Genomic DNA, 70,498 nt, shown 5'->3' with positions numbered 1-70,498 from the left:
GTACTTTTATTCACACAAAAAAAAGTACTTGGGTAATATTATTATGATGCTAACAAGTACTTTTATTCATAAAAAAAAAATAATAATAAAAAAAGTACTTGAGTAATATTATTATGATGCTATAAAAGACATTAGAAGTTACCTTATGACTTGCAACAACTTTATGACAAAGCACTTCACCTATACTCACCAAACAAAGAACTTATTTGCTTCTCTTTCTTTTTCTGGTATATTAAATTATTAATCTCCATATTATTTTTTGGTCTGTCGTAATCTCTATTCACTATCAAAAAATTATTTAAATAATTTTTTAGAGCCTACTTGGTTGCGCTAAATAAGTTGTTGATGGTCAAGATTTTGTTGCGTTTGGTGTGCGCATATAGTATTTTTTATTTTCTTTATTTTCTAGGAATCATTCAAGTAATTTAATCATATCAGTAGGGATCTTTGAGAACTACGATCCATAAACAAATAAAAGTGCTATGTAGAAATAAAATTATTTAAAATAATGAGGCAAAATATATTTTTTCATAAAAGTTTGGTCCTATCTCACCTACAATTTATCCCTGCAAACAAACAAGCACAGAAACATAGAAAAGTTAGTTTAGATCCCCCCAAGAATGCTGAAAAATGAATATGCTGAGTAAGCCCGGGGTTTGGTAAGGGAAAAAAAGTCAAGGGGAAAAGGTAGAGGAGAAAAAAGGGACCAAAATCTTGTTAAATTTACACTTTAATTTTGGGTTTAGCATTCCAATAATTAATTTCAATATGTAGTTTAAAATGAAATTGGTGTGGATTAAACTGTGATCACCACTTAAATAATCTCACTTAGTCATTTTGAAATAGAGCTTAAAAGCGCAAACAACTATATTCTAAAAAATGAGGCTAAATTAGACATACAGAGTCATTTTTCTCTCTAAAAGAGCTGAGACCCAAAAGAAAAAAAAACCCAACAAAACTTTAGCATTCTTGAGTGTCGTCGCCCCTCCAAGCTCCAGCCGCTGCTTCTGCGGTGAGTTCCGACCTGGGGGGGAGCCTTCTTTCTTCAGCTTTTATTTTTTGCATTTTCGTTTTTAAAGCTTTCTCTTCCAAATCTGAGCTTTTTCATATCCATTCTCTGCAACTTTCCGGCAGTTTCTCCGTTCTTCAATGCTTGGGTCTGCGTCTAGCAACTCCTCTTCCAGCCCTCCGGCGCTCTCCTCAGACTTCCGTCTTTGGGGTGCTTCATCGTCTTGGTCTTTGGTGCCGGAAGTTCTGTTCTGTCGCTCGTCTCGAGGTGTCGGATGTGGGTGGCTTTTTCGTGGTGTCGCTGTTTGATGACGGGAGGTCCGCTCCGCCGTTGTGTTGTGCCGTCTGTCAGTCCCGTTTGCGGGTTGGGTTTGATCTGGCTTTGCGGGTTGTGCCGTCTGTCAGTCCCGTTTTCAGTATTTCCTTCTCTTTTATTACTTTTGTTTGTGTTGTATTAAGTTTTGGTTTGGAGACGGGTAAGCCATCGTCCACCTTCCCGCTCGGAAAATTCTGTTAGACTTTTGTCTTTACAGCCTGAAGACTTGTCTTCATCCTGGTCAATGGACCACGGTTAGTTGGATCTCTCCACCATCCATTAAGAGATATTTGATAGAGAGTGATTTTCGCTCTATTCTTATTGCGTCTCTTGTGTACAAATTGAGCTTTTACCTATATTTGGCATTAGCGTTAGCGGTTGATCTTTCACAACCTTGGTCTCTTTTGTACCAGGGATCAAAAAAGTTTAAAGCTATATTTATGTGTGTTATACCCCATTTCTAATAAACCTTTTTCCTATAAACAAAACACTATATTCTAAAATAATTTCGGAACAAGAGTACTGTAATTTCATGAAAAATGTCATGAACTAATAATGTCAGAAAAATGTAAAATTTTGATTAAAATGGGAAAATCTTGAGAGAAATTGCATCAACTACCACCATTTGATAAGTTTTTTTTTAATTTCCCACAAAAAGCTTAATTTGGCCAAAAATACTACTAAGCCGCTTGTACAAATACATTTTACCATCAACAATTGATGTCAACAATTTATGTCAATTGTTGACATATGACAATAGATGTGGATTGTTGACATCTATGTCAACAAACAAAGAGCCCAAAACTCACAGATGTCAACAATAGATGTCAATTGTTGACATCATGTTGAGAGTAAAATTGTATATGTATAAGTGGCTTACTAGTATTAATGGCCAAATTTAGCTTTCGGTGGAAAATTGAAAAAAAAAATATCATCAAATGGTGATAATTGAGGCAATTTCTCGAATCTGAATTGATTTCACGTATATAGAATAAGATTCATAGTCTTTTGATCAACTTCAATGACCGCCTACAAATCAATAGACTTGATTCGAGCAGGGTCAAACACCTCGACGGATAAGACGTCTGATCATAATATTGGTACAAACGATATTCTCGATCTCATAACGGATAGGTTTCAAGTTACGACTCTCGATCAGGCTCATCTTTAAGATTTAGGATAACAAATATGCGCTTGACTAAATCATATCCTATCAAATTGGGCTAGATATATTGGTAAAAAGGAACGTTTCCTCTTATATATTTGGCATTCTCATATTGCAATTGATTGGTAAACTACAATCTCCCTCCAACCATTTTCTTATATAAAAAAAGGAGATACATAACATGTTAAGGAAGTTAATGCGCAAATCATCTTCTTCTCTCTCATACTTTAAGTTACACACATGTCTTGGTAAAATCAATATTCCTTTATCAAATGAAGTTTGTTCAAATAATTAATTGGTAAAACAATTAATTATTATTAAACAATATTTCACAGAAGTCAAATTTTTACAGCAATATAATTAATTATAAATTAAACAATTATTAAGTTTATTTTAATCTTAAGAAGAAAAATATAATTAAATTAACAAGAATTTAAAGTAGATATCAATTCTTAACTCAGGTTAAATAATTATAATTAAAGTTAACAGTTTAATTATAGTTGATATCATTGATTCGGTTATGTCTGGGCATTCTGTACGAAAGTACACAGAAAAAAAGGCTTCCATTTGTAAAGATGAGCCTCACAGAAGTATCGATTTCCGTGCATGCGGAAATGGCAGGCTGCGTTCCGACACGCGACGGAAGCAACAATGAGGCCTGCAGAAGAGGACAAAAGGGCTTCTTTTTTTTTTTTTTTTACCATTTTCTACCGTTGCTTTAAAGAGATCTGACTCAATTAATGCTGAAAAATGTTTTTTTTTTTTTTTTTTAACTTTCAATCCCAACCTTTAAAAATGTATGTGTTGGTCAATCCAAATGCTGAAAAAATGTATCCATTTTTTTTATCGTTTGTGCTCAAAATTTGTTCCTTTTTTTTGCACTTTAACCCCTCTTTCATTTTACACTATAAATACACACCAAAATCATTTTTCACAATCACTACACACATTTCTCTACAATTCTCTATACGTTCTCTACAACATTTATTTACAATTCTATACTGATGTCTCTATAAGTATTTCTATACATTATTTATCTACAATATAGAAGTATCATATAATTTATAAGTATAATTTATATAGTTTTAAGTATCATATAATTTTAATTTATATAGTTAAGTTATTGTATAGTTTATAATATATAGTTTCAATTCATAGTTTATTAATATAGGTATAATTTATATTATATAGTTTTATTTTTCTATTATAAGTATAATTTATATTATATAGTTCAATTTTTCTAGAATTATCTCAATTCGCCTGATATTCCCTTTTCGGCCACAATATCATAACAATCTCCACCACCTCATCGTCCACATCAACAACAATATTTTACACAACAACATTCACCACCTCTTCATGACCATCATTCTAGCTCACAACAACATCCACACGAAGACCCTTACTTGGTATATCAAGAACAACTTCGTAGATTTCAACACGAGTCACATTTTCCATCACCTCAACGCGAGTAACCTCCTCCACATCAAGATCCACCAAATCCGGAAGACCAAGAAAACCCACAATCTCAACAACCAAAGAAAAAAAATCGCGTTCCGAAATGTGAAAACACTTCTTGGAGATCCATGATGACGAAGGAAAAAAGGGTAAATGTTACAGATGTGGAAAACTCATCAAAGCCGACAATACACAAAAAGGGACTTCCTCGTTGTGCCACCAGTACAAGACGTGCATCAAAGCCGGATCTTCTTCATTTCAAGTACGTACCCACGATCCCGATGAATTTTGAAAAGAGTTTGTTAAAATACATAGTTTTTACCGATCAATCATTTTCACATGTAGGAAACTTAGGTTTTGATAGATTTGTGCATTATTGAATAGCCTTATCGTTATTTCCTCGTGCCGAAATATTAGAATTTGATTTTTTTTTTTTTCTTGCTCTTATCCTATTCCTTCTAATGTTTCTCTAGCAACTTTATTTTTTTCTCCCGCCAACCAAGAAAAAAAAGATTAAAAAAAAATTAGAAAGTTGGTAGGTGAGTTATATTCTTTCTACTCAAAACAAACGTTTCTTAAGATTATAAAAATACACTATGATGCAAAAAAAAAGTGGCCTGCCACCACTAGTCCACCAACTCGTTCGCATAATGATAAATCAATTAGTATTTATACAAAGAGGATTAAGAGCTGTACACTGAAAGCATACCCTACCTAAAACTTAGTACAAATAAAAAACGTAATTTGTAGACTCTTGGTCGTGCTATTCTTTTACGTTGATACTTGATATATATATATATATATATATATATATATATACGCACACATATATCTCTTAATTTGGAATGGTCAAAAACATTTGAAAGCTGCAGATTACCAACTCCCCAAATGGCTTGCAATTTTGAAATACCTTTTTTTATTTATGTAAATGATAAAGTTTATTCACCTTTTAAATCTTTGGAGGTTGGTAGGTGGGAAATAAAATAAAAGACTTTATTTAAAATTTTAGTTAGTAGAACATAACTTCTTTCCTTTTTTTTTTTTTTGAAAAAAAAAACCACACGTCCCTTCCAGCCTTAACAAAACAAATTTTTATAACATTGCATAAAAATATCAAATAATATTACAATTCAAAGAAAATTGAAATTTACAAATTACAAATAATATATTTCTCTTGATGATAAAAACGTTATTTCAAATAATAACTTACCAATAACTACATGAACTCATGACTAAGAGACGGAGACTACTACCTGCAACGAGAGCAGATTGCGGGAATCAGAATCATGCCAAGCCCGAGGTTGATCCATCTAGCTTACAAGTTATGAATCGGGTATTTTTACTACAAAATTGGCTTATTTGCAACTCCGATGAGCTTCCTTCAATCCCGAAATTTGAATATTACAATAGATTTTGAAGATGAAACTCCCAAAACCTCTTAAGATTCACGTATGACGATTGGAACCGGTTGCTAATTTCCTACCCACCAACGCGTAGCCCAATATTTCGACGATTTTGATAAAATTTGCCATAGGTTCGGAGAAGAGGAAGCAATGCTTTAACACTTGATGTTCGGATTCGATTTGGCGGTGAAGATTTGCCAAATTCATGGTCTTGGACGCAGACAGAGGCGACTCGACGAATACAGGGGCCTTGAGCGATAAGAAAATAAGAGGCCTCTTAAAAAATTAATTAATTTAAAAATTAGAAATTATGCATCACAAATTCATGATCAATTAAACCACAAAAACAAAAATACATGTTAATAAATATTTTCTAGTACTCAATCTAGTCTATATTTTATGATAAAGGGTGGCAGTCATTCTAGATGAGATCTTGATCGAAAGGAATCAACGCTTGTTCAGAGACAAAACACTCAACTTTGAGGCAATATATAGTCAAAATATTCGAGACACAGGTCTGGGAGCTAGTCGGCGATGAGACAAATAGTGACACATGCAGGGAAAATTACCAACATATCTATTCTTTAGGGGAAGGCACAGAATAATTTCTTTAGCAGAAGACATTCATTCTGGATGAGATCTGGATCGACATGAATCAACGCCTGTTTAGAGACAAAACACTCAACTTTGATAAAATATATAGGAATCAATGCTTGTTCAAAGACAAGGAACTCGAATTTGAGGCTATATAGTCAAAATAATTGAGGCGTGAGTCCGTGAGCTTTACGGCAATGAGACAAATAGTGACATCATGGAAAATAACCAACATGGCTAGTATATAGGGAGAGACATATACGAATTCCTTTAGCAGACGACAATTATTCTGAATATGATCCGGATCGACATGAATCGACGCATACCAAACACTTGACTTTGAGTAAATATATATATACACACAATATAATTGAGGCTCCGAGTCCGCGAGCTGGTTGGCGAAGAGATAGATAGTGACATTAGGGAAGTCACGAGGATGGGAGCGAAGAATAGACATTGGAAAAGACCAGTCCATGTAAGAGAAAGTTCAACATTGAATTTTCGTTAAGGATGGCCAGGCAGCAATGGCGGTTGTGCTCATGTCTCACTTTGACACGGTGGACTGGATGTGGTGCATCAAGGTCGATGCTAAGTCTGTAGTGGGGCTGAACTCTTATGCGTGCAATCAGCAATGCAACTCGATTACGACTGATAACAGTAAACTTTTAGACAAACTTTGTGCGAGGGATCATTGTCTGAGTGTCTCATATCCTTTTATATAAGTTGATTTTGTTTGATTTTCGTAATGTATACTGTTGTCGCTGAAAATTATATAACGTTGAAGACTTCTGGCGGGTCGACCTAAGGCTGGACCAAATGGTTGCGCTCGAGCCAGGTGTGCGGAACCCAAAAGTCTTGAGTATCGCTCCTCTAGCTCAAGAATTTTCTTCATTCGTCGCGGGGATTTGAGGAGAAGAAGAAGAAGAAGAAGAAGAAGAAGAAAATAAGCTAGAAGAGCGCAGAGAAAATAAGCTAGAAGAGCGCAGAGGCGGTGTCTCTGGCGTGTGTTTTGACACTCAACATTAGTCTGATTTCTATGAGTGGGGTAAAGGCCGTTATTCTTTGAGAATATTTGGTACTCGTGCTTGATTATAGTGAAATTGCGTGTGGAGGGTCCTCGGCAGCGTTTCAAGACTTTGGAATCGAGTAGAAAGGGTTTAGAACTGTGTACCTTTTTTCCCTTGGGTGAGGGGTCTATAGTGAAGAGAGGGATGAAAATAGCCCAAAAAGTCGGATTGGGCAAAGGTAATGCGCGCGAGAAGGCCTCTTGCGCGTGCGTTGTGATCTCATGCGTAGGCATTGGTCTGTGGGCACGCACGCCGGGCGAAGGCCTGCTCGCGACTCATACATGACCCTGCGCGGCGAGTGCATTCGCTGTTGTTGTACGCGTGTGCGTGGCTTGTTCCTTGCGGGCCTTATTTTGGCCTCATTGGCTTTGACATGGAATTACTTGCAAGTTTCAAGGAATTTGATGTTTTCAAAAACAACGGACAACATTATCCCCTCAAGTTTGTTGCTTGGAGGACTCCGAGCGGCGAACTTTCAGGATCTTCCCGGTTGTTTGAGAGAACTTGGATCTCTTAAGTTTTTGTTCTTTGGCGAGCGTGTCGTATTACGTCTCGTAGAGGCGGACGATCTTGTTGCGCATTGTAGGCATCTTTGATGCACAACTTTACTTTCTCAGGAAATTATGTGTTGGCTTAGTGATGTCTTGGATGCATCGCTTTACTTTCTCAGTAAACCATGTGTTGGCTTGTTCAATAGTTGTTGCTTTGATTGCGCCTCGGATGTCAGCCTTTATTGCACCTTATAAGTATCTTCAATGCATCTCGAGAAATGACTTTCGTGCGCTTTGTGGGCGGCTTTAGTGCGCCTTGGGGGCGTCTTTACGTGCGTTGTGTATGGCATCTTAGGTGCACCTCGTGGGACGTCTTTGGTGCGCCTCGTGAGGCGTTCTAGCTTTCAAAGGCGCGGGGCCATATATTTTTTTGCATCTTAGAGCGAGGAATGTTTCAGACCGTATGTTCAGCGGTGTGAAGTTTGCGTGGTTGCGATATTTGTTTGTTAGCTGAGACTTTTGTCCCTTAGGTGGACGAGAGCCGTCATCATGCTTTGCTGTTTTTCTTCGCGAGTCGTGCGTGTTGACTCGTCTTCATCCTTACGACGGTCGTTGTAAGATTTCGGCTTTGAATTAAGTCCTCTGGGGACATGTAATTTTTTGCCCGAGTCGAGAGCTCGGCCATTGTTCGCGGCTTTCGCTTGACGAGGGAGCTGAGGAAGTCCCCTCATTTGGAGCCCTTTGATGATAGTCGCAATGATGTCTTCATCCTCGAACTAGTCTACCTTGTTAGGTTCTTCTATGAACCTAACCAAGTATCCGCGGAAGGGTTTTCCTTTTCTTCTTGAGGGATCGTAAGTGGGATTTCCCAAGCATCCTTTCACGGGAGCTTCTGAAGCGAGTGATGAATGATCGATGTAGCTCCTTGAATGAGTTGATTGACCAGGGCATCAAGTTTTTGAACCATTTGAAGGCGGGTCCGTCTAGTGTGAATCGAAAGTAATAAACAATAAATAAAGAAGAATGAATCAAATGATTGTATTGCAAGCTGATCAAACTAGTATAACTGGGTTCAAGCTCGACGTACTGCAAGGTGACGAGCTCAACTCACATTTCGAGTACAAATTCGATAAGAATAATGATAATAATAATACGAATGACACATTTCTAGCTGAAGTGGATCTATTTATAGACGGAGGTCAGCTCATCTTCGTCGTCGATCATGGTGACACGTGGTCAGACTGGAGAGCTTGTAGGGGCTGCGTATGTGTTGACCTGAGCTGGTGATGGCGAGAAGATCGGTTGATGACCGCTTCTTCTGAGCTGACTGAGTAAAGGGCTGGACTCAGTCTTGGTGGAGAGCTGAGATCGTTTGGACGAGATGGACCTGAGCTTGTGACGAGGTGAGCTCATTTGGACGAGTTGGGCTTGTGAGAAGGTGATCTCATTTCAACGTTGTGAACTGGGCTGAGCTGAACTCAAAATTATCAAGTATGCACTTGGGCTTGTGCTCAATTAAATATTTCCGGTGGGGAAGTCAAATCCTACCCCCACAGTAATGTGAGGAAATTTTCGTTCCTAACTATTTTGTTGGAGAGTAATTGTTGAATGAAAGTATTATATTTAAAAAGATAAAAAAAAGACCAAAAACATATATATTTTTATTTTATTAAATATATTTATATTTTTTTATGCATGTATTTGTTAAAGTTAAGGGATTGAGCAATCGAGTGCAAAATAATATTTTTGTTATTTATGCTAGGACGTGTTTAAATTGTAGCGGGTAATGCATGTTTACTTGTTTATCTGATAAAAGTGAAATTTTTTTTAAAATAAAAAAAATATTTGCTACCGATGAGAATTGAACCCACAATTTTTTTTTTTATTTAGTTGGCTTGAAATTATCACTATACTATAGCTAGCTATAGAGGCACTCAAACAGATATTACTGTATTAGGTAAAATTGCGACCTCTAGATCTGATAGTCTGATACAAATTTATGAAGAGCGGCAAAGAAATACTGAAAGGGACTTGAGAAAGAATTCGCATGTGAGTGAGGGAGAGAGAAATCAATGACTCCAAGAAAACTATGCAGAGAGAGAGAGAGAGAGCTGTTATATGAGGCTGGTAAACGATGAAACTTTTAGCAAGGGGCCACAAACAACGCACTAAAATTCGCATTCTTTCCACTCTTTTATTTATTCATCAAAACAAATATTTATTTATTATTAAGGGCCCTTCGCATAGCCAGATAAAAAAAAAGGGATTGATTACTATATTTTGTTTTGCACTCGCCATCTTGAAATTTATGGATAGTTGTATTTTGATTTAGAATTTTTTACCTTTAATTTTCAATCTCTGGAATCTAAGGCTCCTAAAAACAAATACTCTTATTTCAACCAAAACTGTACATTTAGAAAATATGAGTAATTTTGCTTTTTCTAGAAAGAAAAAAAATCGACTAATTTTCAAGGCATATTTTAACAATAGAATTTAGTAATTCATTAAATAGTTTAATGAACAAGATATATAAATACATTTTTTGTAGTGGTTTACCAAAATTAATAGATGTTTTGAAATGGGCTTGTAAAAAAATAATAATAATGATGTGGGGTGAACGTCAAAATAATACCTTTTAATTCGAATCTTCATACATGCCTTTTTCTTACACTATCTGCCGCACAAAGATTTTACTTCACATATAATATTTTGTTATGCAAATTTAAATTTCTTGTAATGATTTTAGTGAAATTTGTTGTAACTAGTCAAGTTTGCTATTCTTATCGAGAGAATAGCTCAAGTTTCATTTTATTAACCAAGTAGTCCATATTTTTTGCTCAGACCATAATGCACTCTCTTCCTTCACGAATCAGTAATTAATTAACATACTGGAGTGACTTAGGTTAATTAATTAACTGATTCGTGAAGGATTTGAAATTCACAAAAAATTTACAAAAATAAAAACTTAAGTCAATTGGTATTCAAAGCATTCAATTAATTAACATAATTCTTAATTCAATCATTTAGTAAATTAACTTGACTCACAAAAAAATAAGAACTTAAGCTAATATTTAATCGATAAGTTAATTACCAAAATCGGCGAATCCTCTTCTTCTTATACACCGCCAGCGAACTCGAGCCACAATTTAAAACAGAAAACCCTAGAAAACCTCTAATCATCGTCGGACACTATGTCGGAGGCTCGATCGCTGCGTGAAACGTCAGGCGGTGGAGGCGGAAAATCTACCGGCATCGTCGTTTGAGTCGGTGGAGGCGACGAGTCGACCATCACCGTCGTTTGCAGCGGCGGAGACGACAGAATCTTCTGAGACGCGTTCGACGTGGCTGGCGCCTCTGGCGAAGCCTTCGGAGGCTGCGGAGACGTGTCGTTCGCCGGCGGAGAGATAGTCGGAGAAGTAGACGATATCGTGAGAGAGAGAGAGAGAGAGAGAGAGAGAGAGAGAGAGAGTGTGAAGTTGGGTTGGGTGAGTGGGATTTCAAAGGTAATTTATGTAGTGTACAAAATCTGGGCTATTCCCTGAATTAAATGAAACTTTGGCTATTTCTCTTAATATTAATAGGTTGATTGGGCTAGTTAGCAAAATAGCCCATGATTTTATGTGACATATTTTAAAACGTTATATACACATCCTTGACTTTTCATATATAAAAAACTAACAGATACTGAATAAAGAAAAAAACTACTATTGAATGTATGTAAAATAAAAGTATTTATCTTTATAAGTGTGATATATATATATATATAATAAAATAAAAAAAATTTGTTGCAATTAGCCATTTTCATAGTTCATTTTAAGATTCTAGCCAAAATTTTAATTTATTAAGAAAAATAGCCCAACAAACTCGCAATAAATTAACAAAAATTAAGAGTAAATAAAATTTACTATTTAGTTCATTAATTTATTGCAGTCTTGATGAACTATTTTTTTCTAATAAAATAAAATTTGCTCTACTTTAAAAAGAGGGTAGCTATTGGGATACTGGTCTAATTGCCCCATAAAAAAATTAGAGGACCAATTTAACAAATTATTTTATTCGTATTTAAGGAAATTACAATGTTTAATTTGATCATTATAATAAATATATTAACACAAAACTAAATATAAATATAATCTTATTATTATTATCATAGAAATTTTAAAATATGTTCGTGTAATTTGAATGTCGTCGCCTCTCCTGAGACATGAAGTCTCCGGTATTCTCCAGGAATGGAGGACTCTAGACTTAGGCGAAAATAATTTTCATTTTTATTTTTTTCTTCATGTTTTGCCTTTTCTTTTGATTATGTTTCAATAATTCAGACTTATTAGATCTGACTTTTGTACCACCCGATCTTTAATCGTAGTGATTTTAAATTATTTTTCATATTTGAATCTCAGATCTAAGATGTAGTTTTCTTTGGGCGCTGATCTCAGTTGGGCAATGTTGGAATAGATCAAGGATTAAGAAAAGATTTATCGCTTCTAGCAAGCAGCGGAATAAAAAAATTTCTTTAAAACACGTAAAACGTTTTTACAACCTAGACAAAGTGCATGAAAATATAAATGGAGCTTGAACGTTGAGAAGCGTTAGGAAGGTTGAAACGTTCGTCTCACCACGCAGCTCGCCTCTCGCACTAGTCTTCTTGAACATGTGAGCAACCACGAAAGTTTCTACCACTAGAGTCTTTGAGTGTGGTTAGGATTTAGTGTGTGAGCACTTTTAAACACTATGACTCAAGAACAAGTCTTTGAGCCAAAGAGCTAAAACAAAACTCTAGGTCTAACTATGAAATTAACTATGTAATCATACGCGACAATTTTCATTTCTCTGTAATCATACGCGACAATTAACTATGAAATCATATTTTTTTTAAAAATTAATTTAATCTAGCGGATCATGTAATTTTAATATTTATTACTATTGACAGATACACTAAGAGGAAATAGCAGCAAAAAGACCCATTGTTTACGGCTTGTAATACTTAAGTACCCAAACTTGAAAAGTTGTGGAAAAAGTAACCAAGGTCAATAATATGTCCCTCCGTTACAACCCTTTGGCGTTAAATAAGTTGACAAGCCACGTGTCATAATCTGGTAATTTTGACTGAATTAAAAAAATTAAAAATGTTGGAAATTAAGTAAATAAAAAGTATTTATTTACATGTGTATGGCTGATTTGTGGCAACGATTTGAGTGGGGTCCACTCATCGGAATTGAATAATTCTAAGTGATACGGATTCCTCGTAACGAGGGGTATAAAATTGAATATTTGTTTGCCAAAATCGGACCTAAGATGAATGAGAAATTGATGCTCAAAGTAGGCTAAAGAAACACATTTATGTTGTGTTGTGGAAGTGGAATACCAAGAGTCACACATTGGTTGGAGATGTGTGTTGTAGTAGTGTTTAAATACTATCCTCTTTAATTAGTGGATATCCAAGTGCAAGAGAGGAAAGTGTGTGTGGGTTAACCTTCACGCGCGCGCCGCCGAGCCGAGCCGGGCCGGGCTCGGGTTCAGGTTCGGAAATTGTCTCGGTCTCGGGCTTTCTTTTTATTGCAAACTTCACTTTCAAAATGTTTTAATTCCATAAATAACTCTTTTGTTACGTTGGGAATTAAACCTTTACTCGTGGGGGTTAAGGCTGAAAACGTTGAACGGTTGAGCAGTGCGTTAATAGCCGGTGGTAACAGCATCATCATGAGCGTTAAATGCCTTTAAGGCTGGGCGGTTTTGGATGTTTGAAAACCGGACCCTTTGCTGAGCCTTGACCTATATAAGGAGGCTTCAGCTCTCATTCAGAACACACATCAAATCCCTCTCTCCCACTGTTCTGAACTCTCTCCTCTCCAAAAAAAATTTCTTTTCTTTTGTCTTGGTGATAGTTTCGCACAGGTCCTAGTTCGCCGAGAGTCAAGCCTATTGGTGCTAAGCTTGCCTCTATAGTCGTTGTATCCTGTGAGGCTTTCACTCACGTATTCCAGCATCCGTGGGAGGGCGATAAAAAGCTTCAAGAAAACCGTCCAACGGGCCTCGGCTGTTTCTTTTCATCTTCTCCGATTCGTTTTTTTTCCGGTTCTAAGGTTTAGTCGGTTTTTATTTGTATTTTGTTATTTCCATTTTATTTTCCTTCCATGCAAATTGTCTTGTATTTTAGTCAATATTAATATAATATTGCTAACAAAAAATACAAAAACTCTCTCTCTCTCTCTCTCTCTCTGCAGTCAATACATTGCTTAAGACTAACCCGGTGAGCAATACTAATCATGCACAGACAAAATACAAACAAGACTCATAATCCGAATTCTTGTAACAAACAACACAAGAGCGAGAATAGCGACTTAGATTCTAATCTCCAAAGCCTAAAAAACCCCAACAATTTAGGCCCCGAAGTACTTGATCAGATCTTCGTCGGGTGAGAAGCCCTCGAACGAGGCGAGATTGAACGGGCTGCTCGGGAATCCGTCGAAAGTCAGCGACAAGCTACTGAGTGACAACCCAAAGTTGATGTCGATCGGTCTGTCTTGGTTGCCGTTCGTGTAATACAGCAAATCTCCAACAACAAGCTCGGCGCCGCTGTTATCCATGGCCGTTAGAATATCACGGAATCCATCCGCGGCCGCCTCGATCTGCTGAGACTGTTGATGATCCACCGATTGGTTACCATAGTTATACGAGAGAGAGATTTTTTAATTCAGTAAAAAATTACTAGATTATGACACGTAGCATGTCATCTAATTTAACGTCAAGGGTTGGAACCGAGGGATAAATTATTGATCTTGGTATTTTCCCATAACTTTTTAAGTTTGGGTATATAAATATTACAAGTCGTAAACATTTGATCTATTTGCTGTCATTTCCTCTAGGGAAAATAACACATTTATACCTTGTGTTTTAGTGAAATGTCGAGTTTAACCCTCGGTTTTCAAAAATGTCGAGTTCATACCCTCTGTTTAACTAAAATGACGAAATTATACCATCTGTTTAACTAAAATGACGAAATTATACACTGAAATGAATAACAACCTCACAAATCTCCCTTTCATTGATATTAACTCTTATATAAGAAAAACCGAATCAAATCTAAATCAGTACCCTAACTTTCAAATTCTCAATTTTGAAATAAAAATAGCCTTAAATTGAAATTAAATAATAAAACTCATACCTCATAAGAAATGACTTCATTTCGTGTTCGAATTGTAACTCTAAATCCTGGATTCTCTGTTCGAATATGCGATTTTGATGACTATCAACTATCGATGTTTACCACTTTGCCTCTTTCTGTATTTTTCACGATTAAGAGACTGTTGTTTATTTTTTAGTTTTTAAATAAATTACATATATGGCGCGAATGAATAAAGATAATTGGTGTTTATATATAAATATTATAGTCAACGTCAATGAAAAGTCAATAAAAAGAATATTCGTGACACTGTTGTCTATTTCAGGGTATAATTTCGTCATTTTAGTTAAACAGATGGTATAATCTCGTCATTTTAGTTAAACAGAGAGTATGAACTCGACATTTTTGAAAACCGAGGGTTAAACTCGACATTTCACTAAAACACAGGGTATAAATGTGTTATTTTCTCTTTCCTCTACACATTAAATAGTCCTATTTTAACAAAAAAAAAAAAAAATACAGGGTTATTATTGTACATAACATAAAGTGACCGTAAAACACGATTGTCTAAAAATAAAAATAAAAATAAAAAATCTAAAAACGGTTGGTGGCGTCGGTGAGAGCATAGGTGACACTATAAAACCACGAAGCATTCTCTTCCTTCAATCGCGTTCTCTTCTTTTAGCCATTTAGCTCCTCTCCTTCTATCTATCCCAGACGCTCTCGTTATTTCATTTCTCCTTTTTCTATCACTACCAGGTATCGTTTTCTCTTCTATTTCCCTCGTTCCTTTGAATGATTTGCTCTTCCTCGTCCAAGCTTGATAAATATTCCTGTTCAGATCTGTTTTGGCTGGTTCTCACTGTCTCTGATACACTCATAGCGTCTAATCTGTTCTTTCTAGCTTATAAATATATATACCTTGAAGAATATTTTTTTTCTATGAGTTTTGTGGATCTCGACGAAATGTCACTTTTTTTATTATATCGATTTCTTACTGTTTGCATTTCGATCTGTTTCTCTGATGTGTTAAACTGCGAAAATATGTTTCGTTTGTTTTCATTTTTGTTTTCTGATCTGTTTCGGCTGTAACAATACACGAATGTTGGCTTTGGTTTTATTTTTAGTTACATAATATTTATGTCAGTGTATGTATCTACGTTCTATGGCTCTGGTTTCTTATCATATCTAGATCTTATATTGGTTTAATTACCTGTGCTGCTATAACTCATAAAAAAAATACTTGACTTGCGTTCGAAACACGGTAATGATTTTTTTTTTTGTCTTCTTTACTTGGAAATGTTAAGTTGCTCTGTTTAGATCTCAGATTCGCCAGCTTTAGATTGTGATACAGTGATACTTTGTATCAGATCTTTGTTTAATGTATAAAATTACTGCTGATGGAATGGTTGGTTTGTGATTGTCATTTCATCATGGCTAGGTGTCTAATGTTGGAATTACAACACCATTATCTGACTAATGCGTTTAAGTATCACTAGATCTTGCTTCTTATGATATGATTTATTTCATACTACATTAAATTTCCAACGTTATTTCACATTAGCTTATATGAGATATCAACCATCCGTTCATTATTTTAAATAATTTGTTTTTCGGGGGTGTTGACAAACAGAGCAATGGCGTCCCACATTGTCGGTTATCCCCGGATGGGACCGAAGAGAGAGCTCAAGTTCGCTTTGGAGTCTTTCTGGGATGGCAAGAGCAGCGCCGAGGATCTGCAGAAGGTCGCAGCTGATCTGAGGGAGTCGATCTGGAAGCAGATGTCCGGCGCCGGAATCAAGTACATCCCCAGCAACACCTTCTCTTACTACGACCAGATGTTGGACACCACAGCCATGCTCGGCGCTGTGCCTTCCCGCTACGGCTGGAACGGCGGCGAGATCGGATTCGATGTCTACTTCTCCATGGCCAGAGGTAACGCCACTGTTCCCGCCATGGAAATGACCAAATGGTTTGACACCAACTAGTAAGTGCACCAATCAATCTCTGCCTCTTCAATTCACTCTTTCTTGTTTGTTTTATGATTACTGATTCTTTTCTACTGGAACATACAGCCATTTCATTGTGCCTGAGTTGGGCCCCGAAGTCAAGTTCTCTTACGCTTCTCACAAGGCTGTCCAGGAGTACAAGGAGGCAAAAGCTGTAAGTCCTTTGACATTCTTTGCGATGAATAATTAACAATTGAATTGCCTAATATTATGTGTAATTTATTATTCTTGTTTTTCCTTTTCTGTTTTACAGCTTGGAGTTGATACCGTCCCTGTTCTCGTCGGCCCAGTTTCATATCTTTTGCTCTCGAAGCCAGCAAAGGGGGTTGAAAAGTCGTTTTCGCTCCTTTCTCTCCTTGACCAGATTCTCCCTGTATACAAGTAAGTTTAGTTCTTTTTCTCTTTCAGAACTAGTTGGTCTTTCTTCTGGTTTTTTCAATATTATTGATTTTCCTCATTTATTGAACGACAAAATACTTGTTATTGCAGGGAGGTTGTGGGTGAACTCAAGGCTGCCGGTGCAACCTGGATCCAATTTGACGAGCCCACGCTTGTCAAGGATCTCAGTTCTCACCAATTGGCGGCTTTCACTCAGGCCTACTCAGAGCTCGAGTCTTGCTTATCCGGCTTGAACGTCCTCGTCGAGACCTACTTCGCTGACATCCCCGCCGAAGCTTACAAGACTCTCACCTCTCTGAAGGGTGTTACCGGTTACGGGTTTGACTTGGTTCGTGGAGAGCAGACCCTCGGTTTGATCAAGGCAGGGTTTCCTTCTGACAAGTACCTGTTCGCTGGAGTGGTCGACGGTCGCAACATCTGGGCCAACAACCTTGAATCTTCTCTCACCGTTCTGCACGCTCTTGAGAACATTGTTGGAAAAGGTTCGTCGTTCTTTTACTTCATTGTGTTATGTTTGAATCCTTTATAATATATTCTAACGTTTACATAATTGTTGTGTGCATTCAGAGAAGCTGGTTGTTTCTACATCTTGTTCTCTTCTCCACACTGCCGTCGACCTTGTGAATGAGCCCAAGTTCGATGCCGAGTTCAAGTCATGGCTGGCATTCGCGGCACAGAAAGTTGTGGAAGTCAATGCCCTGGCTACCGCCTTGGTTGGACAGAAGGATGAGGTACTCCTTTGTTTACTAGTTACTGATTTCTACTGAATTCCAATTAGCCGTTTTTTTTTAAAACATATAAATGATTATATGCTGTATATTCTATTAGCTAACTTATTGCTGTGTATTTTCTTGCAGGCTTTCTTCTCTGCAAATGCCGCTGCTCAGGCTTCGAGAAAGTCATCTCCGAGAGTGACAAACGAGGCTGTCCAGAAGGCTGTAAGTCATTTCATTTTCGGTGTGGAAAATACTAAGAAGAAATCAGAAGCACTTGTACTTCATTGAGTGGCTTTTAGATGCATGCTTGTTCTTATTGGCAACTATGTTTTCTTTTTTCTTTGTTTAGGCTGCCGTTTTGAAGGGATCAGAGCACCGCAGAGCCACAAATGTGAGCTCGAGGCTTGATGCTCAGCAGAAGGAATTGAACCTTCCCATTCTTCCAACGACCACCATTGGATCATTCCCTCAGACCATCGAGTTGAGGAGAGTTCGCCGTGAATACAAAGCCAAGAAGTAAGCCTTACTGGCTGGCTCTGGGTGTTTTTTTTTTTTTTTGGTTGTGTGTGCGCGTATCGTCCTATATTATTAAGCTTCTTATAAACAAAAAAAAAAAAAAACACTAATCACAAGGATAAACAGTCTTAAATGGTCATTGTTTAATATTGTAGGATCTCTGAGGAAAAGTACATCGAAGCCATCAAGAAGGAGATCCAGAAAGTGGTCAAGATCCAAGAAGACCTTGACATTGATGTTTTGGTTCACGGAGAGCCTGAGGTCAGTAACACCTAAATAACGACTTGTGCTTTCACTTTATCATACTTGAATGTTTCGAATGTATCTGATACTGAATATTACTGTTTTCAAATCAGAGAAACGACATGGTCGAGTACTTTGGCGAGCAGCTGTCTGGTTTTGCTTTCTCGGCCAACGGATGGGTGCAATCTTACGGGTCCCGCTGTGTGAAGCCGCCAATCATCTACGGTGATGTCAGCCGTCCCAAAGCCATGACTGTCTTCTGGTCTTCCTTGGCCCAGAGCATGACCAAGCGCCCGATGAAGGGCATGCTTACTGGTCCCGTTACCATTCTTAACTGGTCGTTCGTCAGAAATGATCAGCCCAGGTGAGAAGTGACTCTTTCGTCTTAACTTTTGATGTTTTTGTGGTGAAATTGTGTGGTTTGTTTGACATATCTCCTCTGTTTGGGTTCAGGTTTGAGACCTGCTACCAGATTGCTCTTGCAATCAAGGACGAGGTCGAGGATCTCGAGAAAGCGGGAATCACAGTGATCCAGATCGACGAGGCTGCACTTAGAGAAGGCTTGCCCCTCAGGAAGTCCGAGGAGGCATTCTACCTTGACTGGGCCGTCCACTCCTTCAGAATCACCAGCTGTGGAGTCAAGGACACGACCCAGGTTCGATATAATACAGACTTCTTTACGCTGTACCGAGTTCGAGTTCATGTATATTTATATAACTCCTCGTGTTCTGTTTGGTTGCAGATCCACACCCACATGTGCTACTCGAACTTCAACGACATCATCCACTCGATCATCGACATGGACGCTGACGTGATCACGATCGAGAACTCGAGGTCGGACGAGAAGCTTCTGTCGGTGTTCCGCGAGGGAGTCAAGTACGGAGCCGGGATCGGGCCGGGAGTGTACGACATCCACTCCCCGAGAATCCCGTCCGTGGAAGAGATTGCGGACCGTGTCGAGAAGATGCTTGCAGTGCTGGAGAGCAACATTCTGTGGGTCAACCCTGACTGTGGCCTCAAGACCCGCAAATACTCCGAAGTCAAGCCTGCCCTCACCAACATGGTCGCCGCCGCCAAGCAACTCCGCGCAAAGTTCGCCACCACCAAGTGAGACATTGCCTGATGACAACTATACAGAGTTATAATTGGTTTGTTGTTTTTACCCAAAGTAAGGGAAAATGTTCAATTCAAGCTGTCTGAATAATCCATCAACCATTTGGTTGAGCTTTTATTTTTATTTTTAGGTGCTAGCTTATGATTTGTATTGTTTTTCTATGTCTTTAATGAGGCCTTGTTTTGATATTTACTATTACCCCAACGCTGGTGATTATGAGTTGTATTCGGTTTATTATTCTTAATGACTACCGAGTTTGGATGTAAATATGAAGCATGAAATGATGCCTGGGGTGATGAATTTAGTTGATATTGCCGTTGGAATGACCGACCGATGTTGATATCGGATAGGTTTCTTGCTCAGGGTCGGTGTCCCGACTGGTTAGTAGATGTGTTATATCTGAAATCAAGACATTTGTTTCATTCAAGAGTTTTGAGGAGAATGAGCTTGAAAATACAAAAATGAGTCCTTTGCTAGCAAGCTGTTTGTAAAGCGTGTATGAATTGCGTATCTTCTCATTCCTAGAGGAGGCCACAGGTGAACCAGGTAGAGAATGAACCAAGTGACTCTTTGGCTATGGAGCAACATGAGCGTGTCTTCGGATGTGGAACTACATGCTCGACGGGCAACAGGGAGTTGTTGACCTGATAAAACTCTGCCAAAGCATGACTTAGATATGCTTTAGTATATTGGCTTCGACTTCGGAGAAAGGCTTTGAGTAATTTGTTGGGTGATAAAGATCTTTTATAAGACTAGTGATGAGAGATTTTCTTAACCTAGAAAAATCTCACACGACGCAAGCGTACGTGTTGTCAAGCAGTACATGCATGAGCTTGAATTATCGATCCCCACTAGGACTTAAGAAGTTCCGATTTATATTCACTAACTTTCTCCTTTTGGATTATGAAATAAGTAAATATTGGGTATTTTGTTTTGTTGATTTTCAAATTGTGCAAAAGTAAGAAACACGCAAAAGATTCAAACGAAGTAAAAACTTACAAGAGATTAACTAATTAGCTAGCTACTCCAACTAGAGATGACACACACTCACATTCCCGTAGATTTCTTCTTTCTTTCCCTCATAAAGCTCAACTCTATTCCTAAGGATTGAACCACCCAACATCAAATCACCAACTACATCGTCCCTCTAAAGATCTAGCTACTCACGACTCTAATTAAGTGAAGTATAAGAATAATAAGTAAGAGCAAGAGAACTAGAAAATAAAGAGACAAGGAATCTAAAGCAAATAAAAATTAACTATATTAAATAACCAAAAATCCAAATCCAACAATATTTAGATGAGCATAAAAACAAAATCAAACCAACATTAAACAAAAAGTAGAACTCAAATCCAAGATTCAATCGCAAAAAAAAAAAAAAAAAAAAAAAAAAAAAACTAAGATCCAAGATTCTTCTTCTTCTTCTTCTTCTTCTTCTTCTTCTTCTTCTTCTTCTTCTTTATTCCTCTTCTTCGGAGCTTTCTGGGCCCTTGAATTAGTACCAAGAGCTGAAATTAGTTGTTAAATGAGCTCTTTTAAAAATTGCCCTCGTTATTGCGCAAGATGCGCATAGATCCTTATGTGTTGCGTACTGCTTCCCCGTGTCGCATCTGCATGGACGCGTCCGTTGCATGAAGCTTAGTGATAGTTGGTGACTATCACACAACGCATACTTGGTAACACGCGTCGCGTCCGTATTTGTCCTCTAGGCGCGTCACGCGCCTTGTCTTGCGCGACGCGTGGACTTTGGTTGACTTTTCTTCCAGCTTTGAGTCTGACTTTCGGGGGCCGTAGCTTGTGCCTTTTAACTCCGAATCCGCTCGTTTTTAGCACCATAACCCTCTCTTGCTCTCTTGTACCTGAAATGAACTAAAGCTACAAAAAACTAACAAATAACCAAAGAAAAAACTTTGATTCTCGTCTAAGATAATGATATGTGTGAATGAATCGCACGCATCACTAGGTCAAGTAGGAGTTGATCTTGTGGGAGCAGGATTTCATTGATTCTCAATACACTTCTTGATATATGGACACGTGTATATCCTTTCGGATATCAAATCGTCCCGGAAGCGTTTAATACGTTGAACGGAAGTTTGTAACTAGCATAGGGTCGGCCCTGATGATGCCTTCTTCCATTTTGTATGCCCATTACTATATGATATGGGTTTGGGAAAATTACATAACTAACTTAAAATGTACGTCACTTTTCATATCTCACTCATGTTTTTAAAATATTCCGGTAGTAACCAGTTATCTTTTCTCCGGAAAATTATGCTCTCATGCTTCAGAAATCTAGTTAACATTTATTAAAATGTCGTTAACAGTTATAGAAATCTCATTAACAGTTATCTAAATATTTATAACAGTTATTGAAATCTGGTTAATAATTATTGAAATCTGGTTAAAATTTATTGAAATCTTATTCAAAATATTGGTATATGAAATTTGGTTAACGATTATTGAAACCTGGTTAACGATTATTGAAAATCTGGTTAACAGATATTGAGGGTGAAATGAAAACTTCTAAAATTAAAAGGTTATTTGTGAAAATTTAAAAGTTTAGAGACTAAAATTGAAAAACTAATTATTTCCATGTTAGGTTTTGGATGCACTTACTGACAATTCAGGCCCTTATCGTCGTTTTTTGGTGCACAATATTTCTTCCTTTAAATCTTAAATGCAGCGAAGAGATGAAAATTGAACCAATGTAAAAAAAAATATGGCCAAATATGTTTGAACCGAATTTCGCTTGGGTTTGTGAACCAATAGGCATGATGCGACGTGGACGGCGCTAATGTTTGCAAGAGACATAGGGTTTGAAACAAGTTGCCATCTTTATTTTGCTAACATTAATCAGATAACACTCCCCAATTGAGCCTGCCAAGAGCCTTGAGTTTAAAAAGGAACACTTTCCAATGATCCACGTCCCCTCCCCCACGAAATCCTTGCCATGAGCTTCTCTATATCTTCACAAAAAGAGATTAAGAGCCGTAAAAGATACTCATGTAACAGGTTGGAAGAGAAAGCTACTGGTTTGAGGAAAGTTCCTTGGCCTCCTTGGGAAAAAAATTCTTCCCTTCCACTGAAATAGCTTTGGTAATACCCAATCCCATTTCGAGCAGAATATCTATATTTTGTTGCAGCTGATTCGGTGTGGGAGCCCGAGGTACTTGTTGTGTGAGTTCATGGCTGAGAAATCAAGAATTGATCGCAAATGCACCCTCTTCTTGTTTAAAAAAATTTGGACTAAAACCCAAGCGCAACAACATCTCCTTGATTAGCCCAAAAAAGTCAAGGAGCCATCGGCGAAAAAGAGATGGTTGAGACAGGGGGTTCCGAGAGTGCTCACAAAACTGAGAAAGTCGTCGATCTATTCAAGAGGGCTGAAAGTCTTTTGGTAAATAGTAGAAATAGATACATCGGGCAACCTTGGCGTATACGTCTCATCGGGGAGACGTGGCCATTGATGGATCCTTGAATGTTAAACGAAAATGTTGGTGTAGGGGGATACAATCCCAAACAAGCCGTGGCTACTTGTCCGATAAATCCCAACTTATCCATCATCGGCATGATATAATCTCATTCGACGGTCCACCTTAACACCGGTTCACCCATTCGGCATTAGGCCACTTTACTAGTACCAATATCGCGGATTTATAACATTTTTTTTTCTTTCTTTCTAAAGTTCTAGTTATCAACATAATTTTGTAATGGTTAGCTACCAGAATTAACTGTTAGCTTATGACTAGTCATTTTTCATAATAAGCTGTGAGCCAATTACTTGTCATTTTTGTTGGGAAAATGATACATATAGATCATGTGTTTAAGTGAAATGTCGAGCTTTAACCTTTTATTTTTAAAAATGTCGAGTTCATACCTCTGTTTAATTAAAATGACGAAATTATATCTTAAAATAGATAATAATGCCACGAATCTTCTTTTTATTGACTTTTCATTGACGTTGACTATAATATTTATATGTAAACATTAATTATCTTTATTCATTCCCGCCATATATGTAGTTTATTTGAAAACGAAAAAACAAACAACAGTCTCTGAATCGTGGAGAACACAAAAAGATTGACATTGACTATAATATTTATATGTAAACACTAATTATCTTTATTCATTCGCGCCATATATGTAATTTATTTAAAAACGAAAAAACAAACAACAGTCTCTGAATCGTGGAGAAAACAGAAAGAGGCAAGGGGTAAAAATCGACAGTTGATAATCATCAAAATTACAGATTCGAACAGAGGATCCATGATTCAGAGTTGCAATTCGAACACGGAATGAAGTCATCTTTTGGGAGATATGAATTTTATTATTTAATTTCGATTTAAAACTGTTTTTTAATTCAAAATTAAGAATTTGGAAGTTAGGGACTGGTTTAGATTTTATTCGGTTTTTTTATATAAGAGTTAGCATCAATAAAATAGATATTTGTAACGATGTTATCCGTTTCAGAGTATAATTTCGTCATTTTAGTTAAACAGAAGGTATGAACTCGATATTTTTGAAAACCAAAAGTTAAACTCGATATTTCATTAAAGCAAAAGTTGGAATAATTTTGGGACTACTAATGTCATTAAATAAATGTGTTGGGTCATTATTAATTAAGTCAAAATTGATGTGGTCTAATTTAGAATAAAGTTTGTGACTTAAGGACATATTTGTCATGAAGTTATTATGTGGCTACCATAAGTGCTAATCTAATTTGATGAGGGGCCAAATTAGAAATAAGCAATAGTTATTAGTAACTGCCTGACAGTTATTAATAACAGGGTAGGTCCCTGATTGCAGAACGTACGATAATTTTCTTGTATCCCCATCAACAAGAATTCTCCAGACTCATGCAAACTGCAATCAGAAGACCATCCAATTCTTGGTGTTTGCGATCCATGTATTCAGGTACGCTTCCGCTATTAAGATCTTTAAGATGATTTCTCTTGAATTGAATTAGGATTACTTTTAGGGATTTAAAAATCCTAACAATTGGTATCAGAGCAACCTAATTTAATTCTTGAGAATTTTGGTTTTGGTTTTCAATTGCGTTGATGATGTCTGGTGTTGTGATTCGGCATGTAGCATACTTGTGTTTGGCTATTTGCGGTATCTGTTAGGCTATGTGCGTAGCATATTTGTGCGTAGCATACTGTGGGTTTATGATAATCGCACCATGTGCTTATATCCATTTTTTTTGCGATATTGCTTTTAATTCTGGTGTTTGGCGATTTACACAAAGTTAATAATTTTTGCTTGCGATTTGCGATTTTGGTTTTTTGGTTATATGCGATACTTAGCTTTTGCGATTGTTCAGTTTGCACTGTGATTTATCATCGAACAGTTGTTATTGAAATTTCAATTCGGTGCATATACAAGTCCTTCAATTTGCATACACGGTTATGGCTTATATATTGTTTCATTGGTTTCTGAATTGCGGCTATGTGACTTTGCTTTGGCTTTGACTTAAATAGTCCCTCTTTGTTATAAGTAATAATTACTTTTGTCATTGGTTATACGTAACTATTACTTTTGTGTATAGCATATTTAAGGAAATATCTTATTCCTTTGATTATTTGGTGGATTTCAATTTGAACTTTGGATTCAGTGAGTGCACGTGCTATGAAAATCTGAGAAGAGTTTGGGTAATGTGGACATGATCTTTTGCTATACACGGTAATATCATTATGGTTTCTTCATGCATGTGCATATAAATCAGTTTATGCAATTGATTTAAAATATATATATATATATATATATATATATATATATATTTTTTTTGTATGCATTATTTGATTAAGTCAATGCATGATATTTAGACATTAGTGCATAATTATATATTAATGCACATATATGGCATGAAGCTTTAATAATTCAAATTAATGGTATATTATAAATAAATATTTGTCTATAATTTCTAATAAATAATTGAAACAAAAATGTCGCCAAAGTGACCTCTCTTGTGTAGATTATTTATGAAGAATTTTAGATGTTGTGTATGTGTTAATTTATGCGGATATTAGTCGGCCCAAAGAAAGATTAGTAACTGGCCAAATTACATATACATATTTGTGATGATAAACATGTAACAATTGTAAAGTTTTACTTGTGAATAATTAATCGATCCAAAGATAGGTTAATTTTTTACAAGCCTTATTGTTAGTGTTTGATCATTACAGCAAGATTACCATTAGCAGTTAATATTATTGTCCAAAGACTTGATATTGATGTTGCATTAGGTATCTTGGGATGGGATTTACCATTATTTGAATTTTATTGCTTATTAAGGTTAATTTTTTGTGTGTATATATGTTTATGTGATTGTATTGTTCTATTTCAGCTGTTGCTACTATATCTGCTAATCTCAATTCGGTTCCGGTCCTTAATGGTAACAACTTTAAGGATTGGAAGGAGAACATGATGATTGTTCTTGGCTGCATGGATCTTGACTTATCGCTTAGAATGGATAAGCCGGCTTCTCTTACGGATGCTAGTTCCGCCGATGATAGGCGGATCTATGAGAAGTGGGACCGGTCTAACCGAATGAGTCTTATGATCATCAAGCGCGGTATACCTTAAGCTTTTAGGGGTGCGGTGTCTAAACAGATCACCAATGCCAAAGATTTTCTTGCCGAAATTGAAAAGCGCTTTGAAAAGAGCGATAAGGCTGAAACGAGCACTCTTTTAAAGAGGCTTATTTCAATGAAGTTTAAGGGCAATGAAAACATACAGGAGTCAAGCTTTGTTTGTTGAGAGTCTTATGTATGCTCAAGTTTATGCGTATTGAGATATTGCGTATATTGTTATAGCTTTATGCAGATACTTAATATAAGTATGGATCATTGGAGAGCTCCCAAACAGATCATAAGGTACTTGAAAAGAACAAAAGATCACATGCTAACATATAGAAAGTGAGACAATTTGGAGATCAATGGATCCCCTGACTTTGGCTTTGTGGGATGCCAAATCAGTAGGAGATCCACATAAGGCTATGTTTTTTTTTTGTGGTGGATGTATGTATAAGGCATCCAACTATGGTATATGGCTGAAGAATTTTGTCACGGGGCTGCGAATTGTGGAAGGAATTGAAAGGCCACTTAAGTTATATTGTGACAATAAATCATCCGTAATGTATTCCAACAACAACAGGAGCTCGACGAAGTCGAAAGATATCGACATCAAGTTCTTAGTTGTTAAGGAAATAGTGCAAAGTGGACAGATTTACATAGAGCATTTAGGAACAAACTCCATGATAGCGGACCCTCTTACAAAGGGTCTACCACCGAATGTTTTTCACGAACACACTTCTCATATGGGTATTGTAGAGCTTCAGGATATCTAGATTCGGTGGGAGTTTGTTTGTTTGTTTTATTTATGTTGTGTGCTTTATGTTTGCTTGTGTTGTTTGTAAACACACAGATTCATTGTTTCTGATTAGATTTATGGTACTAGCTTATTACATTTTGCATATTCAGGATAAAGTTTGATCTCTTTAAAGTATGATCGGATAAAATTGATATGAATAGATCACCTTGCATATCATTTTATCTACCACATATTCATGATTGATCTATGTCATTTGATTATATTGATGTATGTGACCATTGACGTGTTTAGTTGTGATTGATACAACGAAAACAACTTTGATCCTATATTGATGTAATTGATGGACGAGATTGTAATATGTCACATCATGATAATGACAAACATTTTATGCGCGCTAAGGTTGACACATTTATTTTATACATGTGTAGTCCAGTGGGAGATTGTTGGAATAATTTTGGGACTACTAATGTCATTAAATAAATGTGTTGGGTCATTATTAATTAAGTCAAAATTGATGTGGTCTAATTTAGAATAAAGTTTGTGACTTAAGGACATATTTGTCATGAAGTTATTATGTGGCTACCATAAGTGCTAATCTAATTTGATGATGGGGCCAAATTAGAAATAAGCAATAGTTATTAGTAACTGCCTGACAGTTATTAATAACAGGGTAGGTCCCTGATTGCAGAACGTGTATCCCCATCAACAAGAATTCTCCAGACTCAGGCAAACTGCAATTAAAAGACCATCCAATTCTTGGTGTTTGCAATCCATGGATTCAGGTACGCTTCCGCTATTAAGATCTTTAAGATGATTTCTCTTGAATTGAATTAGGATTACTTTTAGGGATTTAAAACTCCTAACAGCAAAAAGTATATATTTGTTATTTTCCCTTTTTGTTTTTCTTATTTAGAGCTCAGAAAGATACAAAGCTAAATCAAATTATAATAAACTAGCACTGAAATTAGGAATACATCTAAAATTAACATGTGCCGCCATTAATTGATGGATAAAAAACAACTTTGTATGCAATCTCTTCAGTACGAGAGTATATATCATTAAAGTTGTAAAATGCAATTAGGAGGTATCAAATAAACCAGTATAACAATATAGGTGATAAGATGCGATGGTGGAGTGTAAAGATGGAGAAAATAAGTGCAGAAAATATTTGAGAAATGAAGAAGAAATTGTATTTCAATTTTTTCGCCGTTGTCTTTCTTCACGAGTGACCTTCTACACATGAATAAATAGTAAAATGTTACATTTAGAGAATGACAACTCATGGTGTGGTAAATGTCATGTGACGGGGGTAAGTATCAAAAGCATCCCATTTTCACTGCAATTATGATTTTTTTTATTTTATGAAAGTTTGTTAAGAAAATAATTTTATTAACATTTCCATAAATGACTAAACGCTACTTCCCTCGTAATCCTTGCTTACTTTTTTTTGGGATAGCTTGATTTTCAATTTTGGTGTATTTCCAACGCAAACCAGTCACCATTTACCGACCCAAGCTAATCGCATTGGAAGTTGTTCGACCCAGAAGAGCACTCGGTTCTCTATAATTCCACCTCGTAAATGGCCATTCAAGACGAGGAATCCAAGTCCCACCAAAATTTCAATGATTTATCTCACCACCACCTCAATCTCGCTATATCATCGCTTCATTTGAAACTCTCCGCTCTTCCTTTCACCTAACGGGACACAATCATGTCGCTTTCGAACTCTCTCGCCATGGCCGACCTACGTTTTCCCACAAGACCCACGAGTAGAAACCCAAAACCGTCGCTCTTCGATTCTTCTCGAAGAGGACCCACCAGAAGCCAAATACGCCGAATTCGGTCGCTTGGGTCTTCCGAGACCACAGAAAGGAAGTTTCTCGAAATGGGTTCGGTGGGAAAAGCGTCACTGGCGAGTGAAGGCAATAGAGAAACCAAGCTCAGCGCGATGTCGAGCTCGGTTGTCGACGCAGGAAATTACTATGATGCCATCGTGATCGGGTCGGGGATTGGCGGGTTAGTGGCTGCGACACAGCTGGCCGTGAAAGGTGCGAAGGTTTTGGCTCTTGAGAAGTACGTGATTCCCGGTGGGAGTTCTGGGTTTTACGAGCGCGATGGCTATACTTTTGATGTTGGCTCGTCTGTGATGTTTGGTTTCAGTGATAAGGTTCGTTTTGGAATTGAAATTTTTTCGCCACTTTTTCTTCATCTAACTTCGCCACATAGGCTTGGTAGCTCGTAGATAAATTCCCATAGTACACGTAATCTGCCATCTTGTATTGAGCACACGACCGATGAGGTTTTCTCAATGCAATGGGTAAGTCTGGAGATTCGATGTTACCTTGTTCAATAGTGTCGTGGTTCAGGTTCGGAGAGACATCTTGGTCGCGAGCTTGTACCGGACTCTGGGTGATATTCAGTTCGCATGGAGAGGGTTCAGAGGCTTGCGAGCTGGGAATTTCTTGAACAGGTGAGCTAGGAATTTCTGGAACACGTGAGGTCGGATTTTGAGGCGAGCTGGGCGAGCTGGGAATTTCTGAGACAGGTGAGGTCGGATTTTGAGGCGAGCTGAATTCTGGGTTTATGATGAGCCAATTTGGGAAGTCATTTTCGTCATTCTCCCCCTGACGAGCTGAATTGGCGAAGTAAGGACTGAACTCATGAAAAGATACATCCATTGAGACTATGAATTTTTGTGATCGGGGTTCATAGCATTTGTAGCCTTTCTGGGTGTCTGAATAGCCAAGGAAGATGCATTTGAGCGATTTTGGTTCAAGTTTACCTTGGCCATAAGAATGGGTGAAGACTGAACAGCCGAACACTTTCGCAGGTAGGGTTGAGATGAGTCGACAGTGAGGGTATGTCTCTAGAAGGACTTGAGATGGGATTTTATAGCCAAGGACACGAGATGGCATTCTGTTTATGAGGTAGGTGGCTGTGAGGACAGCTTCTCCCAAAAAATGAGATGGGACGTTTGAGGAGAACATGATGGCTCGGGCGACCTCGAGAATGTGTCGATTTTTCCGCTCGGCTACCCCATTTTGTTGCGGGGTATGAACGCACGAGCCGGAGTGAATTATGCCATGTGTTTTGAAGAAATAGCCGAGCTCAGAATTAAAGTAATCTCGAGCGTTGCCAGTGTGGATAATTTGAATGGATGTGTCGAACTGTGTTTGGATCATTTTGTGAAAGGTTTTGAATAGATTGGATGTTTCAGATTTTTGTTTCATCATGTATATCCAACTGAGTCTAGTGTGGCCTTCAACAAAGAGAAGGAACCATCGAACTCCAGTGATATTGGGAACTTTTGAGGGCCCCCATATATCACTGTGAATTGTGGCAAAAGGGCGAGATGGTTTGTACAAGGTGGGGTGATACGAGCTTCGAGAATGTTTGGCGAACTCACACATGTCACACTGAATGGAATTGATATTTTTATTGATAAACAAAGAAGGAAACATTCGTTTGAGATACATGAAATTTGGATGCCCTAGTCTAAGGTGATTGAGCATGATCTCTTTGTACTGGGGTGAATATTGGGCGAGCTGACACATGGCGGGCTGATCTGGCTTGATGACATAGAGTCCGGTGATTAGCTCGGCATTACCAATCTGTCTCCCCGTGACCTGTTCCTGAAACACACATGAACTTCCATCAAAAATAGTTCGGCACTTAGAGTCTTGGTTGATCTTATGCACAGATAACAGATTGCATTGTAGTTGAGGCACAAAGAACACCGAGTCTAGCCTCATGGACTTCGTCAAGACAACGGTACCAATACCAGTGACTTCAGTGGCACCGGAATCGACAATCCATGCTGTGGGATTCTCTGAGCTTACATTGAGGGCTCTAGGAGAGTTACCTAGAGGGCCAATGCCCGAGTGTTCTCCACTGAGTTAGACTTGTTGAAGAAGCTTCTGGAGAATAGCGAGCTGGTTGTGGCTGAAGGGAGAGGAGTCTGGAGAATAGCGGACGAGGTGGATACTAAGTTTCCGACTGAGTTCGGATCCTTAGTATCTTGGGTTGACTTCGAGCTCGGTGGTTTCCCATGCAGCTTCCAGCAGGTTTCTCGGAGGTGTCCATGTCGTCTGCAATGATCGCAGTAGGGGCGAGGTTTGCGAGGTTTCTCTGTGGAGACGCGGGCTGCAAGAACTTCGTCTCCATGTGTGGTGAGGGCGGACGAGTCTGAGGATGAGCCCGGAAGTGAGCTCGATTTGATAACTCCCATCATGAGTTTCCTCCTGCTTTCCTCGTGTCTGACCACGGAGAAGGCTTCACGGAGAGATGGTAGTGGTTTTGTACTAAGTATCCGACCTCTGACCTCATCAAGGTCTTGGTTGAGGCCGGATAGTAGTTTAAACACACGTTTGGTCTCCACTATCCTGCGGTAGATTTTTGAGTCTTCGGAGCTGGTCCACTGGTGCTGTTCGTAGAGGTCGATCTTCTGCCACAGATGTGTGAGCGAGCTGAAGAACTAAGTAACAGACATATCTCCTTGACGTAGGTCGTGGAGAGTGTTCTCAGTTTCAAACAGCTCGGACATATCTTCTGAGTTGGAGAAGATTTCTCTAGCTGCTTGCCAAATTTCTACTGTCGTTCGGTAAAGGAAGAAGGTTTCTCCGATTTCGGGGAGCATCGAGTTTATGAGCCAGGACATCACCATGCTGTTTTCGGCCTTCCAACTCTTGAACGTCGGATCTTCGATCACAGGAGATGTGGCCACGCCTGTGAGGTAGTCATCTTTACCTCGTCCCGATATGAACATGAGCACAGATTGGGACCACTGTAGGAAGTTGTGGCCATTGAGTTTGTGGCTCGTGATATGTTGGGAGAAGGATTCAGATTGTGACTGAGTGGGTGTGGTCTGAGTGGTGTTCATGATGGTTGATTTTCCCTGCTCTGATACCATGTTGATGTTTAGAGAGAGAAGATAAAGAAAGAGAGAATCGGAGAAGAGAGAGAGTGTTCCGAGACTTTGAATATTTCTTATATTTAATATTAATTTGTATCACCTATTTATACATAAGGTGGGTACAAGAGAGAGTGTAATAAATACATGTGTAAAAACTACTTCTAGGAAAAAGAGAATAATAAATATACACAGAGAGCAAGACATCGGAAATAACATGAGAAATAAATGCGACGATTTCCCATGAGGAATGAGTTCCAAGGAGAGGACTTCCGAGGCAAGCTCGACGCGGAAGGGCGAGCTGACGAGCTCGACGCGGAAGGGCGAGCTGACGAGCTCGACGCGGAAGGGCGAGCTGACGAGCTCGATTTCAACACATAACACTAAACATGTATCTCATTGTCAAGGTGAGAACAATCATGTGAATTCAATATCTCAAATACGGTAATCACGATGGTAACATGCTCTAACTTCATCACGATGTCCGAGTTGTATTGACCTTTCGAATTTAGGTAATAACTATTGCTTATTTGTCTCTCTCACCTTTCGACCGCAATATTCACAACCTATTGCTTATTTGGAACCTTTTCAACTTCGTTTTCATCAAACTGAAAACGTGGTAAAGTGCACCTAAAGTCGGAACAACTTTTATATCCACCAAACATAGTGCGGTATACATGAGATCAAATAGCCTACAAATTCATTCAACGTGTCCAACACTTTTGATTGGACCGATAAGTAGACGCCTCACACTAATTAGAAGTGAGCATTTTCCTCAATCCTAGCTTATGACCCCTTGACTTGTAAGGGCTAAGTAGCTGGTGACAAACATAATCGACCCCGGACAAAGAATCTCACTTTTACTTTCATCTCTCATCTCTCATTTTCGACAAAACTTTTCTGTGGTTATAGATGAATTTGAAATACTTGATCGTATACATGCTGATATATGATGAAATACACAATTTCATAGTTAAAATGAGGCAATTTTATAAATTTTAATCGTTGGTATACATTGTATAATACAATTTTTATTTCTTAATAAAAAAGCTAAAATAATTATTACGGTATGAAAAACGAGATAGTGAGAAGGGAGACACATGTAACTTTAAGTTTTTGTTTTCATTTTTTCTTAGGAAAATTAATGAGATTTGTAAAGAAATAGCCATTTAATGAGGGGCCTTTTAAAATAATAGCCAACGTTTGTTTTTTGTTAAGCAATTAGCCAAAAAAAAAATAATGTACCTAAAATGCCCTTTTCCCCAATTCATCAATCAGACAAGACAACACCGATTGAGCAGAGACGATGACCAGAGCTCTCGACGAGGCGGTTCCGCTGAGCCGCTTCGGATCCACGAGGCGATGAGGTATTCTCTCCTCGCCGAAAGAAACAGAGTCCGACCGGTCCTTTGCCTCTTCGCCGGTTGAGACGCGATGCCGCCGGAGTTTCCGGTGGCGGCGACGATGGAAGGCTCGGCGTGACGAAGGAGCCACTCGATGGTCTCGCCGTCGGAGCGGTGGCCTAGCTCGCGCGTGAGCTGGAAGATCCTCGCGGCCCAGAAGTTCCTCGCCGAGGCCGCGATCAGCGCACTGATCGTCCACACCACGCGGCTCTTCAGCCCCCGCGCGAACTCCTCGTCTCCGGCGGGATCGGATCCCGCGAGAGGCTCTCCGCCGTCGTCGCGGATCGCACGAAATCCTAGGATCGCCCACGCGCCGCCGCTTCGGAGAAGGGGAAATGGCTTCTCCAGGCGTTTGCCGTCGTTCCCGGTGCCGGAGTCGAGCTCCGCGACGGCGATTGCGTCAAGATCGGCGAGGCGACCTCGATCTTGGCCAAATCTGAGACAGGTATGTTGTTTTTCAAATGGTAAATATTATATTCTATAGAACGGCGATTTGTAAATATTATTTACTATCAAGGTTATGATTTGGACAAATTGGAACGAGCCGACGAGTATGTGTAACATTACTGCAGTTATTTTTCATTTTGCACGTTTTACTATGAAAGATGAAGAGAAGAGATCACACTATAAACGACATTGACTTTCTCGCTTCAAGATGTTGGTTTTTTCAAATGGTAAATATTATTTACTATCGAACGGCGATTTGTAAATATTATTTACTATCGAACGGCGATTTGTAAATATTATTTACTATCGAACGGCGATTTGTAAATAATATTTACTTATCATTTTTATGAATAATCTAACCCAAAATCGTTCGGAGATGACGTCTAGGGTTCAGTTAATAATATTTACTTACAATTTAATGGTTAATCTAACACAAAATTGAGCGGGGATGAGGTATAGGGTTTCAGTTTGGGTGTTTTATGAGATCGCAAAGAATTGTTAATAATATTAACTAACCAATTTACTTCGTCGGCGCCGGAAGTGGAGAGATTGAAGGATTTGAAATTACCAGAGATTGAAGGTTGAGATACTCACCATTTTTTCTTCGTCGGCTTCGGAAGTGGAGAGATCGTCGGTTTCGTGTTCGCAAATGAGGGTAAAAGAAATTCGTTTGGCGGAGAGGTTTGTTTCGAATGAGGGAATTGTGTTTTGCGCTCTATTATTTGAACTAAGGGTAATATAGGAATATTAAATTGTTTGGTAGTGGATTGGGCTACTTACTTAAATTTTGTGATAGTTGGGCTATAATTTTAATAGAGGGGTCAATTTGGGCTAGATACCTAGCCGCCCCAAAATTAATCTAATTTTATATATATATTCTCATTTAAATTTTCCGAAGATTTTATAGGTTCCAAACGGAGAATTTTCTCATTTACTTACAAATATTTGTGAGTAATTATTTTACAATTATGTTGTTTAACCGGGGCATTACTCTGATTATCTGCATTGCCAACAATTAGAGGAAAGTATGTATTATAGACGATTCTAAAAGGCCATAAATAAGTCAACCATTCCGGGAAACCAGACTCTCTGACGCACTCGTTTCGTCGAACACGTGGCGGGATAACGCTAAGCAGGCGGGTTTCGCGGCGCCACGGGCCGTCGCGTGAGGGAGCAGATTTGTGGGCGCCGGCGACGCGCCGAGAAGCGCGTCCATTGAAATCAGATTGATTGATTCTTAAGTGGGTGGGAGTGGGAGAGTATCAATATTCAATGGGAAGAAAAAGAGGCGGGCTTTTCAAAGGTGGGAGCTTGGGAACGTTGCGTATACAGGTTGAATTGATTTTGGATTATAGCACGAGCTTTTGGGGTGTGCCGTAACATTATCTTTGACTGTATAATACTTGCAACGTATCAATATTTTTTGGGATAGCTTGATTTTCAATTTTGGTGTATTTCCAACGCAAACCAGTCACCATTTACCGACCCAAGCTAATCGCATTGGAAGTTGTTCAACCCAGAAGAGCACTCGGTTCTCTATGATTCCACCAAGTCCCACCAAAAGTTCAATGATTTATCTCACCACCACCACAATCTCGTTATATCCTCGCTTCATTTAAACTCTCCGCTCTTCCTTTCACCTAACGGGACACAATCATGTCGCTTTCGAACTCTCTCGCCATGGCCGACCTACGTTTTCCCACAAGACCCACGAGTAGAAACCCAAAACCGTCGCTCTTCGATTCTTCTCGAAGAGGACCCACCAGAAGCCAAATACGCCGAATTCGGTCGCTTGGGTCTTCCGAGACCACAGAAAGGAAGTTTCTCGAAATGGGTTCGGTGGGAAAAGCGTCACTGGCGAGTGAAGGCAATAGAGAAACCAAGCTCAGCGCGATGTCGAGCTCGGTTGTCGACGCAGGAAATTACTATGATGCCATCGTGATCGGGTCGGGGATTGGCGGGTTAGTGGCTGCGACACAGCTGGCCGTGAAAGGTGCGAAGGTTTTGGCTCTTGAGAAGTACGTGATTCCCGGTGGGAGTTCTGGGTTTTACGAGCGCGATGGCTATACTTTTGATGTTGGCTCGTCTGTGATGTTTGGTTTCAGTGATAAGGTTCGTTTTTTTTTTTGTCATCCTTTGTCTTTGGAGCGTAAACTTCTGACCTTTTCATGTTATCTTTGCTGAATGGGTGATATTCAAGCGTTTAGGTTTGTCCTCTGTATTAGTGATGTTGTAAGAGCATATAGCATTATGTGTGGGTTTTGATTGGAGAAATCTGATGATGAATCATCGCTTGTAGGGAAATCTGAATTTGATCACACAAGCACTGGAAGCGGTTGGGTGTGAGATGCCGGTAATAGCCGATCCGACCACAGTCCATTTCCATTTGCCAAACAATCTGTCCGTACAAGTCCACAAAGAGTACGCTGATTTCATTGCGGAACTTACTAGTAGATTCCCTCACGAGAAGGATGGGATTCGCAAGTTTTACGACATATGCTGGAGGGTATAATTCTCACTCCTACAATGGTTGTAGCTTCATTTTTCGGGGAATTTTGTCACTCCTTAGTCTTTTTTGTAACCTGTTTTTAGAGAACTCAGTTTTTCAGTTTTGTTGCATAGGTCTTCAATTCCTTGAACGCTTTGGAATTGAAATCGCTCGAGGAGCCTCTCTATCTATTCGGCCAGTTCTTCAAGAAGCCGGTCGAGTGTTTGACACTTGGTAAACACTTATTTTGCCATAATGAAACTACACATTATAAATTACAAGAGTTTATTTTTCATTTCAATTCTTTTTGACATGTTCTAATAAAGTTCAGACAGTTCGTATACCTGATGTCATAATCCTTTTGCAGCTTACTATTTGCCTCAGAACGCTGGGGACATAGCTCGAAAGTACATTAAGGACCCTCAACTCTTGTCTTTTATTGATGCAGAGGTATGCATATATTTTATTTTCTAATGTCATTACTTTTAATTCTGGGAAATTAGTATCGTATTGATAGGACGTTGTTGGTTATAGGTTTCAACAAATTGCATGTTTGATCGATGTCTCAGGCATAATTGATTATGATCTACCTGCAGTGTTTTATAGTTAGTACAGTCAATGGTTTGCGGACTCCGATGATCAATGCAAGCATGGTTAGTTTTTTAGTGATATTTTTTTCTTCAAAACCTCTTCATATTTATAATGAATTGCCATCGATTGTGACGGTCCCTTTTTTATTTTTGCGCTAAGGTCGTTTGCGATAGACATTATGGTGGAATTAACTACCCTGTTGGTGGTGTTGGTGGAATAGCAAAGTCTTTGGCTAAAGGCCTCGTTGAAAAAGGAAGCGACATACTCTATAAGGCAAACGTGACTAACATTATAATGGACAAAGGCAGAGCTGTGAGTTTCAAGCTATATCCTGTCGGACAAGTGAATAAATTCTAGTATTTTAGTCTAAAAGTGAGTCTCCTCTATCTGATTTTGGCTTTCATGTTAGGTCGGTGTGAGACTCGCAGATGGTAGAGAATTCTTTGCCAAGACCGTTGTATCCAATGCCACGAGATGGGATACGTTTGGTCAGTCTCAGCTGCCTCATGAAACAAGATTCTTCCATATTTTGAGTTTTAGTTTATTAACATGTTTTCATGGGACTTTATTGTTTATTTATTCAGAAAAGCTATTGAAAGGAAAAGACCTTCCGAAAGAAGAGGAGGCTTTTCAGAAAGCTTATGTGAAGGCACCGTCTTTTCTTTCCATTCACTTGGGAGTTAAAGCCGAGGTTCTTCCGCCAGGCACAGATTGCCATCATTTCGTGCTTGAGGTACTTCCCTTCTTGCCTTAAATTTCATGGACATTTCGGATTGGGATTGATGAAATCAGCTTTTCATTTTTGTGTATGATCCGTTTTTTAGAACGATTGGGCCAAATTAGAAGAGCCATATGGAAGCATTTTCCTAAGCATCCCTACTGTTCTCGACCCATCGTTGGCTCCGGAAGGGCGCCACATTCTTCACATATTTACAGTTTCGTCCATTGAGGATTGGGAGGTTAGTGCGATATTTATAATGTACATAAACAAAATGTCGACCCCAACGTCTGAAATTCTTGGTACTTTCATAATGTAACTTCGTTTTTTTCCCTTCACTAGGGACTCTCTCGAAAGGAATACGAAGAAAAGAAAGAACTCGTGGCTAATGAAATTATAAGCAGACTAGAGAAGAAACTATTCCCGGGTCTACAATCATCCATTGAATTTAAGGAGGTAAAGAAATGAAATCGATATTATTCTCGGGAAAATTTCAATTGGCCTCGGAATTGGGTGGATTGTCATTTGATACATACGTGGTATTAACTTACAAAATCTTCAAGAACATTGTGGTTTCTTTTGGTCCAATGAATCTTTAAGCATGAACAAGCCTTCATCATCAAATCTCCAAATAATATCTCCTTTCAACATAGGTCGGGACACCAAAGACACACAGGCGATACTTGGCCCGTAAAGATGGAACTTATGGACCAATGCCACGTGGAGTTCCCAAAGGCCTGTTGGCAATGCCTTTCAATACCACAGTAAGTGCGTTGGACTCGAATTGCTGGTTTCTAAATACCACCTAAGATTTGTTGGTCTAGTGGTCATGCCTGTAGTTTATTTCCAATGAGATATTAGGTTTGAAATTCTTTCACCTTGCAATTGTTAATGTTTCCAATTCCCCATTGTTGTGAATAAAACCCGAATTTTATAAACTATCATCTTACCCAAAAATATAAAAACAAAAACAAAAATTGCATCAACTAGAGTATGTAAAAAAAATATATGATTGAAATTTGCAGAGCATAGACGGTCTGTACTGTGTCGGGGATAGCTGTTTTCCGGGTCAAGGCGTTATAGCTGTAGCGTTCTCGGGAGTAATGTGCGCTCACCGTGTGGCTGCTGATATTGGTAGGTACTAAATTAGATAAACTTCTCTAGAGATGGTAGAACATGAACATGAATAAACTTTATCTTAATGTCTCACTTGGCTTGACTTTTCTTCAATGACAGGGCTCGAGAAGAAGTCTCCTGTATTGGACTCCGTCCTCCTCCGCACACTCGGTTGGTTTAGGTCGTTGGCATGAAAAATGATAAATGTTGACAACAAGAAAACATGTATAGAAAGATTCTTTGTAATCAATTTTTTAGTGCTGAATTCCCAAGAACCCAAGGCTTAATTTAAGTTTTTTATTTTTTGCATTATGGCTTATGAACATTTTTTTTTTTTAATCTGGTCTAACGAGTTTCTCAAATTTTTAAACTTCGTTCTGACTTCTGAGTTTGTCCCAAAAAAAAAAAAACTTGGTTCTAAGGCTTTCATTGGTAATTAGTTTTTTTAAGTCTTGTTTGTAAGCAATTCAATCCCAATATTTGCTGGATTTGCTCCTAGTATTAAATTGTCAGCGTTCTAAAATTAAGCTTCCAAGTATTAAATACCATTTTGCGACTAGATAATAAATCAGAATATTATACGAAAATTGGGAAAAATATACTATCGAAATATTTTTCTACCATAATCATTGGAAAATGTCAAAATTTAAGTTACATGAACACTCTTAGATCCGTCTAATTTCAAAACAAAAAAGTAGTAATGGGGAATAACCAACTTATTTACTCCTATTTGTGTATAATTCTCTTTTACACAACTTATTTACTCCTATCTGTGTATACTTACCTACAAAGTAGCCATTTAAAATTAATTGAGTAGCATAATAATTACGATTTTAGGTTTTTAACAACAAAGTAGCAAAACATATCAATTTTTAAGAAAAATATCCATTGTTTTAACACCATTTTAAAGTGGTAGCTAGATTGATCTAGTGGTAATCACACGTACCTCAATTGAGAAGTCTTGGGTTCAAGCCTCATGAGCCGCAGAAATGTATTCCCCCTTAAGATTTATCATAAATCATGTAATCTTGGCTAATAATGACACCTGCTAACATTGCTAGTATATCATATATAATCTTGATCAATAGCTATTTTTCAATATATATATATATATTATATATATATATAACCATCTTGATTTTTGTGACATTGTCATTAATTATTTTGACACTATATATGATATCTATATTTGTGATTAAGCTAATTAGTAAGGGAATACAAAAATTTAATGACATCCAATACAACGGCCGGTCCAAAGTATTATGGGCCCTTAGGCAAGAATAAAATTTGAAGTTTTTATTTTAAAAATATATTAAAAAATATTATAAAAAAAGTGGGTCTTATACATAAGGGATATACATAGTAATTTTATTTTTTAGGCTTTTTTTTTAAAAAAAATTTGGGATTTTTTAGGCTTATTTTTCCATTAAAAATTTGAGGCCTAAATGGCCAAGGGTAAGGCCGGCCCTGCCCGATACCAAATTTATGTAAATTTTAGCTATGCCACTAATTGTAATTGGTTAGAAATTGTGTATAAACGTAGATATGTTGATACTTGATAGTATAATTTCAGATTACTGATTTTGTGATGTTAAAGTAAATCATATATATTTGTTACAATTTAATTGGAAATTCTCTTTGATCACTGAAAAAGTGTGGACGGCCAGTGTTATTGTATCATTATCATTATTTTATTGAGAAAATGACTCTTTTTTAATCTTGGGAATCAAACTTGTTTTCTGGCCTGGGCAGTTTGTGTCACAACCGCTACACCCTTGGCATCAGGCGCTTCGAGCACATGAAAGCCGCACTTCTCAATAAACTTTGCTGGAGCATGTCTAGGGAGCCCAACCCGAAGCCGTTTGATTCTCCGGCATTGTGTGACAAACTCAGCACATGTGAATTCATTTTCGAGAACTCGTGTTACTTGATAATTGATTGGTCCTGAATCGCAAGTCGACGCCAACCGCGACAAACGGATCTGGTTTCGTTGGAACGATCGCAGCACGGCCCCGCTCCCAGTGAGCGAGTTGTTGCTTCCCGAAAGGCGTGTTTGTGACAGCTTGGTTAATCAATCATCCTCAAATGCTGTCACTTCGAGTCCTTGCTGGCTGGCGTTGGAGGACAGAGTTTTCTCAGTTAAATCGGCATATTGGGAACTCACTAGAGCTCTGTTCAATCCTTAAGAGGAGTGTGGACACGCCCGTAAAGGATTAGCGGGAATTTCATTCAAAATTTATAATATGATTAAAAAAAAAAAAAATCAAGAAAATATATTTGGCCATCTTTTTTCAATCTTCATGTTTTCTATCAAGAAATCAAAATCTGTTGAGCTAAACTCAAAAGGGACTACCAAAAATCGCGGCAGGAACACAACCCGCCCCGAAAATGGTGGAACCTATTCGGGTCCTTGAGCACGATCTCCCGCCCAGTCACCAGAGAGATACCTTTCGCGGACTCGTGGCAGAACCGACACACGCGGTGGTTCTTTGTCACCCGAACGGTCGTGCCGATTTCCGTGCTGACGAGGCCGAAAGAGATGGCCAACATTTCGCTGTGACCGACTTCCACGCATTCCCTCTCTCCGTCCACGTTGTGGAGGGAGTAATCCGCAGCTTCGACGCCTGGCCTCACGCCTCGCTCCTTCATTCTCTTCATCAGGCACTCGAGCTCGCCGTAGATCCTCTCCGATCTCGGGTGCGACGAATCCCCGGTTCCAAACACGTGGACTTTGTTCCTGAACTCTATCCAGCTGAACGCTCTCTTCGGCTTCAACCCCATGTCCTCGGCCGTCCTCTTGATCTCCACGACCTTCTCCGGCTTCGAATTCTCGGCATACCAGTTCGACAGCATCACGTAGTTATCGGCGTTGAGAGGCTCATGCTCGCAGAGCATCTCCGCGACCAGCCTCCCGAGATTCGAGTTCCGGCGAGACCTACACCCGTCGAGGACCGCTCGCAGCACCTCGGGGTTCCGCTCGAGCCTCCTCTCGCGGACGAACCGCATCGCCTCGTTGAACAGCCCCGAGCCCGCCAGGAGCGACGCCATGAGGACGCAGTGCGAGATCTTCGGAGCCCCGAGCCGGGCGAAGAGCGCTTTCCCTTCTCCGACGGAGCGAGACGCAGCGCAGGCCTGGAGCGCCGCGGCGTACGCGATCTGGTCCGTCCTTGCCTCTCCGAGCTCCCGCTCCATCTGGCGGAACGACTCGAGGCCGAGCTCGCCGTCGCCGTGGAGGCCGAGGCCCGAGATCATCATGGTCCACGAGATCGCGTCCCTGCGTTTCAGCCGAGAGAAGACCGTCGAGGCGTAGTCGATGGAGCCGGACTTGGCGTAGGCGTCGAGGAGCGCGTTGAGGACGTGGAGGTTGAGCTCGACGGCGCGGCGGAGCGAGTGTGCGTGGATCTCTCTGGCGTGCTTGTTCTCGGCCATCCTCGCGCAGGCCGGGAGGACGCTGGAGACCGAGAGCGGGTCCGGCTCGAGCCCGTCCTCGACCATGCGGCGGAAGAGCTTGATGGCCTCGTTGTACTCGCCGGCCTTGACGTAAGCCTGCACGATCTCGGTCCACGAGATGAGGTCCCTCGAGGGCATGCGATCGAAAGTCTCTCGAGCCTCGCCGACGCTCCCGCAGTCGATGTACATCTTCAAAAGCGAATTGCTGACGAGGACGTCGCTGTCGAGTTTATGATCCGCCGCGATCGCGTGGATCTTCCGACCCTCCTCGAGGGACCGGGTCTTGGCGGCCGCGCCGATGCCCGTGGCCATGGCGACGCGGTCGAGCTCGGCGCCCGAGCGGACCATCTCGTGGAAAGCCGACAAGGCGGGCCCGGGCTTGCCCTTTTTCAGGTATAGCCTCACGAGGAGGGTCCACGCGACGGGACAGGTGGCGAGGCGTTTGGCGGTCTCGACGCTGTCGAGGTTGCCGTACATTGTGAGGAGGGCGGTGATGACGTACCGGTCGTCGGAGAAGCCGAGCTTGACGGCCTGCGCGTGGACTTGCTGGCCGGCTGAGAGGCGGGCCGAGAGCCGAGAGAGAGCCGAGAGCACGCGCGGGAGGGTCTTGCTGTCGGCGCGGATTCCTCGCTGCAGCATTTGCAAGTAGATGAACACCACGTGTCGCAAATCCCCGCCGTTCAGATGGGTTTGGATGAGGGTGTTCCAGGCGAATGTGTCGCAGCGAGGCATTTCGTCGAGCACGTTGTGCGCCAACGCCAATCCGGCGGACTTCGCGGCGAGCAGAGGACGGCGAGAGTACGGCCTTCCCAGGACGAGGTTGTTCCGGGAAACCAGACTCTCTGACGCACTCGTTTCGTCGAACACGTGGCGGGATAACGCCAAACAGGCGGGTTTCGCGGCGCCGCGGGCCGTCGCGTGAGGGAGCAGATTTGTGGCCGCCGGCGACGCGCCGAGAAGCGCGTCCATTGAAATCGGATTGATTGATTCTTGGGTGGGTGGGAGTGGGAGAGTATCAATATTCAATGGGAAGAAAAAGAGGCGGGCTTTTCAAAGTTGGGAGCTTGGGAACGTTGCGTATACAGGTTGAATTGATTTTGGATTATAGCACGAGCTTTTGGGGTGTGCCGTAACATTATCTTTGACTGTATAATACTTGCAGTTGCACCATATTCCTTTCAAATATGTCCATTGAAATTTTTTGGAATTAATCAAGTTTAATCAGAATTAATAGGTCATACTTGCGAGCAGCAACTTTTTTAATTTTTTTAATGGGCGAGCAACAACTTTTATTAAAGCAACAATGACTCAAAACATAGTCACCGTAGTCTTTAAATTCAATTAAATCTGATGAAATTTAATATGTTCTTCAATGATAGTACTCAAATAAAAAAATATTGATTCCGCGCGTCTTCATCTGTGGTCGTTAGATATTGTCGGATGTGGGAGAGAGGACTAAAGAATCGAAATAGTTATAAAAACAGAGAAAATAGAAGTGAGAATGAGAAAAATAGTTTGAAATGATGCATATTAGGCAAGAGAGATAATTTTATCCAAAAATGTGACCAAAGCCTATTATTGGAAGTGTATAAATAACAAGTTCATTCATAGTTTTTGCTACTTAGCGGATCGCTTGCAAGCTTATGAGGATTATGTTTGTGAAAGAATTCGCACCACTAATTTTTTTTATAGTGAGCGTCTAATCTCATGAACTTGTTATTGTTGGTATGAAAAACCAACTCATGACATGACCTCATTAAAGGTCTCGATCTCTTAATATTAATATTAATGATAGATGTCTATACCGTAGACTTTAAAGTAAATGAATGAATTAACCAGTTATCATCTTCTCTCGGTTAGTCACCACACTTTTTTTCCCGAATAGTCCTCTCGCCTCTCGAAATTAGATAAGCTAGAAAATATAATATATATATAAGAGGTTATTTGTTAGTTTAAGAAAGTAATACAATATGCATAACACTAAACATGTATCTCGTTGTCAAGGTGAGAACAATCATGTGAATTCAATATCTCAAATACGGTAATCACGGTGATAACATGCTCTAACTTCATCATGATGTCCGAGTTGTATTGACCCTTCGAATTTAGGTAATAACTTACCTAATGTAATGGGTGACAAATTTGTCTCTCCCACCTTTCGACCGCAATATTCACAAACTATTGCTTATTTGGAACCTTTCCAACTTCGTTTTCATCAAGCTGAAAACGTGGTAAAGCGCACCTAAAGTCGGAACAGCTTTTATATCCACCAAACATAGTGCGGTGTACATGAGATCGAATAGCTTACAAATTCATCCAACGTGCCCAACACTTTTGATTGGACCGATACGTAGACGCCTCCCACCAATTAGAAGTGAACATTTTCCTCAATCCTACCTTATGACCCCTTAACTTGTAAAGGCTAAGTAGCTGGTGATAAACATAATCGACCCCGGACAAAGAATCTCGCTTTAACTTTCATCTCTCATCTCTCATTTTCGACAAAACTTTTTTGTGGTTATAGATGAATTTGAAATACTTCATCGTATACATGCTGATATACGATGAAATACGCAATTTCATAGTTAAAATGAGGTAATTTTTTAAATTTTAATTGTTGGTATACATTGTATAATACAATTTTTATTTCTTAAAAAAAAGCTAAAATAATTTTTACGCTATGAAAAACGAGATAGTGAGAAGGGAGACACATGTAACTTTAAGTTTTTGTTTTCATTTTTCTTAGGAAAATTAATCTAATTTTAGTTAATATATTCTCATTTAAATTTTCCGAAGATTTTATAGGTTCCAAACAGAGAATTTTCTCATTTACTTACAAATATCTGTGAGTAATTATGTTGTTTAACCGGGGCATTACTCTGATTATCTGAATTGCCAACAATTAGAGGAAGTATGTATTATAGACAATTCTAAAAGGCCATAAATAAGTCAACCATTGCAGTTTCTATGTCGTGAATGTGATACACGATATGAATGTTAGGCTAAGTATTTAGTTGCTTCTCTGTTCTTTACCCAACTTGGCTTGCTCTTTGCTCTGCTTTCCAGGCGGAGGGAAGAACCATGTCCCACCGCTGCTCCAACGCGAATTGCATATTCTGTGAGATCACGGCCAAATCCCCCTCCACCACTATTCTCTATTCGGTCTCTCTCTCTCTCTCTCTCTCTCTCTCTCTCTCTCTCGTTTTTGTTTTTAATTGATTGGTTGATTTTGGATGTAATATAAACAGGACGATAAAGTCATTGCCTTTCCTGATATCAAACCTTCTGCCATCAGGTATTGATTTCTGGATTCGTAACGCTCATTCCCGTATTATGATTAGTTCAATTACGATAAATTTGTTGTATTAGGCATTACTTGGTCATACCAGTGGCGCATATCCCAACTGTAAGAGATCTTCAGAAGCAACAACAGGACTTCACTTTGGGTAAGAAATGTATATGGATAAAGAGTAAAGACATGAGATTGACATTTTAATAAGCAGGTAATTAGGGTAATTGTTGTGGTGTTCAGTGAGTCACATGTTAGAAGTGGGCCAAATGCTACTACGCCGAGATGCACCAGAATGCAATCATAGGTATTCATTTAATTATTCTCTTTAATCCCATTGCCCATACATGCTCTAGCTCTAGTCTTCGAGTCTTGACTTACTTTTGGGTGTTGCAAGATTTGGGTTTCATCAACCTCCTATGAACAGTGTCAACCATTTACATCTTCATTGCCTCGCATTACCCTACACTCCCAGGTTTCTACCTTCTTTATTTATTTTTTAAAATGTCATTTCCTTGTCCATCTGCTAACCTTTCTTGCTCTCACCTTCAACAGATGGAAGTTTCTCAAATATCTGTCTCTCGGACCAATCGGGTTTATCGAAGCCCACGTTTTATTGGACAAGATCAAACCTTTATCTACCTGACTCAGCATTGGCTTAGATAATTCCAGGGCTGGCAATGAGCGAAATTCAGGAGCTGAGGAATTTTTCAAATTAGATTATTAATATATTCCTGTTTCAAGGTGTAACATAATAATGCTCTTCCATTTGTTATAAGGCAAAAATATTTGTACTTGAATTAGAATGATTGTTTTGTCCGGAACTACTTTCGCTTCCAAATTTCGAGCTGCATTAAAAACTGTATCTATGTTCATTAACCTGACGACATATACATCATTTTAACAACAAGACTTGTAATGTATTCCCCTGGGTAGCAGCAAGGACAAAAATTTGAGGCGTTTACACAGCCATAAGCAACACACGAGAAGAATGTGAATGTGAATCTGAAATCAAGCAGCAACTTCTTGCTCCTTTGTAGCGAGCTCGTTTTGGATGTGTTGTGGCACCACTTCGAATTTGGCCAATTGCATCGTGTAAGAGGCGCGCCCTTTTGTCATCCCTCTCAGAGTGCTCACGTATTGGAACATCTCCGCCAACGGAACCAGCGAATCCACAACCTGCAAAATCCACACAAAATATAAGACCTTTATTCGGAGTGAAGAGAAAAAAATAAATAAATTAAAAAAAAAAAAAAAAAAAAACCTTGAGGCCGCCGGGTTTGTCGCCGAAGCTGTTGATCTGGCCTCTCCGGGAGTTGAGATCGCCGATGACGTCCCCGAGATGCTCTTCGGGCGTGACAACCTCGACACTCATGACAGGCTCGAGCATCCTCGGCCCGGCCCTCCGGATTCCCTCGCGGAACGCCCCTCTGGCGGCGAGCTGGAAGGCGAGGACGCTGGAGTCGACGTCGTGGTAGTTTCCGTCGACAAGGACGGCACGGACATCAACGACCGGGAATCCGGCGAGCACGCCGTTGCTCATGCACTCCTCGAGCCCCTTCATGACTCCCGGGATGTACTCCTTCGGGACAGCCCCTCCCTTGATCTCGCTCTTGAACTCGTACCCGGTCCCGGCCTCCATGGGCTCGAACCTCACCGTGATGTCGGCGAACTGTCCCTGACCCCCCGACTGCTTCTTGTGGATGTACCTCGTCTCGTACACCTTCGATATGCTCTCTCGGTAGTTCACCTGAGGCGCTCCCACGTTGGCTTCGACCTTGAACTCCCTCTTGAGCCGGTCCACGATGATCTCGAGGTGGAGTTCTCCCATGCCCTCGATCACCGTCTGGTTGATCTCCTCGTCCCTCGAGAAGTGGAACGACGGGTCCTCTTGGGCGAGCTTGATCAGCCCGTTCGCCATCTTGTCCACGTCAGCCTTCGTCTTTGGCTCGATCGCCACCTTGATCACCGGGTCGGGGAAATCCATGCGCTCGAGGACCACGGGGTTCTCGGCGTCGCACAGGGTCTCGCCGGTGATGGTGTCCTTGAGGCCGGCGAGTGCCACGATGTCGCCGGTCAACGCCACCTTCACGTCCTCCCTGCTGTTAGCGTGCATCTCGAGAAGCCGCCCGATCCTCTCCTTCTTCCCTTTGTTCGAGTTCAGCACGTACGACCCCGCGCTCAGTTTCCCCGAGTACACCCTCACGAACGTCAGCGACCCCACGAACGAGTCGTTCATGATCTTGAACGCCAGGCCCGAGAACGGCTCGTCGTCGCTCGGGCCCCTCTCGATCGTGATCTCCGGGTTCTCGGGGTCGGTCCCGTTCATCGGCGGGACGTCCAGCGGGGAGGGAAGATAGTCAACCACAGCGTCGAGCAGCGGCTGAACCCCTTTGTTCTTGAACGCGGACCCGCACATGACCGGAACAAAGTTACCCGCGATCGTCCCTTTCCTGATCAGCCTCTTGACGCTCGCCTCGTCCGGCTCGACCCCTTCCAGGTAATTCTCCATGACCTCGTCGTCGAGCTCCACGATGTTCTCGAGCATCAGCGCCCGGTACTCGTCGGCCACGTCTTGGAGATCCTCGGGGATGTCGGCGTACGAGAATTTCGCGCCGAGCTCTTCCCCGGACCAGATGATGGCCTTCATTCGAACGAGATCGACAACCCCGCGAAAACCGTCCTCAGCCCCGACCGGGATCTGGATGACGAGAGGGTTGGCTCCGAGGTTGGTGACGATCATGTCACGGGTTCGGAAAAAGTTGGCGCCGAGGCGGTCCATCTTGTTGACGAAGCAGATTCTGGGGACGCCGTACTTGTCCGCCTGCCGCCACACGGTCTCGGACTGGGGCTCGACCCCGGCCACGCTGTCGAAGAGGCAGATGGCGCCGTCGAGGACTCGAAGGGCTCGCTCGACCTCGAGCGTGAAGTCCACGTGTCCCGGCGTGTCGATGATGTTGATGCGGTGCTTGTCCCAGAAAGTGGTCGTGGCCGCGGAGGTGATGGTGATCCCTCGCTCCTGCTCTTGCTCCATCCAGTCCATCGTGGCCGTGCCCTCGTGGACTTCTCCGATCTTGTAGTTGCGTCCCGTGTAGTACAAAACCCTCTCCGTCGTCGTCGTCTTTCCCGCGTCGATGTGAGCCATGATTCCTATGTTCCGGTAGTCCTTCAACGGCACTGTTCGCTTTACCTCTGAAATCCATCCCCACACAATATTTTATCGCCTCTCACTCTTTTTAGCATACCAAAATTCAGACTTCTAAGCATCTCAACTAGCGAAGTTAGGTTTTTGAAAACTCTTTATAACAACAACAACAACAACGAGATAAAGCAATGAAATGGCTGCTTGAAATTTCTATTACCTTCAGCGGCCATAGCTGAGACAGAGAGGTTTCTTCTTCCTCTACTTCTTCTTGAGGGAGTGGAAGCAGAGAGGTTTCGCGAATTGGGAGTGAAACGAAGATTCCCGAGGAACTGAGAAGCCAAAGACGAGGGTCGGCGACGAAGGCCGAGGAATCCGACGAGTCCCGGAGGAGTTCTCGTGTGAGAGGCATTGAAGCCGAAGTTTGCGACGGAGCCAGAAGCCAACCTCGCTGACTCACCCGCCATTTTTGTTTTTGGGAGTTTGGAGGTGAGTGAGGACTGACGAGGGAAATATAAAGAGGTAGTGTTTGGGTGATTCTCAACCTTTCAAGATAAAATCATCTATTTGTTTTCTTTTCCAAATGGAAGGGCAAAGCTAAGCGAACCACAGTTGGATATATTATTCTGAATAAGAAAAAATAAAAGCTGGATATATTAATATATTATAAATATAAATATATATATACATATACGCATTTTTATTTGTGAAGTTTTCGTGGCCTTTGAAAACCAAATGGCTTACCTTCCAAATTAGAAAATTAAATAAATAAAATTTCCAAATGTTTTTTATAAAATAAAAAAAAGAAGACCGAATGGTTGGTTTGAGACTAATCCACATAGCCTCAAGTTCCTAGCCTTTCACTACGTATATGCATACAATATGTGGTCTTTTTCTTAGCAAAATTAAACATTGCACACAAATGGAGTATGTATATAAATAAATGCTTTAAAACATGTCGTCCTCAATCTTACACCCTTGTTGTCGTTTTTTCAGATTTCTCCAACGGTCACATGGTTCATCACATACAACATACGTGGACACTCCAAACCTCAATCCTACTTTCGAGCAAAAATAAATAATAAAATTAAGAAAAAATAGCAGAAAATATTTAATATTTTCAGATTATTACATTTAAAAACCCATTGTTAAATAGTGGTAGGAAAAGTAACCAAAGTCAATAATTTGTTCATCTTTTAGGTATTTTCTTTTAAGTTTGGATCTTGATACAATATTCGGTGAGTTTGAATATTTTTTTAATCTCTCTCCCGTGAAGAAGAATCTTAGCTGCTCTGTGTTTGCAATGTTAGGATTTTTCAATCCCTAATTTAATTCTAATTCAATTCAAGCGAACCAAAACTAAATATCTTAAATAGCGGAAACGTATATGAATCCATGGATTGAAAATACAAAAGAATGGTGGTCTTCCAATTGCAGTTTGCCTGAGAGTCTGGAGTATTCTTGTTGATGGAGATACAAGAAAAGATCGTACGTACTGCAATCAGGGACCTACCCTGTTATTAATAATTGTCAGACAGTTACTAATAACTATTGTTTTTTTTCTAATTTGACCTCTCATCAAATTAGATTAACACTTATGGTAGCCACATAATAACTTCATGACAAATATGTCATTAAGTCATAAATTTTATTCTAAATTAGACCACATCAATTTTGACTTAATTAATAATGACCTAATACATTTATTTAATGACATTAGTAGTCCCAAAATTATTATAACAATCTCCCACTGGACTACACATGTATAAAATAAATGTGTCAACCTTAGCGCGCAGAAAATGTTTGTCATTATCATGATGTGGCATATTACAATCTCGTCCATCAATTACATCAATATAGGATCAAAGTTGTTTTCGTTGTATCAATCACAACTAAACACGTCAGTGGTCACATACATCAATATAATCAAATGACATAGATCAATCATGAATATGTGGTAGATAAAATTATATGCAAGGTGATCTATTCATATCAATTTTATTTGATTCTACTTTAAAGAGATCAAACTTTATCCTGAATATGCAAAATGTAATAAACTAATACCATAAATCTGATCAGAAACAATAAATATGTGTGTTTACAAACAACATAAGCAAACATAAAGCACACAACATAAATAAAACAAATAAACAAACTCCCACCGAATCTAGATATCCTGAAGCTCTACAACACCCATATGAGAAGTGTGTTCGTGAAAGACCTACGGTGGTAGACCCTTTGTAAGAGGGTCCGCTATCATGAAGTTTGTTCCTAAATGCTCTATGTAAATCTGTCCACTTTGCACTCTTTCCTTAACAACTAAGAACTTGATGTCGATATGTTTCAACTTCATCGAGCTTTTGTTGTTGTTGGAATACATTACGGCTGATTTATTGTCACAATATAACTTAAGCGGCCTTTCAATTCCTTCCACAATACGCAGCCCCGTGACAAAGTTCCTCAGCCATATACCATGGTTAGATGCCTCATAACATGCTACAAATTCTGCTGCTATGGTGGATGAAGTTATAAGAGTCTGTTTTACACTCTTCCATGATATAGCTCCACCACCCAACAAATAGACATAGCCTGATGTGGATCTCCTACTATCTTGGCATCCCGCAAAATCGGAGTCAGAATAACCAATGATCTCCAAATGGTCTAACCGCCTATATGTGAGCATGTGATCTTTAGTTCTTTTCAAGTACCTCATGACTCATTTGGCTGCTTTCCAATGATGCATACCTGGATTGCTTAAGTATCTGCCTAAAACTCCAACAATATACGCAATATCTGGACGCGTTCAAACTTGAGCATACATAAGACTCCCAATTACCGAAGCATATGGAATCTTTTCCATTGCTTGAATCTCAAGAATTCCTTTAGGAAATTGATTGAGACTGAATTTGTCTCCTTTAGCGACAGGGGTGTCTCCTGGTTTACAATCATACATGCCAAATCTTTTGAGCACTTTATCGATGTAGCTCTTTTGTGATAATCCAAGTAAACCTCGAGAACGGTCTCGGTAAATCTGGATTCCTAATACAAAAGAGGCATCACCAAGATCTTTCATCTCAAAATGATTTGATAAAAATTTCTTGGTTTCATGCAACATGCATTTATCATTAGTGGCAAGTAGTATGTCATCGACATACAAAACCAGGAACATATGTTTAATTCCATTGAACTTGTGATACATACAATCATCAACATTGCTCTCAAAACCATACGAGAGAATCACTTGATGAAATTTATGTTGGAATTGATCTAGGGTTTAAGAAAAAGATTAAACGCTTCGGGAAGCGGCGGAATTTTAAAAAATTTCTTTTCAAGTAAAACAGTTTTTACTAACCTAGACAAAGAAGCAAGTACATGTAATTAAAAACAATATGAGCTAAGAGTTTACTAACCTTTCTTGAAGCTTGAACTTTGAAGAAGTTTTTGGAAAGTTTGCAACGCTCGTTTCCCCTCGCAGCACGTCTCTCTTCTTTTCCTCGGCACCTCAAGCAACCACGAAAGTTTCTATCACTAAATCACTCGAAATAAAGGAATTAGTGAGTGGGCACTTTTAAACACTACGACTTAAGAACAAGTCTCGAAGTCGCAGAGCTAAACACTAGGTCGAGTGAGGACCTAGGTGCCAAGACAAGAAAAAATCGAAAATAAACTAGAGAGAAAGAGAGAGGATTTTCGGCCACAAGTTCTAGAGAGAGAGTCTCTCAAATCTCTTAAACTTGGATGAATGAAATGTGAGGAAATGAGGCTCCTATTTATAGGAGAGGTCTCACCTTCAATAAGGTAGTTTCCTCTTCTATAGAATATCACATATTCATGAGCTAATTTCCCTATTTCCTACTTGAGACACACGGCCAAAACAAGTCTTCTAGAAGCCTTGATTTGTTTCCTATTTTGTTCAAGGCTTGCCTTTTCTCTCAACATGACCGATTCCTTATGCATCCCATATGCAAAATTTGTTTCCTCTTTTTCTTTTGGCAAGTATCTAAATACATTTATGCACAAAATAAACTCTCTTTCCTTGGGTATTATGGGCGCCTATTCTCATCTAGAAGGAGCTTCTAGAAGCTTCTTCATTTGTTCATGACAACATGAGAAAAGCCCATTAAGAATTTTCAATAAAATTCTTATGAAATGAAATTAATTCACAAGGCCCAATAATCAAGTTATGGCCGAGTGACATTAAGTCATCAAATGAACTTGTCAAAAAATTTATTGACATTCATTTCATCATATGTCTCAAAAAGACAAATATACCCTTTTGACTATTTTCGTTCTTGTTTTGACTTAGCTTCCAGTTTAACTATTCCTATCGATGTGATTCGTGACAGTGACCTCATGGACCCAAATGAACAAAGCTTGAGCTAAACACTTGGACTCAAAAGTTCACAAACCTTTTCTAAGTTTAGCTTAATGCCAGCTGACTCCACTAAAGAGCTGACACTGAAAATCTCTCGGTTCAAATGAATTTGTTTTCTACTCAAGAATTCGACCTAATTATGATGAGCGGATCCACTTAATATTATCTATGTTTACCCTTCATGAATGTCATCAGCTAGTCGGGATTTACTAAATTACCATTTTACCCTTCTAGCTGTTATTTCCTCAACTCCTTTGTCGCTTGTGAATAAGTTAGAAACAATGTATTGACGAGGAGCTAACAAGTCACATTGTTTCATCCAAAAGAGTCATTACTCAATTTGGATACTGGCCAGTTCATTTATTCACACTCCAAGGAACAAAGCATGAGGTGACATACATTGCATTTCAGCAATCTTGTACATGAATTCCATATCTATGAGAACTTCATAAAGTTACTCATGACAGACTCACAACTTAGTACTTCACCAATAGGCCTTGTTCGGAATCACATAGTGAGTCCGAACTTTGACTTTCTCAAATGAGAATACTAAGGTGTGAAATGGCATGTCTCATTTCAGGATTAAGGTAAGCATGATGCAATTCATACATAGTGACTTCGAGACATAAGAGGTTAAATGGTTTGTTCTTATATCGTCTCTAGAAGTGCACTGGTCAATTCAGTACCTTCGGAAGATACCTAGAAGAACTATAGAGTCCCCAACTCTCAATGCCTCATAACCAGACATCATAGATTCTTCTAACAATCATACAGAGGTCAATAGTCCTTTGACCCTAAGATTGCGAATATATCGTTTTAAGCAAACTACGAAGAGTTTGTTCATGCAAATCTACATTTTTCTCTTCGTAAGTTGTTAAGTTTGTTTATGGACTAAAAGACTAAGGTTTTATCATAAAGCTTCAAACAAAGAAAGAATGAATGAACGTTTCAACTTTATTAATGAATAGATATGCAATTACAAGCAAGAGTCTTCATGAGACTTTATTACATCAAATGTACAAAATAAAGACTACAACTCTTCTTGTGGGCACAATTGACAACAATTTATGGTACCATTGACGGGAAGCTTGCTTTAGTCCATAAATGGATTTTGTCAATTTGCAAACCATCTTCTTTGGGTCTCCCAACACAAAGTTTTCAAGTTGCACTATATAGATTGTTTCTTCAATGTCTCCATTGAGAAACGCCGTCTAGACATCCATTTGATGGAGTTCCATATCAAAATGTGAAACAAGTGCCATGATTGTCCGAAAAGAGTCCTTTGATGAAACCGGAGAAAATGTCTCTTTAAAGTCAATCTCTTCTTTTTTAGTATAACCTTTTGCTACAAGACGAGCCTTATACCTCTCCACATTACCCTTCGAATCCCTTTTGGTTTTAAAAATCCATTTGCAACCAATAGGTTTCTTTCCTTCAGGCAATGGGACAAGTTCCCAAACTTTATTGTCTTGCATAGACTTATACTCTTCATTCATCGCTTCAATCCACTTTACAGAGTTTGTATCATTCATGGCATTTTGAAAGTTGACAGGGTCATCTTCCATCTCACCACAACCATCATCATTTTCGAGAAGAAAGACTATGTAATCATCTGGTATAGCATTTCTTCTTTCTCTAGTGGATCGCCGCAAAGACACTTGATCTTGAGGTTGTTGAGTTTGTACCTCAGGTGGTTGAATGACAATGTCTTGTTGCTCTTAATTGATGACAGGAACAGAATCCTGAACATTATCAAAAGTAACTGGAATAGGAATCAAACTTTCCTCAATAGAAATTGTTGAGTCTGAATCCTCTTGAAAGACAAAGTCTTTTTCTTTATTTCTCCCATCAAACTCAATATCCTCAAAGAACGTTGATTGTCTTAACTTTAGGATCATAAAACTTATACCCCCTTGATCGCTTAGGGTACCCAATAAAGTAGCTGCTTACTGTTTTGGGATCCAATTTCTTTTCACTCGACCTATAAGGCTTTGCTTCAGCAGGACAACCCTAAATATGAAAATGCTTTAAACTAGGCTTTCACCCGGTCCAAAGCTCATAAGGTGTTTTGACAGCGGTTTTAGTTGGTACTCTATTTAAAATGTAGGCTGCGGTCTTGAGTGCCTCTCCCCGGAGTGATTCTGGTAAGGATGAATAACTAATCATACTCTTTACCGTATCCATAAGAGTCCAGTTTCGTCTTTCAGCAACACCATTCATTCTGGCGACCCAGGCATAGTGTACTGTGGGACGATACCACACTCATCTAGGTATCTGATCAAGGGTTCCGGACGTTGTTCACCCGAGCTGTCATATCTACCATAGTACTCACCACCACGGTCAGATTTGACTTTCTTTATCCTTTTGTTGAGTTTGTTTTCAACTTCGGCTTTAAATGATTTGAACACGTCCAATACTTGGGATTTTTCATGAATAAGAAAAATGTATGCATATCTTGAATAGTCGTCTATGAATGATACAAAATATTGTTGACCATTCCAATAAGGAGTAGGAAATGGTCCACGAATGTCCGTATGTATCAACTCTAAGACGTATGTTTCCCTTAATGCACCTATTTTCTTCTTTATAGTCTGTTTTCCTTTGATACATGCAACACATACATCAAAGTCTGAAAAATCAATTTGATCCAAAATTCCTTCGGAAACAAGTCTTTCAATTCTATTTCTAGAAATGTGACCTAATCTCTTGTGTCATAAAGAACTTGAATTACCATTGCTTAATTTGCGCTTAGTACCACATGATTCCACATTCAAGGTTTCATTATAAGAAACAACAGTTTCAAGCATATAAAGATTGTCATAAATAAGAAGTGAACCAGTCTCAACAACTTTAGAATTAATAGATAAACTGAACACACTGTCTTGAAATGAACAACAATATCCTAATTTGTCCAAATAAGAAACAAAAACCAAATTTCGTCTAAACGACGGTACAACAAAAGTATCTATTAAATCCAAATAATAACCAATACTTTATAACAATCTAAAATGCCCAATTGCTTCCACATCTACCGACTTGCCATCACCAACATAGATGCGTCTCTCGGCATCACTTGGCCTTCGGTAGCTCAAGCCCTGCATCGAAATACTTATGTTAGAAGTAGCACCAGAATCTAACCACCAAGTGTTTCTAGGTACTGAAGCCAAATTAACCTCAGAACAGACTAAAGCAAGGAATGTACCTTTCTTCTGACGCCATATGCGATACTTAGGACATTCCTTCTTCTCGTGTCCATGCTTCTTGCAAAAGAAACAACCCTCTGGAAGCTCTTGTTGGGCTTGTTTCTTTAGTGTTGGACCTTTATCTTTAGCAGCCTTATTTTTCCTCTTGAGATTCTTACTTTTAGTGGTGCTTGCCAAATGAGCACTTTCAGTCTTATCTTGCTTCAATCTTTCCTCCTCTTGAACACAAAATGAAATGAGCTCGTTAAGAGACCATTTCTCTTTTTGGCAGTTATAACTGACCTGAAATTGACTGAATTTAGGAGGGAGAGATATAAGGACCAAATGGACAAGCAAGTCATCCGATAACTCAAGTTTGAGTCCTTTCAGCTTTGAAGCAATATGAGACATTTCCATAATGTACTCCCTTATGTTTTCATTGCCCTTGAACTTCATTGAAATAAGCTTCTTTAAAAGAGCGCTCGTTTCAGCCTTATCGCTCTTTTCAAAGCGCTTTTCGATTTCGGCAAGAAAATCTTTGGCATTGGTGATTAGTTCAAACACCGCACCCCTAAAAGCTTCAGGTATGCCACGCTTGATGATCATAAGACTCATTCAGTTAGAACGGTCCCACTTCTCATAGATCCGCCTATCATCGGCGGAACTAGCATCCGTAAGAGAAACCGGCTTATCCATTCTAAGCGATAAGTCAAGATCCATGCAGCCAAGAACAATCATCATGTTCTCTTTCCAGTCCTTAAAGTTGTTACCATTAAGGACCGAAACCGAATTGAGATTAGCAGATACAGTAGCAACAGCTGAAATAGAACAATACAATCACATAAACATATATACACAAAAAATTTAACCTTAATAAGCAATAAAATTCAAATAATGGTAAATTACATCTCAAGATACCTAATGCAACATCAATATCAAGTCTTTGGACAATAATATTAACTACTAACGATATTCTTGTTGTAATGATCAAACACTAACAATAAGGCTCGTAAAAAATTAACCTATCTTTGGATCGATCAATTATTCACAAGTAAAACTTTACTATTGTTACATGTTTATCATCACAAATATGTATATGTAATTTGGCCAGTCACTAATCTTCCTTTGGGCCGACTAGTATCCGCATAAATTAACAAATACACAACATCTAAAATTCTTCATAAATAATCTAGACAAGAAAGGTCACTTTGGCAACATTTTTGTTTATTAGGAATAATAGACCAATAATTTATCTATAATTACGATTACCATTCAATTGAATAATTAAAGCTTCATGCCATATATATGCATTAATATAGCTATATACAGAATTTTAGTTACCATGTATATTAACTGTATAAATAGCTTATGGGTTGTATACGGATCAGTAATATAAGCACTAGATTAAAAAAAAAAATATAAAACTTCCAATACATATACAGCAAAGCCATAATGTCATGTACACGCCGAAAAGGAAAACAATTAAAGATGCTAGAAGTCACATAACCACAATTACAATCCACTCACTGATCCCTATATTCCATAATTCCTTTATCACAAAACTCATACTTTATATGTGATAAACACCAAATCCAATAACAGTATAAGCGACAAAAGAAAACTAAATGGCAGAGTATACTGCGTGCATTTATTTCCAAACAACAGAATCGCAAAACATAGAAATATGCAAAACCATAACCGACTTTGATATCCTATCAATGCGAATGAAGTAAAATCGCAATACCGTGGTAAAGAGGAAAACCATACCAATTCAAAATCGTAATACAGAATGTTCAACACCGAAATATGACGACTAAAGATCCAAAAAAAAAACTTTTAATATCTGTAACACATCGATCGTTACCGATGATAACAAACAAATTCTCAAGAATTGAAATTAGGTTTTTCTTATACCAATTGTTAGGATTTTTCAATCTCTAATTTAATCCTAATTCAGTTCAAGAGAACCAAAACTAATGATCTTAAATAGCGGAAGCGTACCTGAATCAATTGATTGAAAATACAAAAGAGTGGTGGTCTTTCAATTGCAATTTGCCTGAGAGTGTGGAGTATTCTTGTTGATGGGGATACAAGAAAATATCGTACATACTGCAATCAGGGACCTACCCTCAGTTACTAATAACTATTGCTTATTTCTAATTTGGCCCCTCATCAAATTAGATTAGCACTTATGGTAGTCACATAATAACTTCATGATAAATATGTCATTAAGTCACAAATTTTATTCTAAATGAGACCACATCAATTTTGACTTAATTAATAATGAACTAATACATTTATTTAATGACATTAGTAGTCCCAAAATTATTATAACATGCAAGTGGTGCACTTTTTTTTATATGGTCCTCCTGGTTTGATGTAGAACTATTTTGTGTAAAGAGAGACCGTTTTAAATGAACCCCAGCAGAACCACATATCATTTAGTGAGAGATGTGCTAATTTACAGATGAGATCAGTAGAGATGTTTTTGGATACACCATTGAGAAATATTGCCCATTTGTTTGTCATTTTCAGGACCAAGCAATCATTTCTCAAAGTCATTTTATATTATTAGATTAAATGATGCAGCCAGCCACTGCAATCAAGAAGCTAACATGAGGCTTTGATGATTTTATCTAAAATAATGTTACACAACATGGCCATCATCCTCTGTTGAGAGAGAGAGAGAGAGAGAGAGAGAGAGAGAGAGAGAGAGAGAGAGAGAGAGAGAGAGAGAGAGAGAGAGAGAGAGAGAGAGAGAGAGAGAGAGAGAGAGAGAGAGTAAAAAAAATAATTCAAACTCATCAGATGTTGATAAATTTAACAGACAATGTTTAGCAGAGGAACAACTTATCCACTTTGGGTACTTTGTCCACCACTTTTTAACGAGTCTTTACGTGTAACAAACCAAATATATTGGGTCTTTTTGTCGCAATTTCCTCTAAAATTAATGATATTTTGCTCTTTGTACTTTGTCACTTTTTTCATGCTAGTCCACAAACTATAAAAACGATTTTTTTTCATGTTTGAACTTTCCTAACCGTTTTAGTCCTTCTGTCAATGTTTTCAAAATTCTGTCAGTTAAATAGGAATGCTTTATTCACATGAAAAATAATGAGGGGAAATATAATAATTTTTCAATCGACAACATAATTAATATCATAAAATAATTTAAAACAGTTTTTTTAATCATCTAACCAAACTCAACCTCTCTCTCTTTCTCTCTCCTGCTCTTTATGTTTCACATTTCTAGAGAGAGAAACAATGGCATGCAGTCTCTCTGTTCGTAGTTGTCGCGCTCTCCGTCGCTTCGTCATCTCGTCGTACGAGCTAATGGTGGTGTCGTTGGTTTTGACCTACCTATTGATTCACCTGCTATCAGTCTCTTTCCCGTTCAATTTTTTAAGAGGTGTTTATATGGTTATTTCCATCTCCACCATCATTCATTGGATGTGTGTAAAAATTCTTTATGGGATTAGAAATCTCATCTGAAATCTGAGAGACTCAAACGCAACTGAGAAGAGTTGAATCCGAAGAAGAAAGATGACCATATCGATTATCTCTTATTACTCTTCGTATCTCCTAATCTTCAATTCCCTTCCTCGTCTCCCATTATTCCCCTAATCAAATGCATAAGCTTCACAACTCTCTATCGCGGCCAAAACAAAACCCTAGCTGCGACACCGAACCGAGCGTCATCGGAGCCCCTATAATCCAAGGTGGCGGTGTGCTTGATAGGCGCAGCGACAAGGGTCGAGGTTTTCGTTAAAGTTCCTTTATTTCTTGTTTGTTCTTCCAACTTATTCTAATAAACTTCAGATATATTTTACCAAACACTTTTTTTTTTAAACAACAGTTTTTTCTTACAGTAAATTTAAATGTACTTTTTTAAAAAAATCACAACGCCACCAAACGGAGCTAATATCTTATATCAGTAAAAAACTCCAATATACCCTTAATTTTCTCTTTTTCAAAACAAAAACAGATAATTAAATGGTTATATAGGTATATAGCCACACGGCTATAGAGAGTCTGATTTTGGCCAACCTTCTGTTAATTTCCTGTTAATAGCCACAGCAATCTATTTACATCATGTTAAAATACTTAAATTACCTCAAATAACTCCCGCCCATTTTCACTCCAAAAATTAAAAAAAAAATCGTGCATTAATTATAATCCAGCCAAATCCCGCCCAAAATTATCAACCCATTAATTAAAAAGGAAAAAAAAATATATCGGCCATAACTACATCGCGCAAATTGAGAGATAATAATTAACACGGGATATCAACCATCTGACCAAAACCAAATCTTCACGCAAAAATAAAAATAAAATAAAAAACTCTTTAACGAAAACCCTAAGAGGCGATTCAAATTCAAAAAACAAAATCTGCGCCGATTGAAGAACGGAGGCGGATTTCTAACCCGATGACTCATAAACAAGGTAAGCCTTAACGATTTACGTACATGCAACAATGTTATTTCAAAAAATTTGGTGGTTTGAAAATGAGTTTCGATGGAAGATTTAAATGGTTTTGTAATGTTGTTTCCGTATGGGTTTGTAAATCTGAAAATATTTTGGGTCTTGAAATTTTTTCTCAATTTTGTCTTTAGTTATAACATGACTGCAAAACTTTTGATATTTACTGATTAACATGTTGTGATTTTCTTTGCATGCGTGAAACTCATTGTACCGAAGCACCAAATGCAAGAAAGAAGTACCTAAAAGTACCGGCGAGTTCAATCTCGGTCACAGTATACAGGACTACATGAGAGAAATTATTTAGAATCAATTGTGTAAATACGACGTTGATTCACAGTTAATATAGTAAAAACCAATTGTTTCATTGTAAATGCATTGTAAAATACAAAGCATATTTACAGTATATTGTTGCAACATGGTCCTTACGTTTATGATTTCATACTCAGTACTTCGAGGCAGAGGAGGCTCTGGTCTCGGCTCGTCGGTCTCGAAGAACAACACCACAACCGGGGCCGTGGGAACCGTATCCCGTTGCTGTTTCAGCAGACTAATAAACTTCATTACAATTTCCTTCCGGAACTCGAGCTCCCTCGTGAAGAGATCAGACAAACTTGTGGAAGCTGAATGTCGATGCTGCCTTACCGGCTCATGGTCAGGACTCGGTACAACTTCATTGCTGAAGTGTCAACTGTTCCACAAGGGCAGAGCTAAAGACTATTCGCGACGAAATCTTCTTTGCTTTTTTTCCGTGGCTATATCTATCTGCATTTGCTGTCTCCCCGCCCAATTTTGTAAACTTGCTCAATGGAATCAAAACTCTAATTACTCTACTGTTGATACTTGGCTTTCTAAGCCCCCTCAATATATGGTCAACTTCCTCCACACTGATATTACATGCTACTTCAATAAGTTTTTATTTTTCTATTATACATCCTCTTCATGTAATTCGTTTTTCGATTATTATCAATTTCTTAGGCCTCTATTGTAGTTCGTGATGGATAAACGAGGCTATAATTATCTGTATTTACATAAAGAGGACAGTTTGCCTGCATTTATCTGCAAACAAACTTAAGTTATGAACGACAAACTTTTGGCAAGCAAATCTAGGTTTTATTCACCTTTCTACTGTGTATTTATTTCCTCCAAAGTATAAATAATTTTTTTTTAAGAGGAAGTAGTATAGATAATTCTAAAGGCCAGAAATGTCCAGTTACTATCTATGGTTGTGACACACAATCTGAATGTTGGAATAACAAAAGCTTCATTTGTTTAGTTGCTTCTCTGTTCTTTACCCAACTTGGCTTGTTCTTTGGTCTGTTTTCCAGGCAGAGGAGACTCTAATTTTGGCTCATCAGTCTCAAAGGGCAACACCACGACCGGGGCAGCGGGAACCATGTCCCACCGCTGCTTCAGCAGGCTAATGAACTTAATTACCATTTCCTTTCGGAACTCGAGCTCCCTCGTGAAGAGGTCGAAGATGAAAAACGCAAGGACATACTTGAACTGCACCGTCAATAGCACCGTCGCACCGAATAGCATTGCTAGCGCAACCTCTGTCGTTACCTGATCATAAAAAATTAGAGTATGACCCCCCAAGACTTGCAATGTAAAAAAAAACATGTTATTAATTCTTCTCGGGGAGCGTAATGACACTCTTTTCAGATGAAGAATTGGGTACCTGAGGGTGACCCGAGAAGATGACTGTACGTATTTTCAGAAGAGAGACGTTGATGTTCTGTAAATAGCTTTCGACATCACGCATGGCGTCTTTCACGGCGATGATCTTCTGAATGGTGTTTGAAGGAGGCTGATCGCGTATCGTCACTTTCCCGAAGCTCCGTCCCAGCCGGCCTTGCTCTTTCAGCCGCTTCAGCGATAGCATCGCTGCGGCCGCGATAATCAACACCGTTGGAAATACATACGACAGAAGATTCCTGAAAACAGAAAACAAACATTGGCTTTGAGGGGTGTATGTACTCTCTTTGAAAGACTCACTTTACAATATGATTCAACGTACCTGAATATAACTGCATAGGCTAACGCGAGAAAAGAAACAGTCAAGTGCGGCTCTTCCCAGCGCCTGAGCTTCTCGAATTTTTTGGCGGTTACAGTCAGTGGAAGCACAAGCTCCTAAATATATTAGAGAATAAAAAATATTAAATATCAAAACAATGTATCATTGTTGAGAGACAAGGACAACGTATCGAAATTTTGGGGGCTTGACCTTGAAAAGATCAATATTACTGGGTATCCCCGTGAGCGTAGCAGCATCGATCGTGGCCTGAGTCTTCTCAACCACCTCGTGCTTCCTCCGGCAAATCTCCGCTGCCATTGCCACGAGGGTCGTATCGGCGACAACCAAGTTCTTGCTCAAAACCACCCCGTACCTCGGCAGGAAATTCTTCCAGAAAGCGACCGAGTCCTTTGAAGACCAGGACGGAGACTTTGTCCACTTGCGCAAGTAAACGCTCCCGTCGACGTCGGACAAGTTGTTACTGTTTTCCCATATCTGGTTGTGCCTGACTCGGACGGGCTGTACGTCCACGAGCTTGGTGACGAGCGGTCCTCCCCAGAAGTTGACGGCCAGGGTTTGGGACACGACGTGGCCGTAAGGCGCGAGGTTCAGATACGAGAACTGGACGAGCTTCACGGGATCTTCGACGATCTTGCGCATGAACTGAAGGGCTTGGAGTCTGGCAATGCAGTTGAGGGAGCTAGTGATCGCTCTTCCCTCTCCTCTCCGAGCGCCGTACACGTAAAATATGGACTCATCCCCTTCCTGTGGCCCGTAATCGCGTATGAATCGGTGCAGAGCAATGATCTCGCTGATGGACGCATGCCACACGTCTCGCCTCATTTCGCCTCCCAAGTCAACAAACTCGAGGACCCATTTCTTTGACCTGTGTGTGTGTGTGTTTGTATGAATGTACGGGTAAGAAAATTGTATATGTGCTGTCGAGAAGGTAAGACACTAGTCATATCGAGTGAAATTTTAGGGGAAGAGGTTAAGGAGGCTTACTCACTCTAGACTAGACGATATGGAGACAGCAGAGTCGAAGCGAATAGACTCTAAAGGCCCTACTTTTGCCTTTTCCACTTGTACCCCTTGTTTAGTAAGATCAAGCCTAATGGACTCGTTGTGCGCAAATAAGCCAACGGCCTATTCCACAATAAAAAAACAAAAAACAAAAAAAAACAAAAACAGATTCTTCAACACGCAGAGCATTTGAAAACATTCCAAAAGACTTCAAAGTTTAAGCAAGGGTTTCATTACTGTATATATAATTGGAATTTTCAAAGACATAAATAACCGTTGGACGTAAGATAATACCTCGAAATAAATTGCTCTATCGGTCAGAGTAAGCTTCCCCGGCCATGCCTTATTCTTCTCCCATTTAAGAATCGGCTGCTTTTGATTGGAGCCAATGCATAAGATTCTCTCCGAAAGTTGTGGAAATTTTTCGACCTGGTATGCTCTCCGTCTTTCATGCACACTATAAGTAAACTAGAGGATAGTTAGTTCATTCATTGATGTAAACAAACCTTCAAAGCATAACTGCATAACCTTCCCGTGTACTTAGATCTGTTATAAAAGCACACGGGTTTTCATCAATTATTATTTTAACACAAGGGCAGATCTAATATTTCAAGTATGGACTCCAAAAGAAAAATCGGTTCAACGTGTTTTGACCGCATTCCTCAGACACCAAGAAATGGAAAGCAATTAAATAGAAACAGGTTTGAAAAGTGTTCTAATAATATTAGTTATCTTGTTCTTTACCACGCGCACTAATACAAATGTATTTATTTTCTGTGTCGAGCAGAGACTGTTTTATTGTAATCAAGGATTCTGATTTTTATTAACAATATTTAATCTCTTTTTTGTTATGACAAAAAAAGAGCTCACCGGAGAAGTTCTTTGATATACGTAAGCCATACAGACAAGGATATACCCTCATCTTGTCCAGCAAGAGCCTTAAATAGACTGTGTACTGTTGGCTGATCTGCTACACCAGAAATAGCCGGAGCAATACGGATGAAAGCCTCCTCGTGGACTAGTATCCCCTACAATCGATGAAGAGAAGACGATATTAGCACATTATTTTAAGACATATATTTAACGCTGCACGATGGTAGGAAAATAAGCATGATAGCAAAGACAGGATCCCAATACTGGAAGATTGTCAACTCACAATTAATTATACCAAAACACTAAATAGTAAAAGTACGTATCATCTCAATTTTTCACCAAATGGCGTATTTTTGGTCCTAGTGCCCTACACCGTTTGTTACGATGAAACTCAAGTATATTACTTGATGAGTCTCTGTTGAGGAATCAAACCCCAGAACATTACCATATGCCTGACCACTGAACCTAGGCCTAATGGGTAAATAACATACCTTTTTTTTTCCTTTTTAAAAGAAACAGATAATAACGTTGAAGTTTCTTTTTTTAATCTCTGCACTAACAAACAAGAGAGGGTGACTCAGTTATGGGACCTCAACTCGTCGAACATTGGCGCATAAAGTGCTACGGTGAGGATGTCGACTTGGGATACGAGTAGGGATGTAGAGAATGTGAATGACTTTGCACTCAACTTTCTCACTGATGAAGTCACAGTCTATTTCCACATGCTTGGTACGATCATGATGGACCAGATTCTTCACAATCTAGATGGCAGCTTGGTTATCACATAAGAGGTTCACCAGTCCCCCATTGATCATTATGAAACATAAAGCAAAGATCTCCCGGATTCTTCGCTTTATGTTTCATAGTGAACGACCATAATCCGAAGGTACACTTTCCTGGAGGGAAATCGGAGAAGACCCATGTCTCATTCTTATCTAGAGCTTCGATTTGTTCGGGTGTTACATATTTCCGTTCTGGCACTTTTAGTGCTTCGTAGATGGAAGTCGGAATTTCAATCGGTGACCTATTTTGACAATGAAAGCTCTGTGAGAGGAGAGACAATTTTTCAACGGAGACAAACTTGCCAATCGGGTATTGGGTGCACGCTCGAACACCTTTCTGGAGCGAAACGGCATGTTGTCACTCCCAAATTCATGGAGGTCACATTCTTCCTTAACACCTATATACATTATTATTATTATCTTGCAGGTCTTTATTGGGTCTAGGTTTTGGGAGAGATACTTGGCAAGGCGGAGCTAGAGAAGCAGGTTGAGGAAGTCGAAGCTCATCACCAGTCTTTATTTATTTCCAGGTTTCACTGGGCTGTTTTTGTCAACATCAGCTACATCCTCGCAAGCATGTGGCTAGAAGAGGTCTAATTTTTGCCGAAGTTGGGTCAATGAGTGGATGTAGGTTGGGAATCTGGGTGCGGAGAGTAAACACGTGGGAATAATTTTTCGTGCTCGGGTAAAGAAGATATATCTTCCCAAGACGAGCATCAATTGAGATCATCAACCAAGATATAGCAAGGGCATAATTTGTCTCCCAACCAAACAGTGTTCCCCGATCACGCAACCATTGTTTGAGGTTGAGGTTGAGGTTGAGCATATTTTTTTTTGAAACAGTAACTTTTTCTATTAATAGTGGCACAAGCCAGATTTAATAGAAAAAGTTACTGTTTCAAAAAAAAAATAGATACATTTTTAATCAGGCAGTTTGAAGGTTATGATTCACCACCAGTCATACCATCCATAGGAACCAAAGCGATTCGTCTCTCTCAAATCGGGTATGCTTAACTAGGCTTTGATACCATGTAAGCTATCAAGAAGAGAGAGACAAAGAACGTTGTTGGTTGAAAGTCCTAGTTGAAAAAAATGGAGAGTATCAAACTCCCTTTTATATGATACACGGTTGACCTAACAAATGTAACAAAAGACCCTATAGAATCTATTTTGGCTAACCAAAATATAACATAATAACTACCTAGTAATTATCTAATAGCTATATAACATTAACCTACATGCTTACAGTTTATATTTATTTACAATTTAACTATAACTAAAAAATTTCAACAGTCTCATCATAACTAAAAAATTTCAAGTCTCATTAAAAAAAAAAAAAAAAAAAAAAAAAATCTACGCACTAACATGAAAATTAAATAGCAGGGATTTTCAAAGAAAATCAGCACCACAATACTTTTGAAACGCAAAGGTGTAAGAGTTTCACATAATCAAACCTGAAGAGAAGCTTTTGCTGAAGTTTTGTAAGGTTCATCAGAGTAAGGTTTCTCCCACGCCACCATTGTTATAAATACAAGTTTTTGAAATGCCGGTTCCTGTAACAGATGGTCTCCAAAAAAAAACAGAGAAAGAATTACTACCATGACTACAATGATTATCAGCCCATAACCGCAGAAAACATTTTGCCACTTGGTAAAAACCAGTACATATTTTAATGTTCTAAAGGAATCACAATAACCAAACAACATAGCTTATTTTGTCAAAGAACAATAAGTAAATGCTTATTTTGTGCAATGGACCTTAAGAGAGGGATGAACGGCAGAACTATCTCTTGACAAGAACCTAAAGCAGCAATACTCGATCAAATTGCGAGCATCGTTGTGTATGGTTTCAGGGACAAGAGCTTTGAATACTTTCTGCATCCGATGCGCTGTCAACCCGTTCATCCTGCATATCTTAACTTCAGATAGTCAAATCATTTCACTCTATTAGTTCAATACTATGCACAGCTAAATAAGCTCTCCGAGTCTTGAGAGTTTTATAATAATATTAATAACACTCGTATATTAGCATTTCTACATAGTTCTAGAAATATAGTAATAAACTACATGGATAAACCAACGGACACATTCAACTTCAAAACTGATCCCATTCTATGAAATGAAGTTGAGTCTCCAAAATAAATAACCAAATATCTTGTCGGTTCTTACTATTTTGATTACTTTGACGTAAGTTCTTCATATAATTAAAAGCATTCGTAGGTAGTTTTGGTTTTTCGCATTTACAATAACACATTGAATCAGAAATACTCGAAGAAGAAAACAAAAGGTCAAGAGTACAAACAGATATTTGCACCTGCTAAACTGCTCGATAGAGACAATGGCTGCAATAGAGAGAATCCCTTGTGGCGTTTGGCTACTGATGGTTTGATCTGCCACCATTATGTCCTCCATCGCAGAATCATCAATTGCATTTTCGGGGACAGATTTCCGAGCCTGGCTAGTCGTTACCAGCGGAGTCGCTACATCATTTACGAACTTTTGGGTCTTCTCAAGCCAGCTACTTAATTTCTCTTGCACCTCATCTGGTAAGAGGCATATTTATTTTAATAATTGCTAAGCTCCGAGCAAAATAAGCCAGCTAAAGAAAGGACACAGCAATACTCCATCCATATTCACCACCGTTTTGGGTTTCTACTTCAAAATATCTTTTTTCCAGCTAAAGTATTCCATATTTGACGAGTAATGTGACAAATGCAAAACTTTTAAATGTGCTGTTAAAGGGATGTAGGATATGATGGACCTTTTTGTAATAACTGAAAAGAAAGAATGAAGGAAAAAAACGGAATTGTGTGATTGGAAAGATGAACGAAGGCTCACTAGCTTTGATGTCACCGAGCTTCCATTTGTCGAAGAGAGAATAACCCGCGAAGTTGAAGCGAGGCTTTTGATACTCCTGAGAATCCTTGGCACAGCACGTAGGCCTCCAAAACTGCTTATAACTGTGTGATTCATACCCCACTGGAAACTGGGTCGTCTTTAATTGGGCAAAATACAGCTTCTTTGACAGCATTCTTATTCTCTCTCTCTCTCTCTCTCTCTCTCTCTCTCTCTCTCTCTCTCTCTCTCTCTCTCTCTCAATGGGTTTTTAATTTTCAAGCAAGAATCAAGGTTTTGAGGAATTCATTAATGGGACTCTAATTGTAAAGTTAAATCAATAAGAGGAGCGAGTCTATAAGCGTGTGTGTGAACTGAATTGTATGTTTCAACGTTGAGAGTTGCTTGTTTGTTTAATACTGCAGCATAGGGAAGAGATAGCTCTCTCTCTCCGGTGATGTTGTTCGAAGCGCTACACGACAAGCTGGCAATGGTAAAGCAAACTTCAACACGGATTGTGTTTAAGAATGGACAACCAACCACGACCATGTGTACGTCTTTTTATTTTTCCCTCAGTTTTATGGATCTCGGCGAATTGGATAAATTTATGGGCCGGATACCAAGCCCAAATTGACCGTCTCCTTTAAAATTTTACTCCAACTATCACTTAAATTAAATAACTAATTCAATCCACTACCAAACAATATTATATTCTTATCTTACCTCTCATCAAATACACACTAAAATTTTCGCTTCCGACTTCGAATCCTTCAATCCTCCGATATTGCCTCCGAACTCTCCGTCGATTTCGAATCCTTCAATCCTCCGATATTGCCTCCGACCTCCATTTCCGCCACCAATTTTTTGAGTTCGTCACTTTCGAAGCTGACGAAGACGTCTCCGTTCTCAAACTTGGAAAAAATGGTAAATAAATATTATTTTCAATTCGATTAACCCATAGAACACCATAATCGAAACCCTAGCCCGCATCTCCGATCAATTCTCTGTTAGATTAACTATAAAATATGGTAAATATTATTTCCAATTCGATTAACCCATAGAACACCATAACCGAAACTCTGGAACTTTAATGGTAAATAATATTTACAGTCCGGCCATTCGATAGTAAATATTATTTACCATTCGAAAAAGAAAAATACATGTCTCCGATTTGGCGAACGATTTCATGATTCAAATCCGATGATGAATAACTGAAAAAATTTGGATTTAACAAACAAATAAGAACGAAGTTCTATGAAACCAAATGATATGATCCTTACCAACAAATGTGATAAGACCCAATAACAAAGATTGGAAAAAGACCCCAAGATCTGCAAAGGACTAGAATGTTGAGACTTGACCCAATATCTAGAGAGATAAGAACCAAGCCTACAATATATATGACGCCACACCAAGATATTCAAGATGAACACTTAAGAATCAAGATGATAAGTCAAGTTGCTGAACGCCACAAGAAAACTTGATAAGTTCAAGTTTGTAGGCATTGTCATTGATGCGCTCCAGAACCTGGAATGGTCCGTCACCCCTTGGAAGTAATTTTGAACGCCTTTGCTCCGGGAATCGCTCCTTTCTCATGTGCATCCAAACCCAATCCCCTGGCTCAAAAATCACTTTCTTGCAGCTCTTGTTGACATTCTTTGTGTATTGCTCAGTCTGTTGCTCTATGTTTTGCCTTGTCTTCTCATGAATCTGTTTCACAAGATCTGCCTTCTTTTTCCCATCCAAGTTAACTTGCTCACCAATAGGCAAAAGAATCAAATCCAAAGGTGTTATTGGATTAAAACCATAAACAATTTCAAAAGGAGATAACTTAGTTGCAGAGTGAACACTACGATTATATGCAAATTCAACATGTGGCAAACAATCTTCCCAAGCTTTCAGGTTTTTTTTAATAATAGCACGCAACAAAGTGGAAAATGATCTATTTACCACTTCAGTTTGCCCATCGGTTTGTGGATGACAAGTAGTAGAAAACAATAGTTTTGTTCCCAACTTTCCCCACAACGTTTTCCAAAAATAGCTCAAGAATTTCGCATCTCTATCTGAAACAATTGTGCGAGGCATGCCATGCAACCTAACAATCTCTTTGAAAAATAGGTCAGCAATGTTTGATGCGTTATCAGTTTTGTGACATGCAATAAAATGTGCCATTTTAGAAAATCGATCAACGACGACAAAAACAGAATCTCTCCCCCTCTTAGTCTTTGGTAATCCCAAAACGAAGTCCATTGAAATATCAACCCAAGGTGCACTAGGAATCGGAAGTGGTGTATACAAACCATGTGGTTGTTGTTTAGACTTGGCCTGTTTACACCGCTCATAAATCTTTTCAACATCTCGTTTCATATGGGGCCAATAGAAATGTTCATGCAACACACCCAATGTCTTAGCTACCCCAAAATGAC

At 39.1% G+C, this 70,498-nt stretch overlaps 7 protein-coding genes across 8 annotated transcripts; 3 read left to right on the top strand and 4 right to left on the bottom strand.

Moving 5' to 3' along the window:
* Nucleotides 1–15,217: 15,217 nt before the first annotated feature.
* LOC149381042 (5-methyltetrahydropteroyltriglutamate--homocysteine methyltransferase 1) lies at nt 15,218–19,889 on the top strand. Its single transcript, XM_089601904.1, has 12 exons — nt 15,218–15,384; nt 16,259–16,612; nt 16,701–16,788; nt 16,888–17,015; nt 17,124–17,515; nt 17,601–17,764; nt 17,891–17,971; nt 18,099–18,265; nt 18,421–18,526; nt 18,622–18,872; nt 18,962–19,163; nt 19,251–19,889. The coding sequence occupies exons 2-12, from the start codon at nt 16,263–16,265 to the stop codon at nt 19,617–19,619; spliced, it is 2,298 nt and encodes a 765-aa protein (XP_089458030.1). The 5' UTR covers nt 15,218–15,384; nt 16,259–16,262; the 3' UTR covers nt 19,620–19,889.
* Nucleotides 19,890–34,802: 14,913 nt separating this feature from the next.
* LOC149381041 (prolycopene isomerase, chloroplastic-like) lies at nt 34,803–39,003 on the top strand. Its single transcript, XM_089630604.1, has 13 exons — nt 34,803–35,825; nt 36,013–36,219; nt 36,336–36,435; nt 36,569–36,651; nt 36,798–36,854; nt 36,952–37,104; nt 37,202–37,280; nt 37,377–37,525; nt 37,617–37,751; nt 37,853–37,966; nt 38,164–38,274; nt 38,536–38,644; nt 38,747–39,003. The coding sequence occupies exons 1-13, from the start codon at nt 35,370–35,372 to the stop codon at nt 38,818–38,820; spliced, it is 1,827 nt and encodes a 608-aa protein (XP_089486730.1). The 5' UTR covers nt 34,803–35,369; the 3' UTR covers nt 38,821–39,003.
* Nucleotides 39,004–40,783: 1,780 nt separating this feature from the next.
* LOC149381040 (pentatricopeptide repeat-containing protein DOT4, chloroplastic-like) lies at nt 40,784–43,263 on the bottom strand. Its single transcript, XM_089630015.1, has one exon. It carries the CDS (start codon nt 43,043–43,045, stop codon nt 40,976–40,978), a length of 2,070 nt encoding a protein of 689 aa, XP_089486141.1. The 5' UTR covers nt 43,046–43,263; the 3' UTR covers nt 40,784–40,975.
* Nucleotides 43,264–45,035: 1,772 nt separating this feature from the next.
* Nucleotides 45,036–46,060, top strand: HINT4 (histidine triad nucleotide-binding 4). Its single transcript, XM_089630348.1, has 6 exons — nt 45,036–45,238; nt 45,325–45,371; nt 45,446–45,522; nt 45,609–45,672; nt 45,763–45,840; nt 45,921–46,060. Exons 1-6 carry the CDS (start codon nt 45,158–45,160, stop codon nt 46,009–46,011), a joined length of 438 nt encoding a protein of 145 aa, XP_089486474.1. The 5' UTR covers nt 45,036–45,157; the 3' UTR covers nt 46,012–46,060.
* A 158-nt stretch (nt 46,061–46,218) lies between these two features.
* LOC149381038 (elongation factor G, chloroplastic-like) lies at nt 46,219–49,107 on the bottom strand. Its single transcript, XM_089630347.1, has 3 exons — nt 48,728–49,107; nt 46,630–48,557; nt 46,219–46,544 (listed from the first exon to the last, which is right to left on the bottom strand). Exons 1-3 carry the CDS (start codon nt 48,972–48,974, stop codon nt 46,377–46,379), a joined length of 2,343 nt encoding a protein of 780 aa, XP_089486473.1. The 5' UTR covers nt 48,975–49,107; the 3' UTR covers nt 46,219–46,376.
* A 6,844-nt stretch (nt 49,108–55,951) lies between these two features.
* LOC149381037 (uncharacterized) lies at nt 55,952–56,632 on the bottom strand. The gene is made up of 2 exons (XM_089601776.1): nt 56,085–56,632; nt 55,952–55,977 (listed from the first exon to the last, which is right to left on the bottom strand). The coding sequence occupies exons 1-2, from the start codon at nt 56,518–56,520 to the stop codon at nt 55,952–55,954; spliced, it is 462 nt and encodes a 153-aa protein (XP_089457902.1). The 5' UTR covers nt 56,521–56,632.
* Nucleotides 56,633–61,810: 5,178 nt separating this feature from the next.
* Nucleotides 61,811–68,629, bottom strand: LOC149381036 (chromosome-partitioning protein, putative (DUF639)). Of its 2 annotated transcripts, XM_089601081.1 has the most exons (11): nt 68,076–68,629; nt 67,552–67,780; nt 66,996–67,143; nt 66,693–66,791; nt 64,454–64,611; nt 63,878–64,040; nt 63,570–63,706; nt 62,771–63,446; nt 62,564–62,676; nt 62,225–62,480; nt 61,811–62,109 (listed from the first exon to the last, which is right to left on the bottom strand). In XM_089601081.1, exons 1-11 carry the CDS (start codon nt 68,266–68,268, stop codon nt 61,816–61,818), a joined length of 2,466 nt encoding a protein of 821 aa, XP_089457207.1. In that variant the 5' UTR covers nt 68,269–68,629; the 3' UTR covers nt 61,811–61,815. The 2 variants fall into 2 exon arrangements, with proteins under 2 accessions (XP_089457207.1, XP_089457208.1); XM_089601082.1 differs by lacking the exon at nt 68,076–68,629 and having other exon boundaries at nt 66,996–67,151; nt 67,552–67,688.
* Nucleotides 68,630–70,498: the final 1,869 nt, after the last annotated feature.

This window comes from Urtica dioica, chromosome 11 (assembly GCF_054948205.1).
Source record: "Urtica dioica subsp. dioica isolate 48M chromosome 11, U.dioica_male_clone48M_v1_H2, whole genome shotgun sequence".
Taxonomy (NCBI): Eukaryota; Viridiplantae; Streptophyta; class Magnoliopsida; order Rosales; family Urticaceae; genus Urtica; species Urtica dioica.
The sequence above is the reverse complement of the archived record's forward strand: the minus strand, read 5'-3'. Positions and strand labels throughout refer to the sequence as shown.

Coding starts and splice junctions, on each gene's coding strand:
- LOC149381041 (XM_089630604.1), top strand. CDS start 35,370: ATGTCGCTTTCGAACTCTCTCGCCATGGCCGACCTACGTTTTCCCACA. Junction 36,855..36,951: donor CGATGATCAATGCAAGCATG/GTTAGTTTTTTA, acceptor TTTTGCGCTAAG/GTCGTTTGCGATAGACATTA. Junction 38,275..38,535: donor CAATGCCTTTCAATACCACA/GTAAGTGCGTTG, acceptor TGAAATTTGCAG/AGCATAGACGGTCTGTACTG.
- LOC149381037 (XM_089601776.1), bottom strand. CDS start 56,520: ATGAAGTTCAAGGGCAATGAAAACATAAGGGAGTACATTATGGAAATG. Junction 55,978..56,084: donor CATATGGCGTCAGAAGAAAG/GTACATTCCTTG, acceptor ATTTCGATGCAG/GGCTTGAGCTACCGAAGGCC.
- HINT4 (XM_089630348.1), top strand. CDS start 45,158: ATGTCCCACCGCTGCTCCAACGCGAATTGCATATTCTGTGAGATCACG. Junction 45,239..45,324: donor CCACCACTATTCTCTATTCG/GTCTCTCTCTCT, acceptor TAATATAAACAG/GACGATAAAGTCATTGCCTT. Junction 45,372..45,445: donor ATCAAACCTTCTGCCATCAG/GTATTGATTTCT, acceptor TTGTTGTATTAG/GCATTACTTGGTCATACCAG.
- LOC149381040 (XM_089630015.1), bottom strand. CDS start 43,045: ATGGACGCGCTTCTCGGCGCGTCGCCGGCGGCCACAAATCTGCTCCCT.
- LOC149381036 (XM_089601081.1), bottom strand. CDS start 68,268: ATGCTGTCAAAGAAGCTGTATTTTGCCCAATTAAAGACGACCCAGTTT. Junction 64,041..64,453: donor TATATCAAAGAACTTCTCCG/GTGAGCTCTTTT, acceptor GTTTACTTATAG/TGTGCATGAAAGACGGAGAG. Junction 62,481..62,563: donor GCCTATGCAGTTATATTCAG/GTACGTTGAATC, acceptor TTCTGTTTTCAG/GAATCTTCTGTCGTATGTAT.
- LOC149381042 (XM_089601904.1), top strand. CDS start 16,263: ATGGCGTCCCACATTGTCGGTTATCCCCGGATGGGACCGAAGAGAGAG. Junction 16,613..16,700: donor AAATGGTTTGACACCAACTA/GTAAGTGCACCA, acceptor TGGAACATACAG/CCATTTCATTGTGCCTGAGT. Junction 18,266..18,420: donor CGTGAATACAAAGCCAAGAA/GTAAGCCTTACT, acceptor TTAATATTGTAG/GATCTCTGAGGAAAAGTACA.
- LOC149381038 (XM_089630347.1), bottom strand. CDS start 48,974: ATGGCGGGTGAGTCAGCGAGGTTGGCTTCTGGCTCCGTCGCAAACTTC. Junction 48,558..48,727: donor CTCAGCTATGGCCGCTGAAG/GTAATAGAAATT, acceptor GATGGATTTCAG/AGGTAAAGCGAACAGTGCCG. Junction 46,545..46,629: donor ACAAACCCGGCGGCCTCAAG/GTTTTTTTTTTT, acceptor TGGATTTTGCAG/GTTGTGGATTCGCTGGTTCC.